We start from the raw sequence: 72,089 nt of genomic DNA on the forward strand, positions 1-72,089 counted from the left end.
TTTAACCTTTACATGCTGACACTTGGAAATGTCATCAGGAGACACTGAATCAGCTTCCATAGCTATGCTGATGATACACAGCTTTAACTGTATTTTATATATATAAGTTATGGATGGCAGAAAGTTTTCTACAACTCAATCAGGACAAACAAACTCAGGCATTTAACGCCTGTAAACAAGTGAAAAACCAAGGAGTCATCTTGGACTCAGATCTTAGTTTTGAGCCTCACATTGCAAATGTAATTAAAACTGCTTTTTATCATCTGAAGAACATTGCCAGAGTGCAGCCATTTCTCTCTCAAGCCAGGGCAGAGACATTGCTGCAGGCTTTTATCACCTGCAGAATTGATTACTACAACCCTTGAGCCAGTTGGTTTACAGGGACTGATGCAATGATTCTGCTGCACCGACATTAGTTCCTTTGAACTCACTATTGAGTTTTAACTATCTGTCCATATAAGTCCTTTCTTGTTCATTTTATCTGAACCAACTGATTTTAATTTTTATTTTTAGGTAGATGTCAAGTCTGTGGGGAGTAGTTTGCAGGGTACACACACTGCATTCTGTCTGGTAATATAAATGGTGGCGGTTACATGGTCGTGTCTTGAATTTTCATGTGCAGTGCAGTGTTTGTAGACTTGCAGTGTTTGAAGTGTCTTCTAGTGGGACCAGCACCAGGTGAGCACATGGTGTGAGTATAAGCAGGTTGTGATAGAATCTCCCCACAGTGAGGACTCTACCCTTGTTTTAAACTTTTGTTGTATTCAGTTGGTGCTATCTAGGTTATTTCCATATTGTAGAATAAAGGTTGTCATTTGCACTTACCTGAGTGCTTATGTTCTTTCAGGCATGTTAGTTCTCAACACTTCCTGTCTTAATTATCTTTTTTTTTAAATAAATTTAATATTTGTTTGAATGCATGTCTGCTGCTCTTCCTATTTGAACTTTTTGTTTGTGTCACCACTCAGTATCAGTAAGTTATCTTGCCTTGAGGTTTATGATTTTTAAATCCTCAGACCTCTCTACACTCTGAGTTGGGTCACAGTTCGTTTTATTACTCTTTTATTTATTTCTGTATTGTTTGTTTGTTTTCCACGATTTCTGCATTTACGCTGTCAAATTTTCTCTTTTAACAGTTTTTTGATCATTTTTCAAACTTCACTGTGATTTCTTTTAAATTATTCACTTTATTCTATTATCACTTTGGTTGTTCCTGTTATTTATGTATTTTAAGATAAAATAAGATAAGACAAGATAAGGTAGGATAAGATAAGATAAGAAAATCCTTTATTAGTCCCTCGGTGGGGAAATTGCATTTAGCAACAGCAGGGGTACAGTATAGTAAGTAAAATATAAGTAAGAGACCAATATGGCCAGACGAAGATTAAATAAACACTAATCCAATAGTAGAATAACTAAGAAACTAATCTAAGAAAATAGCTGCTGTATGTATATACATACATACATACATACATACAATAAATATGAGATGGAGATTGTTGAGTTGTGTGACTATAGTACACAATAAATATTGCACATTGATATTGCACTAATAATTGAATTATTGCACATTGATATTACACTGATAGTTGCATGGAATTTTAATCAAGTTTGTATTTTATATTATTTTGCTATTTTTATCCTTCCTCCAGTGTTTTCTCATTGCAAAGCCTTGAGATTTGTGATAGTGTTTCCTCAGTTCCTGTTTTTATTTGTGCTACAATGTATTTGCATGAAAAGTGCTATAAAAATAACATCTGACTGAAATGAAGTGAAACTGAATGAATAATTCTTAGTCTGAGAAAAGAAAAAGTCACAATATGAAACAAAAACAATTTCAAATCTCATTCATTCATTCATTCAAGATGAATGGATTAAAGTTCTGGATGAAGATACACCAGGTTCAGTTGTGGATTAAAGATCTAAGATCAACAACAGTAACAGACAGTGAACTGACCTCAGAGTCTCCAGTCTACAGTGTGGACTCTCCAGAAAACCACACAGCAGCTTCACTCCTGAATCCTGCAGCTTGTTGTAGCTCAGGTCCAGGTCTCTCAGATGGGAGGGGTTGGACTTCAGAGCTGAGGCCAGAGAAGCACAGCTTATCTCTGACAAACTGCAGGAACTCAATCTGAATAAAGAATAAATCATGTGGATAAAAATCATTTCTAATCCAATCAGATATGTCCTAATCAACGAGCTTTCACTAACATGAGTAGAGGGACTTTGTCCTTCTCTTATTGTGGATCATCATAATGTCAGCCTTCTACACACATCATCCAAATGTCACCACAACATTCATACAACTATTCATGTCAACACAGATTCATAACATGCTGCTGACCTCAGTCAAGTCTGGAATTAGAAGATAAAGATCAAATCAGACATGTAGGACTAAAAACTGACTTTGATTCACCACTGAAATGGATCAAACTTCATATGTTCAGTCCTGATCCAAGAAAAAGGTCTTGCTTGGTGATCACATGACACAAAAGAAAAGCTAGAAATAATTTACAACTGATAATGTCAGACCAAGGATATAATGTAGATAAGAACATTAATTATGTTTCTTAATTAATTCTTAATTAGTAACAAATTATTATGAGAGTGTGATGCATGGTAAAAAAAAGTAACAGTGAATTAACTCTTTCAGCTTGAACTCCCCTCCTTGAACCACCACCTTATTATGGTGGAAGGGTTTGAGTACCTGAATGATCCGAAGAGCTATGCTGTCAGGGCTAAATGATCTGGTATGGCCTCCCAAGGCAAACAGGTCCTGGGGAATGGGTCAGACTAAGAGTGGTTCAGAAGTCCCCTATGAGTACAACTAAAACAAGGCCAGTTACGTCGCCCGGTGTGGCACAGCCAGGGCCTCACCCTGGAGCCAGGTCTGGGGTTGGGGCACACACGCAAGAGCATGGTGGCCAAGCTATGCCAGAGTGCTGGAGAGGAGGATTCGGCCGATAGTCGAATCTCGGATTCAGGAGGAACAATACGGTTTTTGGCCAGGTTGTGGAACACTGGACCAGCTCTATACTCTCCATAGGGTGCTTGAGGGTTCATGGGAGTTAGCCCAACCAGTCCACATGTGTTTTCTGGATCTGGAGAAGGCGTTCAACCATGTCCCTCGTGGTGTCCTTTGGAGGGTGCTCTGGGAGTATAGAGTCTGGGGTGGTTCTCAACCGGAAAAGGGTGGCTTGCCCTTTTCCGTCACAATATGGAAGAACAGCTATTTCAGCTAGGTTCAGTTGTGGATTAAAGATATAAGATCTACAACAGTAACAGACAGTGAACTGACCTCAGAGTCTCCAGTCTACAGTGTGGACTCTCCAGAAAACCACACAGCAGCTTCACTCCTGAATCCTGCAGCTCATTGTCACTCAGGTCCAGGTGTCTCAGATGGGAGGGGTTGGACTTCAGAGCTGAGGCCAGAGAAGCACAGCTGATCTCTGACAAACTGCAGCGCCTCAATCTGAATAAAGAATAAATCATGTGGATAAAAATCATTTGTAATCCAATCAGATATGTCCTAATCAATGAGCTTTCACTAACATGAGTAGAGGGACTTTGTCCGTCTCTTATTGTGGATCATCATAATGTCATCCTTCTACACACATCATCCAAATGTCACCACAACATTCATACAACTATTCATGTCAACACAGATTCATAACATGCTGCTGAGCTCAGTCAAGTCTTTATTTGTTTATAAAGCTCTTAATGGTGCTTTTAACCTATGAGCCCTCTAGAACCCTCTGGTCTTCTTGTAGTGGCCTTTTAATTAAACCTAAAGTCAGAACAAAAACCTATGGAGAAGCCTCCTTTTATTACTATGGTCCACGTTTCTGGAGCAGCCTCCCTGAAGACCTGAGGGCAGCAGAGAACTCTGATACTTTTAGAAGCAAACTCAAGACCTACCTCTTTAACCTGGCTTTAAATAGAAGTTTATTTATTTGTTTTTATATCCACACATTATAGTCCATTTTATTACTCTTTATTACATACTCTGTATGTATGTATGTATTTATTTATTTATTTGTTTGTTTTCTGGGATTTCTGTATTTACTCTGTCAAATTTTCTCTTTTAACATTTTTCTGATCATTTTTTCAAACTTAGCTTTGATTTCTTTTAAATTATTCACTTCATTCTATTATCATTTTGATTGTTCCTGTTATTTATGTATTTTATATTATTTTGCTATTTTGATTATTTATCCTGCCTCCAGTTTTTCCCCCTTGCAAAGCTTTGAGATTAATGATAGTTTTTCTTCAGTTCCTGTTTTTATTGGAAACTTTACTTAACTGTGGTTATTGATGGATTTTGGGTGTGTGCCTGTGTGGGGTGGAGGGACTAACACTATGTACAGCACTTTGTGTTACAATGTATTTGTATGAAAAGTGCTATAATAATGTCTAACTCATTGAACTGACTGAAATGAAGTGAAACTGAAGGAATAATTCTTAGTCTGAGATAAGAAAAAGTCACAAAATGGAACAAAAACTATTTCAAATCTAATTCATTCATCCATTCATTCAAGATGAATGGATTCAAGTTCTGGATGAAGATAAACCAGGTTCAGTTGTGGATTAAAGATATAAGATCTACAACAGTAACAGACAGTGAACTGACCTCAGAGTCTCCAATCTACAGTGTGGACTCTCCAGAGAACCACACAGCAGCTTCACTCCTGAATCCTGCAGCTTGTTGTAGCTCAGGTCCAGGTGTTTCAGATGGGAGGGGTTGGACTTCAGAGCTGAGGCCAGAGAAGCACAGCTGATCTCTGACAAACTGCAGGAACTCAATCTGAATAAAGAATAAATCATGTGGATAAAAATCATTTCTAATCCAATCAGATATGTCCTAATCAATGAGCTTTCACTAACATGAGTAGAAGGACTTTGTCCTTCTCTTAATGTGGATCATCATAATGTCAGCCTTCTACACACAAAATCCAAATGTCACCACAACATTCATACAGCTATTCATGTCAACACAGATTCATAACATGTTTGCATACCAAACTGGTACGACTAATACTTCTAGTAGTAACAATAATAAGTAGATCATTTCTGCAGAAACTGTTAATGTATCTTCTGTGTGGTGCATATACAGGATAATCAGCTGTGACATGTTGGATGTTTGTACACGTGGATGTGAGTCATCCAGGAGCAGCTGAAGGACTTTGCGTGATGTTATTTGGGGCACTGATAGTCCTACTAACACATCATGCAGTGATATAGGCGATAATATAACCAGTACAATCATTAATGGTTTTAACTGTATCACACAGGTTCACACTCACATACACACATACGCACACGCTGAGTCATGTTTGAGCCATTAAAGAGGACATTATATGGACTTTCATTCATGTCCTGGAGACTTATCCTTACCCTGACCAGAGTCACTACAGGTATTAAGACCTTGTTAATATAATCAGTAACAGCTGTGTTGATCTGTCTTAAAGGTGCTGTCATCAGGGGAGCTGAAGAAAAATTTTAATTCCCTGATAGCTTGAAAATGAAAATTCCTGTCAATGATCATTGTTAACACACACACTGATTCCAATTCCATGCAACTATAAGTGCAATATCTATGTGCAATAACTCAATTATTAGTGTGCAATATTTATTGTGTACGGAAAGTCACTCAACAACAACAACCTCCAGCCCATATTTATTTATGTATGTATGTATGTATATTTTATATTTTATTTTTTTACAGCAGCTATTTTATTAGTTTAGTATCTTGCTTTGGCCATATTGGTCTTACTTATATTTTACTTTCACTCACTGGACTGTAACCTTGCTGTTGCTAAATGCAATTTTCCCACTGAGGGACTAATAAAGGATTTCTTATTCTTATTCTTATTATAACAAAACCTTTTCACCATGAGCATCACATGGCTTCAGTGAAGACAGTGATGTATTTTATATGTCCGTACTGTTTATGGTGTAGGAGCTGTCACAGTTTAAATACTCTCATCATCTCTGTTCATGACAAGGACTGAAGAGTACAGTGTAACATGGCAGTCTGTGGGAGTTTTGGTCAGTACTCTCTGCACTTGACTCAGTTATGTATTCTTGTTCCTTTTCCTTGTCATTGTATTTTGTGTTTCTATTTTATTTTGCTGCTCTCTCAGCCTCTTTTCAGATTTACTTCCTGCCCTCCTGTGTTTCCCACCTGTTTGATTACCTGCCCCGCCCTAATGTGTTGCACCTGTTTCCTATTGTCTCTCCACCCCCTCATGTATTCAAGTTGTTCCCTTTGTCTGTTCCATTTTGTCTTTGTCTGTTGTACCAAGCGTTCCTAGTGTTTTTCCAGTGTTGTTTTAGACTTTGTTTTCCTCATGTGTTTTCTTAAATTTGCCTGTCGATATGGAAACCTTTGCCTGTTTCAACTGACTTCCTATGTACTGACCCTTACCTGTCAATAAACCTGTCCACTCACCACTCTCTGAGTCATCATCAAGTTGTGCAATTGAGTCCTTGGTCTGAGCTTTGTGTGATACAGACTGACTTAAAAACTGTAGGTCATGTCACAATGAGAGTAACACTGGGTGAGAGAGGGCACGTTTCTCTACTTTTTGATATATAAATTATCCCTGAAGGCTGGTAACTGTGAAAATCAAAAGAGGTTGAAAGAAGTTTTCTGGGAGATTTTTCAGTGATGGCAGTCAGAGTGTGGGTGATGTCACACACTCCAGCTCTGAACATTCCACACAATACACACCCATTATAAAATCTGAGATAGTCAAAGAAAGATCAACTGGGATTTTGCCGAAATCAGACTAGAAATCAAAATACTAATTTAACCTGAGATAGTCTTAAGTCTGATGAACCACTGAACAACTTTGTTTCTATGTGATAGTGTGACAAAGTTTTATGGCTCCAAATATGAGTGGGTTTGATCATTTTCTCTCAACTTCCTATCGAGTTTCAAAGGGAAACTTTAAATTTTTTTGAGACTTATGTCAAACTGTACGTTCTGATGTTTGCCTGGAATTAGAAAATGCATTTCCTGATGATAATTTGTGTGAATGCTGAAAACTGAAGGAAACTGGAATCTGAAACCTGAAAGTAACTGCTGAAGCAATGATGAAAATGGCTTAAAAATGATAGTAACTGAGATGATTTGCTTTGGAAACTTGGGATAGAAGAAAATTTTTGGATGATAATGTCAGATTAAAGAACTGCAACAGAAGAAAGTTTTAATTTCTTAAAATTTAAAATGGAAAGAATAAAGTGTTTGTTTGTTTGTTTGTTTGATTACACACACTGCACACTGTATACTACACCGTGTCCCAAAAGTTTGTGCACCACAGAAAAAGTCAACTCAGATTGTGAATATTCAACAGAATGCATTTATTCAAAAGCCAGTGTATCCCCCCGGCATCTTAATTACTGCCCTCAGCTTGTCGGGCATAGATGATCTAAGTTCTTTAGAACGGAAGGCTCAATGTTGCCCCACTCACGCACAGCGCTTGCATTGAGCTGCTTCATGGTGGTAGGGGGTGGGCTGTGGAAGATCCGACTGTTCAGGATATCCCAGCAGTTTTCAATCGGGTTGAGGTCAGGGGAGTTGGGTGGCCATTCCTCTTTGTGCAGAAAGCCAGGAAGCTGCTCAGAACCCCACTGCTGAGTTGTACGAGCAGTATGTGCGGGGGCACCATCTTGCATGAAGACCATTTCCGCATGCCTGTTGAACATCTTCCTAGCTGTGACGGGGCCCGATTTCTTCTTTCTGGTGAGCATGGGAAGTAGCACTGACTGGAGAATGTTCTTAACATAATACTCAGCATTGGTGGTGGTGCACTGGTGTACAACATGCAGCTCAGACAGCCCGGAAGATGACATCGCCCCCCAGACCATGCAATGGGCGCTGAACTTGACCTGTTCAGAAGGTGGTACTTCCATTCGATTGTCAGTGTAAATGCAGTCGTTTTGGCTGTTGGGAGTTGGAAATAAGTAGATAGGGCACTCATCAGAGAAAACCCAGTTTTCCCAGTCTCTTGGGGTCATTTTAGTGTACTTCTTTGCAAAAGCAAGCCGCTTCTCCTTTTGCAGTTTGGTAAGGTGAGGAATCCGCTGTCTTCTGTATGCTCTCAGACCCAGTTTCTCAGTCAGAAAACGATGAATGGTACTCTTAGAGACTTCTTCCCCAAGATTCTTCAGTCTTCGACTGAGTCTGTGGCAGGATTGGTATCTCTTTCTCTTGGCCTTGCAGATGAGGTCCTTGGCCCTCAAACTCAGAACTGAGGGGCGACTTGCACGGGTCATGTCTTCAAGGGAGTCACAACTCTGGTATCTCTGCCACCACTTCTTCACCCATCATATGCTTCTGTCAAGGACCTGAGCTACCTCCCTGCAAGTTTTCCCTGCCCTGCGCAAGGCAATGGCTTGAGCACGGACTTGAGGCTTTGAAAGTGCAGCGTTTCCAGATTTTTGTTTGGCCATTGTGGCAACACTACCAAAAAGGTTCTCTCAGTGACATGCTTCATGGTCAACCAAGAAATTTATAGGCCTATCACAAACAGATGAACTAATTAAACAACCTCACAACACCTGGCTGACCTGGTGCAACCCATTTTGGAGACGAGTGGACAAAAATGCTGCCCATTGGGGTGCACGAACTTTTGGGACACGGTGTAATTTCTGTGTGTGTGTTTATGTCTGTTGATGTGTGTGTGTGGAGGCAGAAACTGCTGAACATGTCTCCAGTCAGGTAAAATTATCTGTGATAATAAATCTGGCTCCTGAAGCAGCTGAATATTTGACTTTACTAAAACCTAAAATGCAGAGAAAATGGTAAAATGGCCTTTACTCAAAAATGATATTTCACAAAAATCAAGAGACTTTGCTGATGACATACATTTGTCAGTTTAGATAAAATGAATAAAACAGCACAGCTGAGGGCTCCTCTTGTTGCTTAAAGGCTGGAAACCAAAAGAATGTTAGTCCAATTGCTGAAGTAGTTACACTGTGTGGAAACGCAAAAATTTGTCCACAGATTGATGTAGGACTGTGTGTGAGAAGAGACAGATGTGAGAGTAAAAAGAGCTGAAGATAAACCAGGTTCAGTTGTGGATTAAAGCTCTAAGATCTACAACAGTAACAGACAGTGAACTGACCTCAGAGTCTCCAGTCTACAGTGTGGACTCTCCAGAAAACCACACAGCAGCTTCACTCCTGAATCCTGCTGCTTGTTGTAACTCAAGTCAAGGTGTGTCAGATGGGAGGGGTTGGACTTCAGAGCTGAGGCCAGAGAAGCACAGCTGATCTCTGACAAACTGCAGGAACTCAATCTGAATAAAGAATAAATCATGTGGATAAAAATAATTTCTAATCCAATCAGATATGTCCTAATCAATGAGCTTTCACTAACATGAGTAGAGGGACTTTGTCCTTCTCTTATTGTAGATCATCATAATGTCAGCCTTCTACACACATCATCCAAATGTCACCACAACATTCATACAACTATTCATGTCAACACAGATTCATAACATGCTGCTGACCTCAGTCAAGTCTGGAATTAGAAGATAAAGATCAAATCAGACATGTTGGACTAAAAACTGACTTTGATTCACCACTGAAATGGATCAAAGTTCAAATGTTCAGTCCTGATCCAGGAAAAATGTCTTGCTTGGTCCTGGTCTCTATCCTGCAGATCAGCTCAGGAAATCCACAACTAAACACATATTCAACTGCACAACAACTATTTGATCCCAAATTACAGATGGATTTAATGGAAAACTTCACATACACACAATGTAATACTACTACTGATAATAATAATAATAATAATAATAATAATAATAATAATAATAATAATAACAATAACACCACAATCACCAACAACAATAATAATAATAATAATAATGCCTATTTTTCAATTGATGTGTAGAAATATTAGTTCAGAATATCTTCTGTATATTGTGATAAAAATGGACTTTGAACAACTCATACTGGACATTTTCTACACTTCATTTAGAAAACATTAGTCTGCTGACTGTGACAAATACCAGTGTGTGAGTTCTGAAGGTTTCATTGAAGTCAACAGACATTATTCATGACAACTGGATCTGGTGGTTTTGAGTCTTTGGAAGGAGTTCTGCCACTAATCAATATTTTTATCCAGTTTTAAACCACTTTTTATTCCTCAGGTTTTAGACTCTGGTGGTTTTACAAATCTGTTTAAATTAGGTCAAAAGATTTTGTTCAACTGCTTTTTCATTTTCAAACTTGCTTTACTGTATGAATTTTATTTAACATGTTACACAGCCTGCCCATAACAACGGCCACATTTTAGATCTATGTATTACCCACGGCCTGTCTGCTAATATTTCTTCAGTTGTGGATTCAGGCTTATCTGATCACTCCTGTGTCTTTTTTACTGTTCCTAATTGATAACTGACAAATGGAACCACCCCAAAATCCTCCTCTTAACAATCGATCATCTAAGTAATCCTGCCTTTATGAAGGCTGGCAGTCTGTCTAACAGCTTCAAATGTGAAGACTTTAGAGTCCACTTCAAAAATAAAATAGACTCTATCAGATGAAAATGATCAGTGTAAGCTGTCATGAGGCAGCTCGGCTGCTTCTGGGTTTTTTTCTGTCTTGGTTTTTTTGTCTCTCTTTTCTCTCTTCTGTGTGGGTGTGTAGGTGTGTGTCTTCTTGGCGTGGGTGTGTTTTTTCAGGCAGTGGATTCCAGGGCGGTGCCTCTCTACTCCACCCTCCTGCTCAGGCTGATGGCGCTCACCTGTGCGCAATTGGGGTGCAATCAGTCTCTCCCTCCCCCGCAAAGTCATAAGAGGCTTTGCTGTCCTGTCTTCCCTCGCCAGATCGTTTCGTCATCTCCAGTGGTGACTACTTCTCTGTGCTCTTTCTTGTGGAAAACTTTTGTGGATTTACTTACCTGTTTTTTTTGGACCAACTCACTCTCCCTCAAACTAACCCCCATGCCTTTTTCTCTGCAGTCTTCCTCGGTCTCCGTCCTCCTGCCTTCACCACGCCGTTGCTTCCGATCCAGCCCTGCCGCCCTGGAATCCCTCCTTCCTCTTGTCTTCCTTTTTCTTTTCTTTTTTTTGGACTACTGTGCATAAACTGTTGAGAACTGCTCATCTGTCTGCTTTTGGGTCCTGGCCTGTTTAATAGACTCAGCATTACATAAGCATACAAATTCAATCACCACAGAACCTTTGTATGAAAAACCGCCCAGGTGAGCTGAACGACTACAGACCAGTGGCACTCACATCCCAGCTGATGAAGACTATGGAGCGGCTCATCCTCAATCTCCTCAAGCCCCAAGTGCATCAGGCTCAGGACCCTCTTCAGTTTGCCTATAGGGCAGGTGTGGGTGTGGAGGACGCCATTCTCTACCTTCTACACCGTGTCCAAGTACATATGGACAAGGGGAGGAGCACAGTGAGGATCCTCTTTTTGGATTTCTCAAGTGCCTTTAACACCATCCAGCCCCCGATGCTACTGGACAAACTGAGGGGGATGCAAGTAGAGCCCTACTTGGTGTCCTGGATTGCTGACTACCTCACGAAGAGACCACAGTTTGTCAGGCTAAAGGACGCTACTTCAGACACTGTCATCAGCAGCACAGGAGCACCCCAAGGGACGGTGCTGGCCCCCCTCCTCTTCACCCTCTACACCTCAGACTTCTGCTACAACTCAGAGTTGTGTCACATCCAGAAGTTTGCAGATGACACAGCCATCGTGGGATGTATCAGGGATGATGAAGAGGAGGAGTACTGGAACCTAGTCTGTGGCTTTGTTGCCTGGAGTCAGATGAACCATCTCCAGCTCAACACCTCCAAGACTAAGGAGCTGGTCATCGACTTCAGGAAGTCCAGCCCACAACCAGTGGTCAGTGACCATCAAGGACGACGAGGTGGAGATTGTAGGCAACTACAAGTACCTCGGGCTGTGGCTGGACAACAAGCTGGACTGGTCATATTGTACAGATCACCTGTACAAGAAGGGCCAGAGCCGTCTGTACTTCCTGCGGAGACTGGGGTCCTTTAACATCTGTAGAAAACTCCTGTGGATGTTTTACCAGTCTGTGGTGGCTAGTACACTTTTTTATGCTGTTGTCTGTTGGGGGGGGGAGCATGCCAAAAAGGTGTGCTAACAGACTGGACAAACTCATCAGGCGGGCGGGCTCTGTGGTCGGCATGAAGCTGGACTCCCTGGTGACAGTGGCAGAGAGGAGATCACTAAAAAAACTACTGGCTATTATGGACGATGCCAGTCACCCTCTGCACACTGTCATCAGTGCACAGAGAAGCCTGACCAGTAACAGGCTGCTCCTCCCCAAGAGTCGGACCAACCGGCTCAGAGACTCCTTTGTCCCCAGAGCCATCAAACTATACAACACCGAATATGGCAGGAGGGGGAGAGGGAGAGGGAAGGAGTACAGCCTGCCGGACACTACTATTCATGTACAATAAGCCATGGGCAATAACAATACTATCCATGTGCTAAATCATGTGCAGTAATTTATTCTTTCCACTTCTTAGAGTGCAATGTTTGTTTGCAATGTTTGTATATACTTTATATTTTAATTTTTTATTTGAATCCACCCTTGTTCTATTTTAGTACGAAGATTATTCAAGAGTTTATTTTACTTTTATATTTTATTTCATTTACATTCCATTTTTATACCAGCACCTTAGTTAGTTACTTTAGTAACTAACTTAACTTAGTTAGTTACTTTTTACTTTTTACTTTGTACTGCTGCTTTACTGTGTTTTTTGGTGTTGTACTGCTGCTGGTACCCAAATTTCCCCAAGGGACCTCCCAAAGGGATTAATAAAGTATATTCTATTCTATTCTATCTATGAGGAAACACTGGAGAAATTCATCGTGGTTGATGCTGAGATGTTTGGTAAAGTCATTTCTCAATTAAAACCATCAACCTGCCCCTTAGATCCCATACCTACATCCTTTTTTACAACCTTTTATAGCTTTTTGAAGACTTACTTAACATATTCAAATGATTCTCTTCAGATGGGTGTCTTCCTTGCTGCTCGTAAGACGGCCAGAGTCAAATCCCTTCTGAAGAGAAACAATTTAGATCCCACCATACTTAAAAACCACAGACCAGAATCCAATCTACCATTTTAAAGAAACATTTTAGAAAAGCTTGTTTTTAATCAGTTGAATGTTTTTTTAAACTCTCAGAAGCACAGCTGATCTCTGACAAACAGCACTCTCATGATTTGATAGTTGGTGCTATCTAGGTTATTTCCATACTGTAGAATAAAGTCTATAATTTGTACTTACCTGAGTGCTTTTGTTCTTTCAGGCCTGTTAGTTCTCAACACTTCCTGTCTTAATTATCAAGGTTTAAATAAACTTAATATTTGTTTATATGCATGTCTGCTGCTCTTCCTTTTTGAACTTTTTAGTTATTTGTTTCACCACTCAGTATCAGTAAGTTATATTACCCTGAGGTAATACCCTACCTCTCTGCACTCTGAGTTGGGTCACATAAAGTGAAATGAAGTGAAACTGAAGGAATAATTCTTAGTCTGAGATAAGAAAAAGTCACAATATTGAAAAACAACTATTTCAAATCTCATTCATTCATTCATTCAAGATTAATGGATTCAAATTCTGGATGAAGATAAACCAGGTTCAGTTGTGGATTAAAGATATAAGATCTACAACAGTAACAGACAGTGAACTGACCTCAGAGTCTCCAGTCTACAGTGTGGACTCTCCAGAAAACCACACAGCAACTTCACTCCTGAATCATGCAGGTAGTTGTTGTCCCTCAGGTCCAGGTGTTTCAGATGGGAGGGGTTGAACTTCAGAGCTGAGGCCAGAGAAGCACAGCTGATCTCTGACAAAGTGCAGGACCTCAATCTGAATAAAGAATAATGTGGATAAAAATCATTTCTAATCCTGTTACAATGGCTGTTCTGACAACTGAGACTTCAGGGGGAAGAAAATGCCAAGGCAAAGGTGGAATATGCAAAGACATATATTTTCTTTATATTTTCTAGTAGCACAGGTACGACAGTAAACCATAAGGTGAGGCCTAACCAGTAACCACAGTAGATTTAAAATTGGCGCCCTTTTATACTGAACTCTGGTAGGTGTAATTGGAAAAACACATTCACAGGTGTTCCCAGATATAGATTCATAAACATAAGTGACTTATATACAGATAGAAATATTATGTTTAACCAAAAAATATTTAAAATAACCTGCGTGCGGTAATCTAATCCCCAAACCAACCACCATAAATATATTTACAATAAATATATACATAGGGCAATTTTTGGACTCCACCTTTCTTGCCCTGCCACTTGGTCGCACCTAGAACGTTCTTAACACGGTCCGTTAACCCAGGGGACTCTTTTCAGTGGCGCACCCCGGGGCGAACACAAAACAGGTAAAAGGTAAGTGTTAACCATAACTTTCAACAATCTCTGTTTAGGCACTTTCACTATTTCCACCATGCTTTAATATAAGTTTCACAAACTTTGCGGGTGTCCGTCAATTTTGGACAGTTCGCTGGCAATGGAGTCTAACGGATTAATGTGGATCATCATAATCACACAACATCCAAATATCACCACAACATTCATACAGCTATTCATGTCAACACAGATTCATAACATGTTTGCATACCAAACTGGTACGACTAATACTTCTAGTAGTAACAATAATAAGTAGATCATTTCTGCAGAAACTGTTAATGTACCTTCTGTGTGGTGCATATACAGAATAATCAGCTGTGACATGTTGGATATTTGTGCACGTGGATGTGAGGGAGCATCATCCAGGAGCAGCTGAAGGACTTTGTGTGATGTTAATTGTGGCACTGATAGTCCTACTAACACATCATGCAGTGATATTGGTGATAATATAACCAGTACAATCATTAATGGTTTTAACTGTATCACACAGGTTCACACACACATACACACATACGCACACGCTGAGTCATGTTTGAGCCATTAAAGAGGACATTATATGGACTTTCGTTCATGTCCTGGAGACTTATCCTCACCCTAACCAGAGTCACTACAGGTATCAAGACCTTGTTAATATAATCAGTAACAGCTGTGTTGATCTGACTTAAAGCTGCTGTTTGATGTCGACAAGAAAAATGGTCCCTGTGAGAGGAAGAGTTAATTAATCTAATTATAGTCAGTTTTCCACTTCTGTCCAGATACTGCTGAATCATGCTATGGTTCGTTGCTATGGTGACTAGACCCTGGACCAGAGTGTAAATACGCAGAGAAACCAGTGTGTATGCCCAGCAGACAACAGGGTATAGGACAGAACTTGTCATCAAAAATTCCCCGATAGCTTGAAAATGAAAAGTCCTGTCAACAAAACCTTTTCACCATGAGCATCACATGGCTTCAGTGAAGACAGTGATGTATTTTATATGTCCGTACTGTTTATGGTGTAGGAGCTGTCACAGTTTAAATACTCTCATCATCTCTGTTCATGACAAGGACTGAAGAGTACAGTGTAACATGGCAGTCTGTGGGAGTTTTGGTCAGTACTCTCTGCACTTGACTCAGTTATGTCTTTGTGTTCCTTTTGTTGTCATTATATTTTGTGTTTCTGTTTTATTTTGCTGCTCTCTCTGCCTCTTTTCAGATTTACTTCCTGCCCTCCTGTGTTTCCCACCTGTTTAATTACCTGCCCCACCCTAATGTGTTGCACCTGTTTCCTTGTCTCTCCACCCCCTCATGTATTTAAGTTGTTCCCTTTGTCTGTTCCACTTTGTCTTTGTCCGTTGTACCAAGCTGTAACGAAGGACTTCGTTACCGTTGACTGTCGGGTTACGGTGTTGTAAATATTATTGTAAATATTGTGCACGGTGGGTTTTGGATATTGTTTATAAATAACTAGACAATCTATAGTAATGGCGAAAGGCACTTTTATTATATATTTGGCATATAACATTCGAACATGAACGTTTCACGAGATAACAGCAAAAGTGGTTGCGTAATATAGTTATCATATGTGCGGAGTCGGCCTCGGTCGGATGCCGGGGTGGCCGCTCGGCTCCGTCTATAATGAGAGGAGGTCGGTTAGACTCCGTGGATAGCGGACGGTCCAGAATTGGCGGACACCGGCAAAAGTGATGAAACCTATTGTGGTATTTGTGATAAGAATAGTGGAAGTGCCAAACAGAATTCTTCATGCTATCGTTAATACTCACCTTCTGCCTGTTTTGCGTTCACCTGGGGTGCGTCAGGGAAAAGAGTCCCCTGGGTAACGGACGGGGTTAATAACGTTCCGGGTGCAGCCAAGTGGCAGGGCAAGACAGGGGGGGGGGGGTACGAAAAACTGTCTTATATATATCATTATTGTAAATATGTTTATGGTGTTTGGTTGAGGGATTATTTTACAGCACGCAGGTTATTTTACATATTTTTTTTTTGTTAAATCTAATAATCATATTTTTCATATTATTATATTTATAAATCTATATCTATGAACACCTGTGAATGGTTTTGTCTAATTATGCCTACCAGGCCACAGTATAAAAGGGCGCCCATTTTAAATCTCTGTGGTTACTGGCTAGGCCTCACCCTGTGTGTTGCTATACCTGTGTTACAAAAGAGAAAATAAAAGAAAATACGTATCTGCATTATTCCACCTTTGCCTTGGCATTTTTATTCCTCTGGCAGTCTCTGGTGTCAGAACGGCCATTTTAACAAGTGGTGTCAAGAAGCTGGGGCCCACACTCCAAAGTTATGATGCCTAGAGGAAAGAAAAATGACCAAGAAGACCCTGTTGAGGGTGCCTGTGCCGCAGCTACTACAGACACTGTAGCAGGAGCCAAAGGAGAAGAACAGTTGGAGGAGTTATCACGCTTGGTAAAATCTTTCATGCGGTCTCAGACGCTGAAAGAGCAACAAATGGAGAAAGAATCCCTCCGTCAAGAACAGCGGTGGAGAAACATGCAACAGCAGTTTCAGCAGATGCAGCAGCAAGTGCACATGCTGAGAGAAGATTATAGACAAGAGCATGGTGCATGGGAGGAAAATCAGCCCCGAGAACTGAATGCTGGGGATGATGATGATGATGATGCAGATGACCTCGGTGAGATGACCAGCCAGATGAGCCTAGGGTTCAGACCAGGAAAGGCACTGCTTGCCCCCCGAGAACCCAAATTGCTGCCTTTAACTGCAGATGACGACATTGAGCACTTCCTGACCACATTTGAGAGAATGGCCCATGTATGTCGCTGGCCCAAACAAGGCTGGGCTGTGCGTCTGGTTCCTCTGCTCACTGGTAAGGCACGAAGTGCATATGTTTTGATGGACATAAAAGACTCTGAGGACTATGATAAAGTTAAAGCTGCAATTTTGGCGAAATATGAAATTACACCCGACACCTACAGAAGACGATTCCGCTCCCTGAGAATTGAGCCTGGAGAAACCCCACGAGAGCTGTATGTTCGGTTGAAGGACCTCTTCTCAAAGTGGGTCAGACCAGAAACATCATCGGTTGAAGAAATTTCAGAGGTGGTCATCCTGGAGCAGTTCCTGAGGATGGTTCATCCAGAGCTGGAGGTCTGGATCAGAGAACATGACCCCAAGACAGCGGAGGAGGCTGCTCGCCTGGCAGAGGTCTTCACATCGGCCAGGAAAGGGAGCCGGAATGCCACCTTCGGCTGGGGACAGCACCAAGCCCGTCTGAGTGAGTCCACTGGTTGGGAACAGGGGTCTGGTCAGCCACAAAGTAGAAGCTTTGTTAGCAGCAGGCAGTTCTCTCCCCAAGCCCCTAATCGTGCTAAAAAACCTCCACCTAGACAAGCTAAGCAAGAAATCAGGTGCTACCACTGTAATGGTTTTGGCCATACTAAGCAGTTTTGTCCAGCCAGCACTCACACCAAGCCATCTCTCCTATGTTCAGTGCCAAGACCAACAAAAGTACACACAGTAAGGGAAGCAGGCCGAACAGCACCAGTCCTGATTAATGGACAGAGAGAAGTTGCTTTACTAGATACAGCATGCTATCAGACAGTAGTGTTGGCCACTTTGGTTCCACAGGAAAAGTGGAATGACAACAAGACACCAATAGGCTGTGTTCATGGGGATGAGCATCTGTATCCCACAGCAGATGTGTATTTGACAGTGGGTGGCCAAACTTTCCTGATGACTGTGGCTTTAGCCCCCAAGTTGCCATTTCCAGTCATTTTGGGTAATGATGTGCCCATATTATATGATCTGGTGGACAAGGCAGGGGGTGAGCCTCAGTTGAGCAGTGACGAGGGTCAAGGGTCAGAAGCAGGCTTCTGGGAGCCACCTGATGAAGTTGAGGGGAAACCAGTTAAACCCTGCAATGTCACCACGAGAGCACAGAGTGCAGAGGAAGCGCTCAGGGAGTTGCCTTTCTATGAGGTAGACGTGGAGGCAGGCCCAGTGAAGCTGCCCAAGTCAAGAGCTCAGAGGAGGAGAGAAAAGCTCAGAGGGTGCCCCAGGAAAGGGACAGACATCCCACCCACTCCACTTGGCGAGCTTGATTTTGATTTTCCCCCTGATGTAGGCACACTACAGAAACAGGACCCTACATTAAAAGGGTGGTTTGGGAAGGTGACAGAGGTTGATGGGGTTAAGCAGGGTAACATCAGCTGCTTAGAGGATGCTACTTATGTGATACGTGAGGGCATTCTATATCAACGCAAGGGACAGACTGAAGCTTTAGTACTGCCACAACAGTTCAGAGACAAAGTCATGGAGTTAGGCCATTCCATTCCATGGGCAGGTCATATGGCTTTTCAGAAAACTCTGAACAGGATTGCAAGTCGGTTTATTTGGCCAGGGATGTACACCCAAGTTTCTCAGTTCTGCAGCGCTTGTGAAAAATGCCAGCTTACCTCAGCAAAAGGAGTAGCACGGGCACAGCTTCAGCCTCTGCCAATCATAGACACACCGTTTGAGAGGATAGGAATGGACATAGTTGGGCCATTAGAGAGAAGTTCTGCAGGCCACCGTTACATCTTAGTCATATGTGACTATGCAACACGCTATCCTGAAGCTTTTCCCCTCAGGTCATGTAAGGCTAGACATGTTGCCAACTGCCTCATTCAGCTCTTTTCCAGGGTAGGCATACCTAAGGAGATTTTGACAGACTGCGGGACAAATTTCTTGTCCAAGTTGTTGCAGCAGGTCTATCAGGTGCTAGGTGTAAAGGGCATTAAGACCACCCCTTACCACCCCCAGACAGACGGGCTGGTGGAGCGGTACAACCAGACACTGAAGAACATGCTGCGCAAGTTCATCTCCCAGACAGGGGCTGATTGGGACCAGTGGCTGCCATACTTACTGTTTGCCTATCGGGAGGTTCCACAAGCATCAACAGGCTTTTCACCCTTTGAACTGTTGTACGGCCGCCAGGTGAGAGGGCCGTTGGACCTTCTAAAAGACTACTGGGAAAATCCAAAGCCAGAGGGGGAGAATGTAGTGGCATATGTAGTCAAAATGAGGGAAAGACTGCAGAAGATGTCAGAGCTGGTACAGGAGAACATGAAGTCAGCTCAAGCCAGTCAGAAAACCTGGTATGATCAGAAGGCCAGAGAGAGGGTCTTTAGTCCAGGTCAGAAAGTGCTGTTGCTGCTGCCAACCAGTGACAGTAAGCTGCTGACTAAATGGCAGGGCCCTTATGAGGTGACTAGACGTGTGGGTAGAGTCACATATGAACTGCACATGCCGGACAAGCTTAAAAAACACCAGACCTTCCATGTGAACCTTCTGAAGGAGTTTCAGGAGCGTCCGCAGCGGGTGTGCCAGCAGCTGCTGGTGCGTGCTGTTCGGGATGAGGACACTGATGAGAAATTCTTTCCAACCAGCACCACGGCAGGTGAGCCCTTGTCTGTGGACATTTCACATTTGTCTCCCACCCAGCAGACAGACATCAAGCCCTTGCTGGACCCAGAGCTTTTCTGTGAGACACCTGGTTTCACTTCTCTGGTTCAGCACAAGATCCGTCTTAAGGGAAATGCTCCTGTCCGGCAGAAGAGCTACAGGATACCAGAGCGGCTGATACCGCTGCTGCAAAAGGAGATCAAGCTGATGTTGGAGCTGGGCATAATTGAGGTCTCCTGCAGTGAGTGGTGCAGTCCGATAGTGCTTGTCCCAAAGAAAGATGGCTCTCTCAGATTTTGCATCGATTTCAGATACCTGAATGCAGTGTCAAACTTTGACCCGTATCCCATGCCTCGGATTGATGATCTGTTGGAGAGAGTGGGCAGAGCTCAGTACATCACGACACTGGACCTGAGCAAGGGCTACTGGCAAGTGGCCTTGGCACCAGAAGCGAAGGAGCTGACTGCTTTCAAGACTCCATTTGGCATGTATCAGTTCAGGGTCATGCCATTTGGTCTCCAGGGGGCGCCAGCCACATTCCAACGACTCATGGATCATGTGTTGAGGGATGTGGGTGACTTCTCTGCTGCATATCTTGATGATGTGGTTGTGTTCAGTCAATCCTGGGAGGAGCACAGGTTCCACCTGCAACAGGTCATACAGCGCATCAGAGCGGCTGGCCTTACAATCAACCCTCACAAGTGTGCAGTGGCTCAGAGAGAAGTGGAGTACCTGGGTCACATCATTGGCTTTGGGCAGATCAGGCCACAGCTGGGGAAAGTGGAGGCCATTCACTCTTTTCCAGTTCCCACCACAAAGAGGAAGCTGAAGAGTTTCCTGGGTCTGGTCGGTTGGTACCGGAAGTTTGTGCCCCATTTTGCAGACAGAGCTCTGGTGCTAAATGAACTGACCAAAGCTGCAGCCCCCAACAAGGTCAGATGGACTGAGGAATGTGACCTTGCTTTCAGGGACCTCAAAGATGCCATCGGTACACGTTCGGTTCTCCACAGTCCAGACTTCGACAAGCCATTTATCCTGCAGACAGATGCTTCAGGTGTGGGCCTGGGAGCAGTGTTGCTGCAGGAGGAGGAAGAGCAAAGGAGACCAGTTGTGTTCCTGAGCCGCAAGCTGCTGGACAGGGAAACAAGATACTCCACGGTGGAGAAGGAGTGTTTGGCAATGAAGTGGGCCATCGATACCCTCAGGTATTATCTGCTGGGACGACACTTTGTCTTGGAAACTGACCACAGAGCTCTGCAGTGGCTTCATCGCATGAAGGATGCCAACATGCGCATTGCTGGATGGTATCTTTCCCTGCAACCGTATGACTTTACTGTTTGCTACAGGTCAGGGAAGTCGAATGTGGTGGCGGACTGTCTTTCCAGGATGTCTGAGGACTGAGATACTGTTCTCCTTCGAGAAAGGGGGGAGGAAATGTAACGAAGGACTTCGTTACCGTTGACTGTCGGGTTACGGTGTTGTAAATATTATTGTAAATATTGTGCACGGTGGGTTTTGGATATTGTTTATAAATAACTAGACAATCTATAGTAATGGCGAAAGGCACTTTTATTATATATTTGGCATATAACATTCGAACATGAACGTTTCACGAGATAACAGCAAAAGTGGTTGCGTAATATAGTTATCATATGTGCGGAGTCGGCCTCGGTCGGATGCCGGGGTGGCCGCTCGACTCCGTCTATAATGAGAGGAGGTCGGTTAGACTCCGTGGATAGCGGACGGTCCAGAATTGGCGGACACCGGCAAAAGTGATGAAACGTATTGTGGTATTTGTGATAAGAATAGTGGAAGTGCCAAACAGAATTCTTCATGCTATCGTTAATACTCACCTTCTGCCTGTTTTGCGTTCACCTGGGGTGCGTCAGGGAAAAGAGTCCCCTGGGTAACGGACGGGGTTAATAACGTTCCGGGTGCAGCCAAGTGGCAGGGCAAGACGGGGCGGGGGGTACGAAAAACTGTCTTATATATATCATTATTGTAAATATGTTTATGGTGTTTGGTTGAGGGATTATTTTACAGCACGCAGGTTATTTTAAATATTTTTTTGGTTAAATCTAATAATCATATTTTTCATATTATCATATTTATAAATCTATATCTATGAACACCTGTGAATGGTTTTGTCTAATTATGCCTACCAGGCCACAGTATAAAAGGGCGCCCATTTTAAATCTCTGTGGTTACTGGCTAGGCCTCACCCTGTGTGTTGCTATACCTGTGTTACAAAAGAGAAAATAAAAGAAAATACGTATCTGCATTATTCCACCTTTGCCTTGGCATTTTTATTCCTCTGGCAGTCTCTGGTGTCAGAACGGCCATTTTAACACAAGCATTCCCAGTGTTTTTCCAGTGTTGTTTTAGAGAGAGTGAGAGAGGACACGTTTCTCTACTTTTTGATATAGAAATTATCCCTGAAGGTTGGTAACTGTGAAAATGAAAAGAGGTTGAAAGAAGTATTCTGGGAGATTTTTCAGTGATGGCAGTCAGAGTGTGGGTGATGTCACACACTCCAGCTCTGAACATTCCACACAGTTTACATCCATTATAAAATCTGAGGGCCTCACCCTCCGGGGCCTCACCCTGGAGCCAGGCCTGGGGTTGGGGCACACATGCGAGCGCCTGGTGGCCGGACATCTCCCTACGGGGCCCGTACGACGTGGATGTGGACCACGGGGTTTGGGGCACGCATGTGAGCGCCTGGTGGCCGGACCTCTCCCCACGGGGCCCGTACGATGTGGATGTGGACCTCTCCCTACGGGGCCCATACGACGATCTCAGGACACAGAAAGTGGCTCTTTGGACATGGAATGTCACCTCACTGGGGGGGAAGGAGCCTGAGCTTGTGCGGGAGGTTCAGAGGTACCGACCAAAGATAGACGGGCTCACCTCCACGCACAGTCTGGGCTCTGGAACCCAACTCCTTGAGAGAGGCTGGACTCTCTTTTACTCTGGAGTTGCCCATGGTGAGAGGCGGTGGGCTGGTGTGGGCTTGCTTATCGCTCCCCAGCTCAGAAGAATCAGAAGAACAGAATCAGAATCAGATTTATTGGCCAAGTTTGTACATACAAGTTTATACATACAAACAAGGAATTTGACTCCGGTTTTTCTTCCTCAGCTGCCATGTGTTGGAGTTTTCCCCGGTGAATGTGAGGGTCACCTCCCTGCGCCTTTGGGTCGGGGAGAGGTCTCTCACTGTTGTTTCGGCCTATCGGCCAAACAGCAGTGTACCCTACCAGGCCTTCTTGGAGTCCCTGGGAGGGGTACTAGATGATGCTCCAACCAGGGCCCGGGGTCATTCTACTGGGAAACTTCAATGTTCACATGGGCAGTGACAGTGACAGTGACAGTGGAGGGGCGTAATTGGGAGGAATGGCCTCCCCGATCAGAACCCGAATGGTGTTCTGTTGTTGGACTTCAGTGCTAGTTGCAGTTTGTCCATAACGAACACCATGTTCAGACATAAGGGTGTCCATCAGTGCACATGGCACCAGGACACCCTAGACCGAAGGTCAATGATCGACTTCGTGGTCATGTTGTTTGACCTTTGGCCGTATGTCTTGGACATACGGCCAAAGAGAGGGGCTGAGCTGTCAACTGATCACCACCTGGTGGTGAGTTGGATCTGCTGGCGGGGGAGGAGGCCGGACAGGCTCGGCAGGCCCAAACATATTGTGAGGGTCTGTTGGGAACGTCTAGCAGAGCCCAGAGAGGTCGTCAACTCCCACCTCTGGAAGAGCTTCAACCAGATACCGAGGGAGGCTGGGGACATTGAGTCTGAGTGGACCACGTCCTCCGCCTCCATTGTTGATGCGGCCATTTGGAGCTGTGGTCGCAAAGTCTCCGGTGCCTGTCATGGTGGTAATCCCCAAACCCGGTGGTTGATACCAAAAGTAAGGGATGCCGTCAAGCTGAAGAAGGAGTACTGTCGGGCCTGGTTGGCTTGTGTGGCTCCCAAGGCAGCTGACAGATAACAGCAGGCCAAGAGCACTGCAGCCCGGGCAGTTGTAGAGGCAAAATCTTGGATCTGGGAGAGGTTCAGTGAGGCCATGGAGGAGGACTATCGGTTGGCCTCAAAGATATTCTGACAAACCGTCCAGCGCCTCAGGAGAGGGAAGCAGTGCTCTACAAACACTATTTATAGTGGAGGTGGAGAGCTGTTGACCTTGACTGGGGACATTATTGGACGGTGGAAGGAATACTTTGAAGATCTGAGGAAACAGGGGCTCGGGGGCGGACTCATCCATTACCCAAGCTGAAGTCAATGAGGTGGTCAAAAAGCTCCTTAGTGGCAAGGCACCGGGGGTGGATGAGATCCGTCCTGAGTACCTCAAGTATCTGGATGTTGCAGGGCAGTCGGGGACAGTACCTCTGGAGTGGCAGACAGGGGTGGTGGTTCCTCTTTTCAAGAAGGGGGACTGGAGGGTGTGCTCCAACTATAGGGGGATCACAGTCCTCAACCTCCCTGGGAAAGTCTATGCCAGGGTGCTGGAGAGGAGGATTTGGCCGGTAGTTGAACCTTGGATCCAGGAGGAACAATACGATTTTTGTCCTGGACCAGCTCTATACTCTCTATAGGGTGCTCGAGGGTTCATGTGAGTTTGCCCAACCAGTCCACATGTGTTTTGTGGATCTAGAAAAGGCATTCGACCATGACCTCGTGACGTCCTGTGGAGGGTACTCTTGGAGTATGGAGTCCAGGGCCCTGTGCTAAGGGCTGTCCAATCTCTGTACAACTGGTGCAGGAGCTTTGTTTGCATTGTCGGCAGTAAGTCAGACCTGTTTCCAGTGCATGTTTGCAGGACTACCCTTTGTCACCGGTTCTGTTCATAAATTTTATGGACAGGATTTCTAGGCACAGCCAGGGGCCAGTTTGGGGACCACAGGATTTCATCCCTGCTTTTTGCGGATGATGTTGTCCTGTTGGCTCCGACAAGCCAGGACCTTCAGCACATACTGGGGCAGTTTGCAGCTGAGTGTGAAGCGGCTGGGATGAGAATCAGCACCTCCAAGTCCGAGGCCATGGTTCTCAACCGGAAAAGGGTGGCTTGCCCTCTCCAGGTTCTCCAGGCTCTCCAGGAGTTCCTGCCTCAAGTGGAGGAGTTTAAGTATCTTGGGGTCTTGTTCACGAGTGGGGTAAGGATGTAGCTTGAGATTGACAAGCAGATCGGTGAAGAAGGAGCTGAGCCGAAAGGTGAAGCTCTCGATTTACCGGTCGATCTACATTCCTACTCTCACCTATGGACATGAGCTTTGGGTCATGACCATATGACCACAACCACATGAAGAAAAAATTTCTATTATCTATCATATTACTGTGTGGGAAATGAGCAAATTGGTGCTCCCTGCAGCTGTAGGAGCCCCTGCTTGCTGAGAAAGTGCCATGCTCAGAAGCTGCGTAAGGAGGGGAAAGGGGAAGGGGGCGTGTTGGACTGTTCCCCTCTGGGTCTCTCCCAAATGGAATGGACAAAGCTAAAGTTGATCAAGCAGTATCTCTGGTCAACCATGTCTCAGGAACGGCTCACTGGCCTTGCTGTCATCAGTATCACTCAATAGGGGAACAGATTTCGTATGATGACATTATTGATGATTTTGCATCAAGGAAAAGGTCAGGTTTTAGTTTGCTGAGTTTGCTGCTTTTAGTGCAATAGTGTTATAATTACATTTCCTTTAGTGTGTTTTCATTTGTGTGATGAAGGATTTGTGCTATTCAGAATAGTTATTCTATATTTTATTTGTATATTCATTTTTTATTATTCTAAAATAATAAAATTATCTTTTTATTTTATATTATTGTTATTATCTGCACAACTTTTGTGTATATAGAGTATATTTATTTAATTTCTGATATCTTTAATTACTAAATTGTTTTGGCAATGCTGGAGTTGGAGATTGATATAAATATTGTTATAATAAAACATGGCTGTTCGTGGGTTAGGGTTTAGGGTTGGGGGTGCGCTGTGAGGGAGGATCTCGTCCAGGGAGTAATTCAATGTAGAATCGCCACTGGTCTTCAGTCAGGTAAAATCATCTGTGATAATAAATCTAAAATAAATAAATAATAAATCTATAAAATTTGACTTTACTAAAACCTAAAATACAGAGAAAATGGTAAAATGGCCTTTGCTCAAAAATGATATTTCACAAAAATCAAGACACTGCTGAAGACATACATTTGTCAGTTTAGATAAAATGAATAAAACAGCACAGCTGTGGGCTCCTCTTGTTGCTCAAAGGCTTTAAACCCAAAAAACGTTTGTTTGTGAAAAAGCACAAATTTGTCCACAGTTCTACATCAATCTGTGGACAAATTTGTCCACAGATTGATGTAGAACTGTGTTTGAGAAGTGACAGATGTGAGAGTAAAAAGAGCTGAAGAAGAACTGTTTCAAATCTCATTCATTCATTCATTCAAGATGAATGGATTCAAGTTCTGGATGAAGATAAACCAGGTTCAGTTGTGGATTAAAGATATAAGATCTACAACAGCAACAGACAGTGAACTGACCTCACAATCTCCAGTCTACAGTGTGGACTCTCCAGAAAACCACACAGCAGCTTCACTCCTGAATCCTGTAGCTCGTTGTCACTCAGGTCCAGGTGTCTCAGATGGGAGAGGTTGGACTTCAGAGCCGAGGCCAGAGAAGCACAGCTGATTTCTGACAAACTGCAGGAACTCAATCTGAATAAAGAATAAATCATGTGGATAAAAATCATTTCTAATCCAATCAGATATGTCCTAATCAAGTAGCTTTCACTAACATGAGTAGAGGGACTTTGTCCTTCTCTTATTGTGGATCATCATAATGTCAGCCTTCTACACACATCATCCAAATGTCACTACAACATTCATACAACTATTCATGTCAACACAGATTCATAACATGCTGCTGAGCTCAGTCAAGTCTGGAATTAGAAGATAAAGATCAAATCAGACATGTTGGACTCAAATCCTCTTCATGATTGAAGTTTTTACATGACCTTCTTCTTCCTGAACTTTGTGTAATTAAACAACATTAAAGGACAAATTCCCATTTCTTGACTTCAACAACAGTCAGATGTCAAACATTGATTTAAAGACTTTGGTGGCAGTCGTCCTTCCTGTTGTCCACACTGACTGAAGTGGTCTCCTCCTAACACAACTACACTGTAAGAAATGACTTCATGAGTTCAGCTGTAGCTAAATGAAGCTTCAGCAGTCTGACTCAGACAAATGTGTAGAAGAAGACTGAATTCTCCCATTCTGCTCTGATATATTCAGACCTCTGTTCTTGGCTGAAGGTGTGTTTCCTGATTCTACTCTACACCAGGTTCACACCTGGTTCTGTCTTATTTAACACAAAATATGGAAAGACTTTAAAGGAGCAGTGTGGAGGATTTAGGGGGATCTATTGGCATAAATGGCATGAAAGACAATATTCATACTTATGTTTCAAGTGGAGTTTAATCACCTGAAATGTGAATTTGATTTATCAGGTTTACATGAAAACAGAAAGACTGAAAATATCATGAATGAATTAACAAATTAATGTAGAATGTAACAGTTACTAATAAATAAACAGAAAAACTTAACAGCAATAATCATAACTGAAAAATCTATGTTTGACAAACACATTTAAAACAAATTATAAAACTATTATGAGAATAATGAGAATAATTTCATACTGTGTATATTTGAAAAACTAAACTACTAATCTACACTGACTGATAATGTTAAAGATCATGTCTGGACTTACACAGCCTTTCTGCAGTTCCCCACAGCTGGGATCAGTCTCCGTCGTCCCTCCTCTGATGTGTTGTACTTGTTCAGGTCCAACTCATCCAGAACCTCCTCTGACATCTGCAGAACGTAGGCCAAAGCTGAACAGTGGATCTCCGAGAGTCTCTTCTCTGATCTGTTCTCTGACTTCAGGAACTCTTGGATCTCCTGATGTACTGAGTGGTCGTTCATCTCCATCAGACAGTGGAAGATGTTGATGCTTCTGTCAGGAGAGATATCATCTGTGTTCATCTTCTTCAGGTTGTTGATGGCTCTCTGGATGATTTCTGGTCTGTTCTCTGTCTGACCCAGAAGACCTCCAAAGAGTCTCTGGTTGGACTCCAGAGACAGGCCATGAAGGAAGCGAACAAACAGGTCCAGGTGGCCATTTTTACTTTGGAGGGATTTCTCCATGGCATTCTTCAGGAGGACATCGAGTGATGGGTAGCTGCTATTGTTATTTCCAAAATGCTTAAAAGTCTTCCTGATAAAAGACTCTGGCATTGAATCCCAGTGTTTGTAGTCTTGTTCCAGGAAAGGCCTCAGCTCTCTTGTCTTCCTCTCTGTGTAACAGTGGAACATGTAGACTGCAGCCAGAAATTCCTGAATGCTGAGATGAACAAAGCAGTAGACTGTTTTCTGGAAGATCACACTCTCTCTTTTAAAGAGATCTGTACAAACTCCTGAGTAAACCAAGGCCTCGGTGACATCAAGACCACACTGCTCCAGGTCTTCTTGATAGAGCATGATGTTTCCTTTCTCCAGATGATCAAACGCCAGCCTCCCCAGCTTCAGAAGAACTTCCCTGTCAGCCTCCGTCAGCTCCTGTGGACTCGTCTCATGTCCCTCATCATACTTGTGCTTCTTCCTCTTTGTCTGAACCAGCAGGAAATGTGAGTACAGGTCAGTCAGGGTCTTGGGCAGCTCTCCTCTCTGCTCTGTGGTCAACATGTGCTCCAGAACTGTAGCAGTGATCCAGCAGAAGACTGGGATGTGGCACATGATGTGGAGGCTTCGTGAAGTCTTGATGTGGGAGATGATCCTTCTGACCTGCTCCTCCTCTCTGAACCTCTTCCTGAAGTACTCCTCCTTCTGTGGGTCAGTGAACCCTCTGACCTCTGTCACCATGTCAACACACTCAGGAGGGATCTGACTGGCTGCTGCAGGTCGTGTGGTTATCCAGAGACGAGCAGAGGGAAGCAGTTTCCCCCTGATGAGGTTTGTCAGCAGCACATCCACTGACGTGGACTCTGTAACATCAGTCAGGATCTCAGTGTTGTGGAAGTCCAGAGGAAGTCGACACTCATCCAGACCATCAAAGATGAACAGAACCTGGACCTCTTCAAACCTGCAGAGTCCTGCTTCTTTGGTTTCAGTAAAGAAGTGATGAACAAGTTCCACCAAGCTGAACTTTTTCTCTTTCAGCACATTCAGCTCTCTGAACGTGAATGGAAATGTGAAGTGTATGTCCTGGTTGGCTTTGTCTTCAGCCCAGTCCAGAGTCAACTTCTGTGTTAAGACTGTTTTCCCAATGCCAGCCACTCCCTTTGTCATCACTGTTCTGATTGGTCCATCTCTTCCAGGTGAGGCTTTAAAGATGTCTTCTTGTCTGATGCTTGTTTCTGGTCTGGCTGGTTTCCTGGATGCTGTTTCAATCTGTCTGACCTCATGTTCATCATTGACCTCTCCAGTCCCTCCCTCTGTGATGTGGAGCTCTGTGTAGATCTGATTCAGAAGGGTTGGGTTTCCTGCTTTAGAGATCCCCTCAAACACACACTGGAACTTCTTCTTCAGAGTAGATTTAAGTTTATGTTGACAAACTGCAGCAACATGTCCTGAATGAACAAACAAGAGACATCAGTGACTGATTCATAAAGAAAACATGACATGTTCATCCCCCTAAAGAACACATGAACATATTTCCCTCCATGTCTTGAGATGTTAGTAAATGTCCCATTTGTCCATCATGTTGAATCTTTAGAGAAATCCTCTTACTACTGTGCAGACAGTCAGCCAGCTCCTCCTGCTTCATTCTCCTCAGGAAGTTCACTGTGATCTTCACAAAAGCCTCTCTGCTGCTCCTTCTCTGCTCTTCATCCTCACCGTCCAACACCTCCTCATCCTCCCTCTGACTCTCTGAGCATTCTGGGTAATCTGGACTCACAACCTTCTGGATCTTCTTCAGCTCCTTCTTCACAAAAGTCACAATGTTCTCCTCCAGCAGCTGGAACAGAAAACTATATGAATGACACAATCAAAGTAAAACCATGGAGCCAAACATCAGATCCATGTTGGACACACTGACAATCCACTGCTCTAAAAAGTGCAGCATGGAGATTATTGTCAACACAACAGATGTCAAAGTAGTTGTTGTCCATGTACAGACCATAAATATGGAGTCCAGGTGTGTTTGATGCTGCTGGGCAGACTGAGCACTGGGAACCTCTGAGCTCTCCTGGTCCACTCTGTGGAGGAATCATGAAGAATTAGCTCACATTATGTTTGCAGCATCTGTGAGCGTTTTATGCTTTGTACACAAACAACAGCTGCTTTTATGTTCTGGGGTGACTGTCCTGATTAAAGCAAACACTACTGTGCTGTGACATTCTCAATGAGAGGAAACAAACAATCAATTCTGTACCTCATGACCTAGAGTCATCACAACAAGTCCACCTTTTAAATGATGAGTTTAAGGACTCACACTGGGTTTGACAGAAGTCTCACCTCTGCTACAGGACACTAACACAAACACTGGAACTGGATAGGTGCTGAGTTACAGGGAGTTTTAGTTCTGATCTGAATGACACATATAAGAACATAAGAAGTGCTTTTCTTGAAAAGAGAAACATCAACTTTGCCACTAAAGCCTGTGTTTCAGCCTGATCATGTTCATATACTGTGTCATTCATGAAGCCTGGAGACAAAACACAATCACTTCATCTTTCATAGAAGACCAGTTATACAGGACAGCTGTCTGATACATTTTAAACTCAGTTGCAGCTCACTTCTTTGCAGCAGAGGGAGGCTGTCCTTTGAAATTCATGAGGTAACCCTTTGACATGTCACTCTTCATGGACACACAGCTGGGCTCAGGTACAGGGAAGTCTGGTCTCTGATGGATCCTGGTGGACAGAGAGACCATCAGGGACATGGGAACGGAGACAACATATCTATTATTCATACAGTGTTCTCACAGTAAAGAAGAAAACATGTAGTCAGCTGCAGCTCACTTCTTTGCAGCAGAGGGAGGCTGTCCTTTGAAATCAGTGTTGTGATCCCCTGACCTGTCACTCTTCATGGACACACAGCTGGGCTCAGGTCCATGTTCAGGTCCAGGTCCAGCAGAGTCTGGTGTGTGCTGCTGCTCTGGCCTTCAACACAACACACACAGAGCTTTGAGTGTGAATAATGATGGTGCAGTGATGTGAGTGCTGAGCTCTGACATGGAGAAGAGTCATGGACAGTTAGAGATCCTCATCTCACCTCTGAGATTTGGTCTGGATCTCATGGTCCCCACACAGACTGCTTTTAGGGGGAGGGGCTCCCTCCTCTCTGTCCTCACACTGATTCATGATGCTGAATTCACATCCACATCAGCTCACACACACTTTCTACCTTCATGTGGAGAGAAAACACAAATCATTCATCTGCACATCAACTGAAATCATCCTCTCCATCATTTGTCCTGTAGAAATATCAGCTGCTCCTCCACTGATTGGCTCTTCTTTCATCTTTCTTATCTTTCACACACGATTCAGAGACGACCATTTCCATTCACTGACACACATGTGGACTGAGATCCACTGATTTTATCTGAATAATCTGTTTGCAGTGTTTCTGTAAAAAATGACTGATGGAATGCTGAAAGTGAGACTGTTAATTTCTCCTCTATATATATATATATATATATATATATATATATATATAATTAATTGTTATTATAAAGTCTGAAAAACCCTGTCAGCTAATCTGAGCTCAGTCCCGTAGAGTTCATCTAATGACAGAGAAAGTCAGAGCTGTTCTCCAGCCGCTGTCCGGCCGAGCTCAGACCGCATTTAGCGGCTCAGACTGCGGGAGAGCAGCGGCTCAGGTCCGCCTCCTCCACAGGCTGATTCAGGCAGGAAAAGCTGCCTTCAGTCAGCAGTAAGTGGAGCCACAGACTAACAAAGGTTCCGTGTTCAGCTACTGACCATCAGCTCACTCTGCTTCTACTCTGACTCCACCGCTTCTACTGCAAATATCCACACAACATGGAGGATAATGAATGAATGAAGAGCCACAAACCATGCGTCTCTGTGCGCCGCCATATTGAAATGATGGCTCTCCTCCTGCCTCATCCTGACTTCACAGTGACAACTCAGAGTCTACACAACTAAATACCACAACGCAGTCTAACAAAAACAGCACAACATCCAAAAACTTGATAAAGATAATTCAGCTAACTACAGGAAGTGTTGACGAGTAAAACATTAAAAGTGCGGACATTTACCGTCAGACAGAGAAAATCATCTGCGCCACAAACATGAGTCAAAGTGAAAGTGAACTCTCAGCAACCGTGAAGCACAGAGATGGGAATTCCAACACTTTTAAGAGAACCGGTTCTTATGGCTCAGCTCACTAAAAAGAGCCGACTCTTTCGGCTCCCAAATGACTCCTCAGATTTTTGTTGCTTAAATTAATTTATTACTAAAATAACGTAAAAAATGGCAACAAAGGTGACACAGGATATAGCCAATAAAAAATGATGGTCATAGATGAGCTCTGGACTAACTTACAACCAGGGGATCTCATGGTCCCCACACAGACTGGTTTTAGGGGGAGGGGCTCCCTCCTCTCTGTCCGCACACTGATTCATGATGCTGAATTCACATCCACATCAGCTCACACACACTTTCTACCTTCGTTTGGAGAGAAAACACAAATCACTCATCTGCACATCAACTGAAATCATCCTCTCCATCATTTGTCCTGTAGAAATATCAGCTGCTTCTCCACTGATTGGCTCTTCTTTCCTCTTTCATATCTTTCACACATGATTCAGAGACGACCATTTCCATTCACTGACACACATGTGGACTGAGATCCACTGGTTTTATCTGAATAATCTGTTTGCAGTGTTTCTGTAAAAAATTACTGATGGAATGCTGAAAGTGAGACTGTTCATTTCTCCCCTATATATATATATATATATATATATATATATAATTGTTATTATAAAGTCTGAAAAACCCTGTCAGCTAATCTGAGCTCAGTCCTGTAGAGTTCATCTAATGACAGAGAAAGTCAGAGCTGTTCTCCAGCCGCTGTCCGGCCGAGCTCAGACCGCATTTAGGGGCTCAGACTGCGGGAGAGCAGCGGCTCAGGTCCGCCTCCTTCACCGGCTGATTCAGGCAGGAAAAGCTGCCTTCAGTCAGCAGTAAGTGGAGCCACAGACTAACAAAGGCTCCGTGTTCAGCTACTGACCATCAGCTCACTCTGCTTCTACTCTGACTCCACCGCTTCTACTGCAAATATCTACACAACACGGCGGATAATGAATGAATGAAGAGCCACAAACCATGCGTCTCTGTGCGCCGCCATATTGAAATGATGGCTCTCCTCCTGCCTCATCCTGACTTCACAGTGACAACTCAGAGTCTACACAACTAAATACCACAACGCAGTCTAACAAAAACAGCACAACATCCAAAAACTTGATAAAGATAATTCAGCTAACTACAGGAAGTGTTGACGAGTAAAACATTAAAAGTGCGGACATTTACCGTCAGACAGAGAAAATCATCTGCGCCACAAACATGAGTCAAAGTGAACTCTCAGCAACCGTGAAGTACAGAGATGAGAATTCCAACACTTTTAAGAGAACCGGTTCTTATGGCTCAGCTCACTAAAAAGAGCCGACTCTTTCGGCTCCCAAATGACTCCTCAGATTTCTGTTGCTTAAATTGATTTATTACTAAAATAACATAATAAAAAATGGCAACAAAGGTGACACAGGATATAGCCAATAAAAAATGATGGTCATAGATAAGCTCTGGACTAACTTACAACCAGGGGATGCACTGTAAACTATTACAACAGTGTAATGAACTAGTAAAAAATAATGATGTAGCAGATGTATTGTAAAGTGAAAGTTAGGCTGCACTGTTAAAAACACAACCAGGGTGACATAGTGGAAAACATCACAAGGGAAAGGACTGTCAGAAATATGTGATGCAGTGTGAAAATGAAAACGACCAATGACAACATCAGCAGTAAAAGTACACAAGTATTATCAGCAACCAGAGAACATTTTTCAAATAAACTTCACAGCTTCTTGTTTTAAGAAACAGGCAAAATGAAGTCTGACATACTTTTTCTTTATTATGTTTTGTATTCCAATTTTACAGATCTTCTCAATTAAAGCATCAAAATTTACCTGAAGACTCTGCGATGTTTTACTGAGAAACTGTTTAGCTATCTGCCATGTTTTGAATTCAGCTTCATTCAGAACAGTAAAACGTGTGTGTTTACCTGACAGGTTACCTACAGAAAAGTGGATCTTCGTGGAAATACACAGTCTCTTTCTGACATTAAAGCTGCAAGATGAGTGATAATGAAGACACATTTGAGACATGATCAGTGTGTTCCAGCTCCTCACGTAGCAGTCAGCGTTCTACAGCCAGTGCCATTGCAGTCAAGGCACGTGCAAAAGCAGAGGCTGCACATGCAAAAGCATAATTTGCACAAAAAGAAGCAGACATGATGAAAGCTCAAGCATATGTTGAGGAGCAACAACAAAAGGCTGCAGCCGAGGCTGCCAGAAAGAAAGCAGAGCTAGAAGCTAGTCTGCACACACTGAAATTAGAGAGTGAGGCTGAAGCTGCTATCGCTAAAGCTAACATTTTGGAGGCAGCTCCTGAGAATGAGCATGGACTGCTAGATACTGCTAGCCTAAAAAATTAATATACTGAGTGTAAGTATACTGAGAATCTGAGACCTGAGCCTCATCAAGACTCAAAGCCACCAGAACCCTCAGCAACACCAACGCGCCAGCCGACAGCTGAAAACAACATGGGGAAGGTAAAGACAAGTCAAGCGAGGCCAGCAACTGTGAACTCAGCTACTATGACTTACCTGCAGTTACAGCCATCGGGTGCAATCACACAACACAAGACAAACCAGAGTAGCCACCAACCTCCTCAGCCACATACTGGTATCACTTCCAGAACCAACGAACCCAGTTCATCATCTACAACCAACCTGGCCGAGTATTTAATTCGTCAAGAGATGATAAGCTCTGGTCTGTTGAGGTTTGATGATCATCCTGAAAATTATTGGGCCTGGAAGGAATCCTTTCACAGTTCTACAGTGGATTTAAACCTGACAGCGAGGGAGGAGCTTGATCTGCTGTGTAAATGGCTTGGGCCGAAATCATCCAAACACGCAAAGAGAATACGGGCAGTTCACATCCACAATGCAGCAGCAGGTGTGAATATGGTATGGCAAAGGTTGGAAGACTGCTATGGAGCACCCGAAACTATAGAAAATATACTCCTCAAGAAGCTGGATGAGTTTCCAAGAATCTCAAATTGAGAAAATCAAAGACTGAGAGAGCCCCACCACTCAGCGAAGAACAAGTTTTGGTACTTACCAACCTTTGGAGTTTATCATCCACGCAAGCCAGGTCAGGTGCGAGCAGTGTTCGACTCCTGCTGTCACCATATATGGTTTGACAAGAGTGGCCCTGCAAGGTCACGAAGAATATACTACAGAGGCAAAACAGTTCGTTCTCAGGAACTTTTATGTTGACGACGGACTTACCTCATTCCCCACTGACGACGATGGCATCCAAGTCCTGAAAAAGAACAAAGAGATGTTAGCTGAGTCAAACATATGACTGCATAAAATAGCATCCAACCATAATGCAGTGATGGAAGCATTTCTGCCCGAAGAATGTGCTAAAGAACCGAAAGACCTAGAGCTAGGTGTGGATCCTCTACCCCTGCAAAGAAGCTTGGCTCTTAACTGGTGCCTTCAAAATGACAGCTTCACCTTCTTTGTCTCTAAAGAAGAGAAGCCATTCACTTGTAGGGGCATTCTCTCTACAGTCAACAGTGTATTCAACCCGCTGGGATTTGCGGCTCCAATAACAGTACAAGGCAAGGCTATTGCCAGAGATCTGTGCACAGAACATTACAACTGGGATACCCCAATACCTGCTGAAAGAGAAACTCAGTGGAGGTCTTGGAAAGACTCACTCAAAGCTCTTGAGCAACTTCACATACCAAGACCATACCTACCTGTGTCCCTGCTATCCATCTTCTCTGACGCATCAAACACAGCCATTTCTGCAGTGGCCTACATCAGAGCTGTTGACGATGAATGACAGTCATAGGATTCTGCATGGGAAAATCAAAATTAGCACCACGTCACTCCCATACCATGCCTCACCTGGAGCTTTGTGCTGCTGTGCTCGCAGTCGAGCTAGCCAACATGTTAGTGGATGAGCTAGACATCAAGATTCACTCAGTGAAGTTCTACACTGACTCTAGAGTTGTACTAAGCTATATCTACAACACCAACCAGAGGTTCTATGTGTACATCACTAACAGAGCTGCACGCATCCGGAAGTCGTCACACCCAGAATAGTGGTACTTTGTCAGCACGGAATACAATCCTGCAGATCATGGCACACGACCAGTACAAGCTGCACTCCTGGCAGAAACAAATTGGTTTTCAGGACCCTCTTTTCTCAAGAAAAACAACAGAGCTACTCCTACTCAGTCAGACTCCTTTGAGCTTATTGAACTGGACACGGATGCAGACGTGCGTCCATTGGTTGCAGCCTTTGCTACAATAACTTCTGCAGTGCTGCTTGGTTCACACAGGTTCACACGCTTTTCAAGCTGGAAAAGGCTGATACATGGACTGGCTAAGCTCATTCAGAAGGTCAGATCCTGTGCTACAGCTCTGGGGGGAGATACACCAAAAGCAGATGAGCTTACGCAGGCAAGAACAGTAGTTGTTCGACTGTGCAGTAAGAGGCCTTTAAAGAGGATCTCAAGAGCCTGGCCAAAGGAGAAATTGTCTCAAAACATATCCCTCTCCGGAAGCTCGACCTCATCCTGGATACGGATGGTGTGCTGAGGATTGGCGGCTGCATGACATCAGCTGCAATCTCCTGGGAAGAGAAACATCCCATAATTATCCCTAAAGACAGCCACATTGCTACATTGTTGGTGCAGTATTATCACGAGCGAGTTGCACACCAGGGCAGGCACATCACAGAAGGAGCCATATATATGGCAGTATCCATAGTCTGCCGGACTATGGATTCTGGGAGGAAAGAGACTTGTATCTGTCATGGTATCTACCATAAAAGCCAACAGACGAGAGTTTTCTGGTTAACTCATTTATTGTCTTACAACAAGACTCTCTTAACTTCCTGTTTTTTTCCGTACCAAACGTGACCTCCAAAATAAAAGCACATGGACAACATATGCAATTCTGCCACATCTCCCCTTTTTTTTGAAGAAGAAAAAAAAGACATTTGAAGCCATACCAGTTTTATCTAACTATAATAAACTCTCAAACTCTTATGCCTTCATTAGTTGAACACAAAACATCCTTCAGAACAAACTTTTCTCCATTTCACCCACTTATCCAACCTCCCCCAATTCTTTTTTTCTTCTTTTACCAGTCCAGTCTCTGAGGTTTTACCACCACTCTGCCATACCTAGTTCTGGTAGGAACGGGTGTACATGTCTTTTGAGTCTGGTTTAGGGACTGAAGGTGACCCGGTGTGTTTTGATCAGACTCAACTGGCGGAGTAGGTGTGCAGGGTGTCCGACTCTCAGGAACAGTCTCTGGCATGGGAACAAGATGATGCCTGTTGCGCCTAATGGTGCCTGTAGGGCTGTCCACTACATATGAGCGGGGTGTGGAGTGGGCTGAAACCACTGTGCTTTGGGTCTTAGTGTTGGTAATCCAGACTGGCTGTCCTGGTGTGAGTTGATGCAGATTCTTCACTCGGTGTCTCAAGTTGAATACTCTTGTGTCTTTTATCTTCCTCTCTCTGTCTTTCTCAGCAACTGTATCTCTGTCTGGGAGCTCTGGGCTGAGTAGAGAGGGGTGCTGGGGCACTGGTGTACGAAGCCTGCGACCCATTAGCAGTTGAGCAGGACTGTAGCCATTAAACAATGGAGTAGCTCTATATGCCAACAGAGCGAGATATGGATCTTGAGTTTTCTTTAGCAGTCTTTTCAGTGTCTGTACCTGTCGCTCTGCTTCCCCGTTGCTTTGAACAAATCTTGGGCTGACAAACCTTTCTGACAAAATGACATAACTGATGAGCAAACACTGTCTTCTTTCAACTGATCCCTCAGCTTTGCTATGTATGTTGAGCTGGCTGGCATTTTGTGAATTACCTCATCAACATAGATGTTTGTGTCTTCCATGAGATCTTTGTCTTTCCTCTTTAAGTTTGAGCTAGTGGTGACAGGTGCCCGTGAGAGAGTGTCTGCTGTATGTAGCTCTTTGCCAGGTGTAGATAGAGTAACTGTACCTCATCAGCCTAAGTCTAAATCTCTGGATTCTAGGAGGGAGCTCTGTTAGTGTCTGGTGACCTAGCAGGCTAACAAGTGGCTTATGATCTGTCTCTAGGACAAAATGTCTCCCAATAAGGAAGTCTCTGAATCTTTCACATCCCCATGTTAATCCTAATGCCTCTTTTTCCACCTGAGCATACCTCTGTTCAGTCTCTGTCATTGAACATGAGGCGTATGCGACGGGCCTCCACTGTTCTCCCTCTTTTTGCAGAAGGACAGCACTTAGTCCATATGAAGATGCATCCGCTGACAGTTTCAGCTCTTTGTTGGGGTCGTAGAGTGTCAGCACTGGAGGTGAGGTGAGATTGTTTTTTAGCTGAACAAATGTATTATGTTGTGCACAGCTCCAGATCCACTGATTTTTCTTGGAGAGAAAGTCTCTCAGTGGTTTGTCTTTCTCTGCCAGTCCTGGGATAAATTTCCCCAGCTGGTTGACTATTCCAAGGAAGCTGCGGACTTCACCTACATTAGAAGGCTCTTTCATTGTCTCTTACAGCTTTTGTCTTGTCTGGGTCTGGCTGCACACCCTCAGCAGACAGGATGTGGCCAAGGAACTTGACTTTGTCTTTGCTCAGCTCACACTTCTCCATAGTAAGCGTGATGCCGGTTTCCTGGAGCTTGTGCAGCACTGCATGAAGCCTCTTGTCATTCTCCTCTTGATCTTTACCCCACACAAGAACATCATCCATGTGGCAGACTACTCCCTGCAGCCTGTCGAGGATCAAGGACATCCTGTGCTGGAAATGTTCTGGAGCAGAAGCTATGCCGAAAGGCAATCTGTTAAAATAAAAACATCCAAAGGGAGTTATGAATGTTGTGTACCGTGCTGATTCTGGGGACAATTGAATTTGCCAAAACCCTCTATTGACATCTAATTTGCTGAGTTGAGCTCCTGCAAGAGATCCGAGCATCTGCTCTACAGAAGGTAGGATATATTTCTCTCTTCAGACTGCTTCGTTAAGGCAGGTGAGGTCTGCACATATGCGCACTGAGCCATTTTTTGAGGGCACTGGAACCATCCCTGAGCACCATTCTGTTGGCTCTTCCACTCTTGAGATGACTCCCAGACTCTGCATTCTCTCTAGCTCCTTCTTAACTTTACTAAGAAAGGGAATAGGGACACGTCTTGGGACGTAAGGGAAAAGGGAATGGCATCTGGCTTAAGCTTAATTGTGTATGGCTGTTGCAACATCCCCAAGCCTTGACAAAGTTTTGGATAGGATTCTGCCATCACTTTCTTGTCTATGCTATCTAGTCTAGAGACAAGGTTAAGCGTCACGCTAGCTGGCCTGCTTAACAAAGCTATATTTAGGTCTTTTATCACATACACATCCTCCTGAATCACCTGCTCTCCCTTGCATAGTGACTCTGTGTATTTGCCTATGACAGAGAGTGGTATGCCATCTGGGCCAAAAAGTGGTCTGTCTGCTTCCATTAGATGGGAGTCTATATCAGCGATGGAGTAGTATGTCTGGGCTGGAATGGCTGAAACATCAGCTCCTGTGTCTATCTTAAACCTCACTTTGTGGCTTCTGATAGTTAAATCTGTGTACCAGGGGTCTGTGCCTGCGTCTACTGAGCCTAGGAACAAGGGTGTATCATTGCTATCTGTACTGGTTTCCACTGCATGTACTGCTTTGGCTGACTTGCAAACTTTAGTGTAATGTCCCTTTTTCCCGCATGTGTGGCATGCCACCTCTTTAGCTGGGCACTGCCATATTCAATGTGCAGGGGCTTTTCCACACCTGTAGCACTGCTGGCAATCGGTTGGTGCTTTTGACTTTGTTGCCAGGTTTTTATGCTGAAATGATGTCTTTGGTGTGGGCTGTCTTTGTTTCTTGTGCTTTGCCATCACTGTGTCAATTTCTCCTTTTGCTTCACCCCTGAGATCTGTTAGCTGTCTTTTGATCACTTCTGACAGCCGTGCCATGTTCACTGCCTTTTCCAAGGTTAAATCTCTGTCTAGCTGCATCCTCTCTGCTAGACTTGTGTCTCTGAGTCCCATTACAAGGCGGTCTCTTATTAACTCGTCGTGAAGTGCACCATAGCTACAGTTTTCAGCTAAGGTATGCAAAGCAGTGATGAAGGAGTCCACTGTCTCTTTAGTCTGTTGTACTCTTTGGTTGAATCTTGCTCTTTCGTATATTTAATTTTTCCTAGGCACGAAATATGTTTCAAAAGCGTCCTTTACTGCTCCATATTGTTGTTTCTGTGCGTCGTATAAAGCTTGGCCCTGTAGGATATCATCTGCTACATCCCCCATGCAGTAGATTAATGTGTTTACCTGGTTAGCTTGTGAGCTAAGATGCAGGTTGCTTGCTCGTCTGAATCTTTCAAACCGCCTGATCCATCTTTCCCAATCTTGGGGTTTTGAAAAGTCGAATGCTTCTGGTGGTTGAATCGTGAACGTTGCACATGGCGGTGGAGTAGCAGGGTCGGCTGCAAGCTGGGGAACCTGTGCGATGGGAGCACTCGCGTTTCCATGATCGGTCGTCATTTTCTTTTCTTTTTCCTCTGCTTCCTACCGATATCGCACTTCTGACACCATGTCGTGGTATCTACCATAAAAGTCAACAGACGAGAGTTTCTGGTTAACTCGTTTTATTGTCTTACTACAGGACTCTCTTAACTTCCTGTTTTTCCGTACCAAACGTGTCCTTCAAAATAAAAGCACATGGACAACATATGCAATTCCGCCACATTACCCACCAATCCAAATCCTTTTTAATTTTTGTGACTATGTTTTTGTAATTAACGCTATATAATTTTTTTTAATAATGGGGGGATTGTAATGCCCAGGTATATAATACCATCTGCAGGTCTGACTTTTAATAGCCAATGTTTTGTCCATATTTACCTTATAACCAGAGAAATATCCATATCTAGTAATAAGCTTTTTTAAATGTGGAATTGTTGTTGCAGGTTCAGATAAGTATAACAGCACATCGTCAGCTTAAATTGAAAGTTCGCCATTCGTCATTAATCCCTGTATATTCTTGTCATCTCTAATTAGTTGTGCTAATGGCTCAATGCTGATGTCAAACAGCAAAGGTGACAGAGAGCATCCCTGTCGACATCTATGCTCTAGACCAAATCTGTTGGATTCCTCTGTTGGATACTTCCTGCTTCTGAGAGGGGCAGATGTGTTTCTGACTGCTCCTACTTTCTCTTGGCTGCTTTTTGTTTTTCTCTTGTCTTTTTGTGACTTTCTATTCCTGAACACCTTGCTCTGCTACTCTTGGGATATTGTTTTTTGATATGGAGCTAATTAATTGGTCCCTCAGTGCATTGGACAAAATTTTCCCACAAAGAAAAGAATCACCAGGAGAACCACTCTGCCCTGAGGGGACATTTGCTGCGGGATATGTCCGAGATGCCTGGGACTCCTGGCGTCTGGTATGCCTGGAAGTGCTGGCCCTAGAAGACGTGGAGGATCTATTTATTTATTGGACACTGTTAGCAGGGATACTATTGATTGACTTGGGTAGTGCCCTGATCTATCAGAGAATTAGAAAAACCGCTGCTGACAAATCGGCACAACCGCTAAGCGCAGAGATAAAACAGCACCACGGGTTCATGAGTACTCAGCTGACAGAATTCCACCAGAAGATAGCTCGGATCGAAGGACTGATCAGTGACATCTCAGCCCGATCTGAGGAAGAACAGAAACAGACTGATAACATCAGCAGACAGTCTGAACACCTGTTGAGAACCGTGAAGGGACTATCTGTTAAGCTTGACGAGATGTCGAAGCTACTCCATGCATCTGCAGGGGATGACGAGCACTGAGGCCAGACTGATTGATTACTGACCTGGATAAATTTAACGCGGATCGATAAATTGCTTCTTGCATATTGACTGTATTGTTCTGTTCCTCACCCACCCCCCTCCTGGCCAGGAAGAATAGCTCAGCAGCTGTGCTCCTATCAAATTCCTATGCAGCTCATATCTCCCTTCAAGGACGACTGATGAACTGACCTGTACACATCCTGGCAGTCTCAGTCATACAAATCGCAAACACTTCTCATAGACTGACGCACACACAGACTTTGCAGCTCCCCTGTTCCCCATTACTGCAGACAGCGGCCACTACTACTGCAGGGAAGACCACTACCCTGCACCGCTGACTGCAGTAGACTTTACAAGGTCTAGAAAAGACTTTAAAGCTCCCCTGTGCCCCACTACTGCAGACAGCGCCCACTACTTCTACTCCCCTGCAGTAGTGGGCACAGTAGTGGGCTCCCATGCAGTAGTGGGCGAAGGGGAGCTGCAAAGTCTACGTTCACCACCACCATCTGCACTAAGTGCACCTTTGATTGTGTTTGTGGTCCCCTTTTAAACCCATCTTCTTTTGGAAAAAAAAAAGATATTTAAATCTGTATCTGTAACAACTTTTCTTTTTAAAGGGTAATTTTAATCTTTCTATAGGATTATAAATAAGAACATTTTTGAAGATTTTAAATACATAATGCCCTTGCCCCATGGAGCACACATGCAGAGTGCTGCGTCTCTTCACCTAACCTAACCTCATCATCCCCAAATCTATCTATCTCAATCTATCACACTCACCTGTGAAAAAAATAATGAGGGTTTGTAGTGTTTTATTATGTGTAATATAGAGAGTTTAGATGAAGCTCCATACTTTCAATACCTGTCTTATGGGAAATCTAAATATATATACTGTTCATTTTTGTTTGCTTTATGTCACTGTTTTTGCACATTGTGTAAACGTGTATGTACATGTGTGTCCTAAAGAGAGAGAGAGAGTGTGTGTGTGTGTGTGTGTTGTGACACAGTTATCTTTATATTTTTATGCAATTTCCCCACTGAGGGACTAATAAAGGATTTCTTATTCTTATTAGGTTTCTTCAGAGTCTGGAAACTTTAACCTGAGAAACCTCCTCTGTCAGAACATGTCGTCCACATTGCATTTTCTCATTAGAGAGAAAAATTCTGATTCATTTTATAGAGTTCAGTCCACTCATGTCCACTGCTGAGTTCAAAGCTCCTGACCTCTAAGAGCCTTGTTTCATAATTCATTTCCAGCCCACAGTGTTTCTGTCCTCCAGCAAACCTTTGGATGTCAGTGTGTCAAGCTAATGTTATTGAATCTGAGGCTGTGTTGTCTGGATTTATTATTAGTGTTAAGAAACAGCCTTTAAACCATTCAATTCAATACACACAGGAAACAAAACAGAAATTCAGAGGTTCTTCTCTCTGGGACACACTGCTGCATTTAAATAACAAATCACAGAGAGTTCATGCCTGTTAATTAAATTATGATTGAGTTATATATTTTTTTAAAAATCCAGATAAACAGAAAATGGAAGTTACAGAAAAAAAATCATTGCCTTCTAAAATCCTGACTGCAGCCTTAATGAGAAGAGGAAATCTTCTGTTCAGCTCCTGAATGCAAAGGTGAAACCCCAAATACACAGTCACAGTATTTCAGGAGTGGTACTTTTAGTGCTTCATGTAGTACTGAGAATGGCTGTAATAGATTTAGAACATTTTGAATAACTGTATGAATGACACAGTGTAAAAGCAGATGTTTATAGTCTTTAAGTACCTCTAGTATAATATTTACATTTCTCAGGAACCTTAAGATCAATAGGAATTAGGATTGGTGTGTTATTTTTAGAAGTAGTTCATAGTGATTGTTATGGTTGTAGCAGTAGTAGCAGTAGTAATATCTATACTACTTCCAGTAGTGGTGGAAGTAATTGCATCAGAGTAACTGATAGTGATTTAGCTTTGTTTACTGTTTATGTCATTCTCATAACATGTTATACTATAATGCAGTTTGTAGTATAATTGAATTATTATATTTGAAGAAAGGGTCCATTGTTTTTTCCAGTTTAAATGTTCTGCCTGCCTCAGTTTGTGAATTTGTTCCTGTACAAGCTCCAGTCATGTTCTCACATGAATGAAATGGCCAATCACAAAATTCACCAGCCTCAGCCAATCAGAAAATTGGATTGCCTCTTCACCCTCTGAATGAAATGTTACGTGCAGTACCAGAGTGTGTTCAATGGGGGACTCTCTATAGCACTAGCTGACACACACAGCTCTGTGCTTACTAATGTGGACATCTTCTGAAACATATACAGATCATTCATTAGGACTAAAGAAGAAGAAGCATGGTGAATAATAATATATGTCTTGTGTACTTTGTACAGCAGACACATAATGATGCCTCAACTTACTGCATAACTATGAACCTCCAAGATCTGCAAGACAGAAAAAATAGTGGAAATTAGCTGCAATTCTCCATCACACCACATGATTAATCTGATTCATCACTTTGGGTTCAGCTTCTGTGAATGAATAAAAAAAGACAAAGTCCAGGTGGAGGGTGGAGGAGGTGGAGGAGTCTCAGTGTGTCTGCAGAGACTGTAGAAGGACAGAGCAGCAGCAGAGCAGTCCAGATACACTGATGATTCTCTTTCAGATCCAGAGGAACACACAGGGATGATGGTGGACTTGACAGTGGAGCTGTTCTCAGAGCAGTTCAGACTGCAGCACTGAGAGTCTTCTCCACTTCTTCTGGTTCCTCTGTCAGTCACTGCTGGATGAAGCTCTCCTCTCCACTCTACCTCCCAGTAACATTAGTCCTGACACTTCATTGAAATGAACTTCAAAGGAAAGAAGATCTACAACAGTAACAGACAGTAACTGACCTCAGAGTCTCCAGTCTACAGTGTGGACTCTGCAGAAAACCACACAGCAGCTTCACTCCTGAATCCTGCAGCTCATTGTAGCTCAGGTCCAGGTGTCTCAGATGGGAGGGGTTGGACTTCAGAGCTGAGGCCAGAGAAGCACAGCTGATCTCTGACAAACTGCAGGACCTCAATCTGAATAAAGAATAAATCATGTGGATAAAAATCATTTCTAATCCAATCAGATATGTCCTAATCAATGAGCTTTCACTAACATGAGTAGAGGGACTTTGTCCTTCTCTTATTGTGGATCATCATAATGTCAGCCTTCTACACACATCATCCAAATGTCACCACAACATTCATACAACTATTCATGTCAACACAGATTCATAACATGCTGCTGAGCTCAGTCAAGTCTGGAATTAGAAGATCGATCGATAGATAGAAGATCAAATCAGACATTTTGGACTAAAAACCGACTGTGATTCACTAGTGAAATGGATCAAACTTGAAATGTTCACACACACACACACACAAAACACTGAAGAACTGACATTAGTCCTGATGCTTCATTGAAATGAACTTCAGAAAAAGAAGAGCTTTTTCTTCAGCAAGTGTTTTTCACTTGAATTGTACAAATATTAGTTCTGAGGATCTTCTGTATATTGTTGTGATAAAAATGGACTTTGAACAACTCACACTGGACATTTTCTACACTTCATTTAGAAAACATTAGTCTGTAACAAACCCCGGCCAGACAATGGTGTCATAACCCGGCTCCTAGGCCATGACAAATTCGGAAAGAACACCCAAGGGAAAGTAATATAAACGTAAATTTATTATACTTAAAGCAAATTAACAACTTTGGAAATATCTATAAATGTGGGATGTGGAAGTCAGCATTGTCAGTAGCGTAGGTGTGCATGAGTGAGCATTATGAATTGTGGGGTGTTGTTCGAGTCACAAAAGAAAAGAAAAGAAAAGAGAAGAAAAGAAAGGTGTACCAATGCAGGTCGATGTCAGCTGTGGAGAGAAAAGAAAGGAGCCCTGAAGTCAGTGTGGGCTGGGCTTTTATACCCTTGGTCCACCCATCAAAATTGGCTGACGTCCACCACACCTTTCCCTAACTTAAAAATATAATAAGGCAGGGGCTGTCACAATGCGTACAGATGTTTCAGAGGATTTTATTTAACCCCTTAACACTCCGGCCTAATTTGCCCAAAACACCTGTCAAAAACATGCCCAAATTAAATTTAAAGCTGTTCTTGAGCCCTTAGAAGGACATTCAAAAGTTTGGTCTCTTTGTGAAGGTAACACTCTAAAGTTTTTATTTCAGCAGTCTGATCTACTGTAGGTGTAACTGGTATCGAGTAAGAGAATATTAAACAACAGTTGCGGTAGCGGGGGTTACAGACACAGGAGAGAAAGAGAGAGAACAGCCCCTAAAGAGACAACACGCTGAGAAGGTAACAAAATGAGTGACCGCAGGAAAATTAACTTTACACGTAATTTTACATTATTTTGTTAATAAATCAATTTAAGCAACAAAAAACATCTGCGGAGAACCTGGGGAGCTGAAAGAACCGGCACTTTTTAGCGGGCCGAGCCATAAGAAAATCACTACTGTTTTCACGCACGTACGCACGACTAGCTGACATCCAGTGTATTTGTTTACGCACGGTCTTGTAGCCCCTCCTCCTTCCACAATCACAACATGTGACGCTTTCCCGCGACTGCAATTTCATTGGCTACACGGCCATTAGATCAGATTCAGCGTAAGATATGATAGGCGGAGAAGACAAGCGTCAGAGTGGGCGGTGCACTTTAACGTGTTAGAGTCGCTCATTGGCTATTTCTGGCTGTGGGGGGGCCATAGATCTTCCTGGATGGTCAAATGAGGTGTCAATCAAAAGCAGAGGGCAGGGACTACAAACCAAGCTCCATGGTATTAATTTTCAAAACAAAACGTAGGCGACAAAACGTAGAAACGAAGGAGCAATAGCGCACTGTAGTTTTCAGTCGGAAAAATTCGATTGCAACTTTTGATCATTTATGCACCTAAAGAAATGTTTTTGACCGCATTTTTCAACTCGACGTGATTCTTTAGACTTTTCCCGACAAAACAAGACCATTTTTGTTGTTGTTGCGCTGCGTGTTGAACCGCAGGGCGACTAGTAAAAAAATAAAAACAGTGAGCGACGACAGTTATTACTTTGTTGTTTTTTAGAAGATGGTTTAGTTCTACCTAAAGTCGTTGTTTTATCTTGTAAAGGTTTATATCGCTGAAAAGATAAGACTTTCAGCTTTCAAATGATACGCTGCATGCGCACCACCTTAAATGCAGCAGTTATGTAGGTACAAAAAAACACAGACATGTCCGAGAAATAGCATGACGGCCCGCCGGCGGGCCGTCGGAGCGTTAAGGGGTTAAGTTCACGCTTTAGCCTTTTTTATAGAACAAAAATAAATTTCCTTCCCTTTTTCCATTCCTTTCCTCTGCGAACACCGTAAGAGCTAAAGGACAGACAAATAACAAAAATGAGCTCTTACAAACACAAAAATAATCATACGCTGCATTAATTATACAAATCAACATTGATTTCAAAACCGCTAACATGGACCGCTTAGCAGAGACGTGCCGAAAAAAAATGCTAAAGCAGGGATGTCAAAGTCAAATACACAGAGGGCCAAAAAAACAAATTTGCTACAAGCCAAGGGCCGGGCTGATTCAGTGTTTATTAAAACATATTGAAATGATTACACATAGCCTATTGAACCGATACCTAACAAGGTGTATACTATTTAGGCTAATGTTTAAATGAATAATCCAGTATTTTTTATGGCTCTGTCAGTAATTTCCAGTGAAAACATTTTCAACAGGCACATAGACAAAAACAAACTTCCTTTAAAGAGAAATCACGTGTCCTGTACGTTAAATGAATAAAACAATATTGTCTTATGGCTCTGTTAGTAATTTCAAGCGTCCACCTTCCGTTTAGCCATTTTTTAGGGAGGGGGGGTAGCTGAAAGTCCACATCTGCTCTGACTGCTGATGGATAATTAAAACGATGCCCGCTTGCTGCACTGCAATAGCGCGAAGAGTTTTGGTAGTCATGACAACCAGGCTAGCACTGCAGTAAGTCTGTTCGCTACCGTTGCATTGTGGGTAATGTGGTATTGGCGCACGCAAAACTGCAGCGGGCGGCTACGGCCAGCGGGCCGGTTCTAATACTAATCAAATATCATCCCGGGGGCCATAGAAAATTCTTTTGCGGGCCGGATGTGGCCCGTGGGCCTTGACTTTGACATATAGGTGCTAAAGCTAGCTTGAGAGACGAACCTAACTTTCGGCGTAACTTTTACAACAAAATTACACATAAATGTTCTCTCGCCGTTACGTTTACATGTACATACAAATAAATTACAGTTACAAAAGAAAAATACCTTGTTCCCATCTCCAGCCAAGGAGCTAAAATTACCGAAGGGGGTATACAAAATTAAGTGTCCGTAAGTCGGTAAAAAACAATTAAACAGGAAGTACCTTCAAAATGAAAGTCTTCAAACAAAACAGAATTTAAAAGAATAAAAGCATACCAAAAAAAAAAAAAACTGGCTGGAGTTAAAAACAGAGTCATTTACATAGTATGCTGACTGTGACAAATACGAGTGTGTGAGTTCTGAAGGTTTCATTGAAGTCAACAAACATTATTCATGACAATTGGATCTGGTGGTTTTGAGTCTTTGGAAGGAGTTCTGCGACTGATCAATATTTTTATCTAGTTTTAAACCACTTTTTATTCCTCAGGTTTTAGACTCTGGTGGTTTTACAAATCTGTTTAAATTAGGTCAAAAGATTTTGGTCAGCTGCTTTTTCATTTTCAAACTTCATTTTTCATTTTTTCATTTGCTTTACTGTATGAATTTTATTCAACATGTTAAACAGCCTGCCCATAACAAAGGCCACATTTTAGTTCTATGTATTACCCAGGGCCTGTCTGCTAATATTTCTTCAGTTGTGGATTCAGGCTTATCTGATCACTTCTGTGTCTTTTTTACTGTTACCAATTTTATACAACAAGATGTTCCAGAACAGGCTGTCAGGAAACACTGTCTTACTGATGAAGTGGCTGCAAATTTTATGGTTCTTTTTAATTACACTCCTGCAGACATTTTACCTTCCTCCTGTGATTTTATTGTCAGTCGTTTTAACAGTAAACTAAGATCAATCCTTGATTCTGCTCCTTTGTGTGTGTCTGTGTCTGTGACTGTCTTTGTGTGTCTGTGACGCTATTATGTTTCTGTGTGAGTCTGTGTGTGTGTGTGTCTGTGTGCATTTGTGTGTCTGCCTGAGTTTATGTCAATAGTGTGCAGTGCTGCCGCACCACACACTGTTGACTCTGTGTGTTTGTGTGTCTGCGTCTTTGTGAGTATGTGTATCTGTGACTGTGACTGTCTCTGTGTCTGTATCAATACTGTCCTGTGCGTAGCAGTCACAGACACTAACAGACTCACACAGACTCTCACAGACACAAACACACATACTCATACATGTAATGTTTCTAATACACTGAAGAAACTGGGTCTCCATTACCGTCCATATTTATTATTGACTGCAGCAGAGGTAGATAAACATTAACATACAGCGGCAGTTATCTTCTTCTTCTACCCGTGAAATCAACTGTGTAACCAAAACAATAAGTGCAGCTTACAGGCAGTAACACTACTCGCCACTGCCCTCTTGTGGGTGGGAGTATTAACAGCTCTTATCACTACAATACAGACACACAATATTACTAGCAGCGCAATGCACCACTCTCGCGATTTCTCGCAGGGGAATTGTCTATTTTATTTTTGAAGTGGACTCTAAAGTCTTCACATTTGAAGCTGTTATTGCCAGCCTTCAAAAAGGCAGGATTAATTAGATGATCCATGGTTGAGAAGAGGATTTGGGGGTTGTTCCAGTTGTCAGTTATCAATTTTGAGAAGTAAGATTGTCTTGTGTGTTTAATTGCTTTATTAGTGGTGCATTGCTTTGCATGTGTAGCAGGATGAGATGTTTCACCTTGCATCTCCCAGTGTGAGTTTCCGCCGTTTTGTTCACCTCAGTCCTCGTTAGCCTATCACCACATGAGGGCACTCTATAAAAGAGTGCTGTGGCCATCTTGACCCTCTCTTGCTCCTGGCTCCGAGACCCACTTCCTGGTCGCACGCTTCTTTCCGCCTTGTCGTCGCTGGCGCAGACGCCGAACTGCCGATCCTCCACCGACGTGCGCGGCTCGTGGGTTCATTCCCAATGCTGCAAATTAGCCGCACGTTGCTGCTAGCCTCCACTGTTGCGGAGTGAGCACGCGCTCGCTTCTCTCTCCCGCAGGTGATCACACGAGCCTGATCGGTATGTACGCCTCGGTGCGTTTGATGCATCTAACCTGCATGTATATGTAGCTTGGTTAACTTTATTTCTGTTTTGTTAAATACAGAGAATTATTTGCCAGCTGCTTTGTCCTGCACGGAGCAAGAAATACTGCTGCTTTGCCTGCTTTGCTTTATCCTGCCTTACCGGGGTGTTCCTGCCGCTCTTCTCCGCCTCGGTTCTGCCGGTCGCTCGGGCGCTCCGGTGTTGCTGCCGTCGGGCTGCGCAGGTGGACAACGCAATCACCCCCTACCTACGCGAGTATTGAATGGGCAGTTTGCCTTGGGCCTGGACTTTTAAAAATTGAATGAATGCACTCTGGGGTTGGTCTTCATTTAATGCCCCCATTTCCTTTGTTGCATTTAGTTAGGATGGGTTTTGGGTTATTGTTTTGATTATTATTTTATTTTATATAGCTTTGTTTCTATTAGATTATTTGTGCTGTTAGCACTGTCGCCTCACAGCAAGAGGGTTCCAGGTTCGAACCCCGGTCTGGACCCTTCTGTGTGGAGTTTGCATGTTCTCCCTGTGCCTGTGTGGGTTCTCTCCGGGTACTCCGGCTTCCTCCCACAATACCAAAAAACATGCATGGGATAGGTGAATTGGCTACTCTAAATTGCCCTTAGGTGTGAATGTGTGCGTGTGTGGTTGTCTGTCTTTGCGTGTCAGCCCTGCGATTGACTGGCGACCAGTCCAGGGTGTACCCCGCCTCTTGCCCATAAGCAGCTGGGATAGGCTCCAGTTCCCCCGTGACCCTGATAGAGGATTAAGCGGTAGAAAATGAAATGAAAAATGAAATGAAATATTCTGTTTAACTAGATCCTGTGCTGGTTTATTTTTTTTCTTTTTCTTTCTTTTCTTGTTTTTTTGACCTTCTGTGATTCAATTAGCACTGATATTCAGTTGGATTTTGTTTCTTTTGCTTGTGACAAGAATTTTAGGTTATGTTTAGTTACTGATATTCTTAGTGCTTTGATTAATTTGTAAGCATTGATTTATTGTTTTCTTTTGTTAGTATTTGTATATTGGTCCTCTGTATCCTCTGTGTGTGAATGGTGTTTTATAGTATTTTAATACTCTGTGTGTGTGAATGGTGTTTTAAAATGTTTTAAGACATACTGAAGTTATTTTGAAATAAAGTACATTAATTGTTAGTCTGGAACTACGTCTCTGCCCGTTGTAAAACGAACCTGGTTGCCTTGGCGTCGGTACAGTTAACTAATTCAGTTCAATTCAATTTTATTTATATAGCGCCTTCCACAATCAAAATTGTCTCAAAGCGCTTTACAGAGACCCAGAGCCTGACCCCAGAGCAAGCACTTAAGGCGACAGTGGCAAGGAAAAACTCCCTTTTAACAGGAAGAAACCTTGAGCAGAACCTGGCTCAGATGGGGGACCCTCCTGCCGATGGCCGGGCTGGGTGAAAGGAGGAAAAGGAGGATGATAGGACAGCAAGGAATGGAGGAGAGGGGGAGAAGGACATGCAGCATAATACAGACAATGGACAATATTAGTGGGTCAGCATTTACATTGCAGTTAGTGAACAGTTATTGGATAATGTATGCTCAGAAGATTACAGTTATGATAGGAAACAGAGCACAGAGGCAAAAAACTGTCATGACTGGTAATTATTTACATTACATTCTGCAAAGAATATTCATCCAATATTTATCTGTAGCAGAATGGAACATTAAACGTGTTGGAAATGGATCATTGTAAACAATAAACAGCAGCAGGTGGGTGGAGCCAGGACCATAGGACATGCAGCTCCGGAGCCAGAGATACCTGCAGAAAGGTACAAAGAAAGAGAGACCAGAGAGAAACAAACACAGGACTACGGGACACAGAGGACACAGAGTTAATGACATGTAATAAAGGTTAATAAATTTGAGAGTGGGACTGAGGGGAGAAAGAGAAAGAAGAAGAAGTGTGCAGTAGATCATGGGATGTCCCCCAGCAGCCTCGGCCTATAGCAGCATAACTAGGGGATGATTCAGTTGCCTGAGCCAGCCCTACTAAGGGATATATCCTTAACTGTAACATTGTCTATAGAGATAATTGTGACTAACTATAAGTTTAATAAATAACTAGGACTGTAACTACAACTAATTATAAGCTTTATCAAACAAGAAGGTTTTAAGCTTCGTTTTAAAATTAGAGAGAGTGTCTGCTTCCCGAACCCAAACTGGCAGTTGGTTCCATAGGAGAGGGGCCTGATAGCTAAAGGCTCGGCCGCCCATTCTACTTTTAGAGATTTTGGGAACCATAAGCAAACCTGCATTCTGGGAACGAAGCAGTCTGTTAGGATGATATGGTACTATCAGCTCTTTGAGATATGAAGGAGCCTGGCCATTGAGGGCCTTATATGTAAGGAGAAGGATTTTAAAATCAATTCTGGATTTTACAGGAAGCCAATGAAGAGAAGTTAGTACAGGAGTAATATGATCTCTCTTGCTAATTCCAGTCAGTACTCTTGCTGCAGCATTTTGGATCAGCTGGATGCTTTTTAGAGAGTTAACTGGACATCCTGATAATGGGGAATTACAGTAGTCCAGCCTAGAAGTAACAAATGCATGGACTAATTTTTCAGCATCACTCTGCGACAGAATGTTCCTAATCTTACTGATATTGCGCAGGTGAAAGAAGGCGGTCCTAGAGACTTGTTTTATATGTGAGTTAAAGGACAAATCCTGATCAAACGTAACTCCAAGGTTTCTCACAGTCGTACTGGAGGCTAAATTAATGCCATCCAGAGTAACTATATGATTAGATAAACTGTTTCTGAGGTGTTTGGGACCAAACAAAATAACCTCAGTTTTGTCTGAATTCAGAAGAAGAAAGTTACAGGTCATCCAGGCCTTTATGTCTTTAAGACATGCCTGAAGTATGGCTAACTGATCTGTTTCGTCTGGTTTCATAGATAAATATAGCTGGGTATCATCCGCATAACAATGGAAATTTATTCCATGCTTCCTGATAATATTGCCTAGTGTGTCCTGAAGCTGTCTGTGATAGTTCCTTTGATAGTTTCTGTGATAGTTTCTGTGATAGTTTCTTGTAGAGAGGAGCAGGATGTTGCTGTTCAAGACTTAAGACATAATGTAACTGCATCATAAAGCCTACATGAACTGCATGGTGTTCAGGGATCAATAGTCTCTCCTATTGCTATTGTACTATGTTTTCAGTCATAGTAACATTAATCATTAGTAATGTAGCAGCCTAGTTTTGAATGACAGGGTCCCTGCTATCACATGTTGTTAAAACATTTACATAAAAAAATCAACTACAGGCTTCACACATGCTGTAATAAATTAAACATGATGAGTTGAGCATACGTCAGCATGTGGCCCCACTTTTAACTCTCTCTCTTTTTTTCAAACCCTTATTGCAGATGGACAGAAGACTTAAGTCTTCAGTGAAGTCTCTGCAATTTATGAGAGCAGGAGAAGCCGTCTGACTGGAGAGCACGCTGAACAACTCTGCTTTTAACACCACAGTCTGGTGCTGCTCAACTAGGACTACTAATTGATCTGAGAGTCACATTTCTGTGCAAACTTCATTTAACTTTGTTTTATTTACTTTATAAAACTTCAGGAAGCTATTTATTTAAATTTTCAGTTAACTTTATAAGAGATGCTGCTGACCCAGGGAACTCCCTGCACTTTTTGTTACAATTTTAAAACAAAGATATCTTAAAAACCTTTAATGAGTTGCAAATCTGAAAAGCTGTTTAATAAACATATGTTTAGAGGCATTTAAACAAAGTGTTGGAGTTTGTATTATTCAAAATTTTGACGCCAATATTTTCACTTTTACTGAACATGAATATTGACTCCAAATATCAGTTATCGGCCTCCTTGACCACTAATAATCGGTATCGGTATTGGCCATGAAGAAAACATATTGGTCTATCTCTAATGTCTTGCCAGTCTCTGCACTAAGACAGAAAAAAATAATGTGGAAATTAGCTGCAATTCTCCATCACACCACATGATGGAGCTGATTAATCTGATTTATCACTATGGGTTCAGCATCTGTGAATGAATAAAAAAAAAGAGTGTAGGTGGAGGGTGGAGGAGGTGGAGGAGTCTCAGTGTGTCTGCAGAGACTGTGTAGAAGGACAGAGCAGCAGCAGAGCAGTCCAGATACACTGATGATTCTCTTTCAGATCCAGAGGAACACACAGGGATGATGGTGGACTTGACAGTGGAGCTGTTCTCAGAGCAGTTCAGACTGCAGCACTGAGAGTCTTCTCCACTTCTTCTGGTTCCTCTGTCAGTCACTGCTGGATGAAGCTCTCCTCTCCACTCTACCTCCCAGTAACATGGACCAATCAGAGCCTCTCTACACAAAAGCTGCTGCTGCTTCAACCTCTCTGGATCATCAGGACACAGCTCGTCCTCTCTCAACACACACACACTGTCCTCTTCACTCTCTCCTTTAGAAAGATCACTTCCTCCATCTATTGAGAGAAGAAGACAGAGAACAGAGGTGATAAATCAGTGTTTACAGAGACTCACTTCATCAGCTGTCAGTCACTGATGCAGCACATCCAGTATAAAGAGCAGCAGGGACTTCAGTCCTGTTCAGAGCAGAAGTGGAGCAGCTGTGTAGTGTAGCAGCTTCCTCTCAGCTCTCATGTTAACGTATTGGAGTGAAGACACTGAGCTGGAAGCTCACACACCTGCAGAGACTTTTAGCATCAAGTCTGTTTACTCTGAACATTTCACTCAAGTCCACAGTGGAAATAAACTGCTGAGTCATGAAGCTTCATTACTGCACAAACAGTTTAGTGATGGATTCACTGCTGTTACATGTCAACTCATGTTCCATTTAAAGAAAGAGTCTCTGTGTGTTGATGAACATCTAATCTGCTTCTGAAATATCAGCTGACAAATAAACATGGAGGCTGTCACTGAGAGTATCTGACAGATGGACAGATATACAGATGTGATCACTGGACTTCAGCAGAGGTTCTGCTCTGTATCAGACCACATGCTTCCAAAATGTCATGATGCTTCTCTGAAATCAGAGCCAGTGATTTACAGGCTGCAGTCAGACTGATCTCAGAGCTGTGACAAAGATCAAACTCATCAATTCTTTAGTGTTGAAATGAGACAACAAACAGTTTCAGATCAGATTTGATGCTATGACACTTTGATGAATGAGGACCACTGTCTCTACACATTTTGTAAGGCTGTCTACTGTAATCCAGCTCTACTTCCTGTAGACATGAACGCAACAACAACAGTCGTCTTCACATAACCTCAAACACATGATCACAATCAGGCTTGTGGCTGATCTGATTGGCTGACTGCTGTCTGTCTCTCTGTTTTTCTGTCCAATCCTGAAGCCTGTCACCATTCTCCTCTCACAGCTTCAATGAGGAAAGCAGCCACTGAGAAGGTTGGAGGTTTACAGGAGACACTGGATCTTTGCTTTGATATGAACTGTGTTTAGGACAATATTGATGAAAGCAGCATGGACTGGCTCCAACCCTCTACTGACCTCAGAGTCTGCAGTCTACAGTCTGGACTCTCCACAAGATCAGACAGATCCTTCACTCCTGAATCCTGCAGCTCGTTGTCCCTCAGGTCCAGGTGTCTCAGATGGGAGGGGTTGGACTTCAGAGCTGAGGCCAGAGAAGCACAGCTGATCTCTGACAAACTGCAGGACCTCAATCTGAATAAAGAATAAATCATGTGGATAAAAATCATTTCTAATCCAATCAGATATGTCCTAATTAATGAGCTTTCACTAACATGAGTAGAAGGACTTTGTCCTTCTCTTATTGTGGATCATCATAATGTCTACACACATCATCCAAATGTCACCACAACATTCATACAACTTCATACAACTGACAGCGACAAATACAAGCGTCTGAGTTCTGAAGATTTCACTGAAGTCAACAGACAGTATTCATGACAACTGACTGAAATGAAGTGAAACTGAAGGAATAATTAAGATAAGAAAAAGTCACAATATGGAACAACAACTATTTCAAATCTCATTCATTCATTCATTCCAGATGAATGGATTAAAGTATTGGATGAAGATAAACCAGGTTCAGTTGTGGATTAAAGATATAAGATCTACAACAGTAACAGACAGTGAACTGACCTCAGAGTCTCCAGTCTACAGTGTGGACTCTCCAGAAAACCACACAGCAGCTTCACTCCTGAATCCTGCAGCTTGTTGTAGCTCAGGTCCAGGTGTCTCAGATGGGAGGGGTTGGACTTCAGAGCTGAGGCCAGAGAAGCACAGCTGATCTCTGACAAACTGCAGGAACTCAATCTGAATAAAGAATAAATCATGTGGATAAAAATCATTTCTAATCCAATAGGGGTGTGTCCAATTCATCGATTAATAGATTAATCGTGACGCAACACTTGACGATTCAGAATCGATTCATAAATGTTCATAAATCGATTCTTTTAATAACGGAAGTGCAGCGGTCGGAACAAAAAAAAAGTTGCGCGTGCCCCCCGGAACATATTATATGGCCCTATGATTTCCGCGATCACTGAATCGCGGAATTGGTCGACTAAAACGGAATCTATTTTTTAACGCGGAATTTCGCGGAATTTGACATAATTTGAGTGCAATGCTGTTTTCGTGTGGAAGAGGAACGTGTGTCTGGGGAAAACTGCACGGAGGGAAGCAAATCTGGGTGGCACAACAAGCCCCTTCCACAGACTAAGCCCCTCCCCCTTCAAAACAATGTAAGCATGCCGAAGCGGCTGCTCTGTGTTCGTCGGCGAAAAAAGCTGCGAAACTCGACGCGAACTGAGGGGTTAGCGTCGAGTGTTGCATATTCTGTCAACACTCTGTTGACTGGAAACGTAAGAATACGCGCAGTGACCATATAGTGTCCAAAATCCATATGAGAAACAATCCGGCTGACATGCACATACAATAAGATTTACGTTACATTACATTACAGATTTACATTTTGTTTAAAAGAAGTTTTATATTTTCTAAATGCTGGGAAATTGCTGAAGTTAATAATAAAGAAAAGATAGAGATAAACATGTTTTACTTCAATGAATGTATATTTAAAAAATACACATTATTTTACAAGTAACTACAGAGTGAGAAAAGAAACATTCTATGTGGGGAAAAAAGATTAATCGAGATGCATCGATAATCGGTGAATCGTCGAATCGTAGCACTGTGAATCGGAATCGAATCGAATTGTGAGGTGACTTAGATGGCACACCCCTATAATCCAATCAGATATGTCCTAATCAATGAGCTTTCACTAACATGAGTAGAGGGACTTTGTCCTTCTCTTATTGTGGATCATCATAATGTCAGCCTTCTACACACATCATCCAAATGTCACCACAACATTCATACAACTAATCATATTCACAATGTATTCACAATACATTTTTTAATTGATTTGTACAAGTATTAGTTCTGAGGATCTTCTGTATATTGTTGTGATGAAAATGGACTTTGAAAAACTCACACTGGACATTTTCTACACTTCATTTAGAAAACATTAGTCTGCTGACTGTGACAAATACCAGTGTGTGAGTTCTGAAGGTTTCATTGAAGTCAACAGACATTATTCATGACAACTGGATCTGGTGGTTTTGAGTCTTTGGAAGGAGTTCTGTGACTAATCAATATTTTTATCCAGTTTTAAACCACTTTTTATTACTCAGGTTTTAGACTCTGGTGGTTTTACAAATCTGTTTAAATTAGGTCAAATGATTTTGATCAGCTGCTTTTCATTTTCAAACTTGCTTTACTGTATGGATTTTATTCAACATGTTTCACAGTCTGCCCATAACAAAGGCCACATTTTAGATCTATGTATTACCCACGGCCTGTCTGCTAATATTTCTTCAGTTGTGGATTCAGGCCTATCTGATCACTTCTGTGTCGTTTTTACTGTTCCTAATTGATAACTGACAAATGGAACAACAGCAAAAACCTCTTCTCAACCATGGATCGTCTAATTAATCCTGCCTTTATAAAGGCTGGCAGTCTGTCTAACAGCTTCAAATGTGAAGACTTTAGAGTCCACTTCAAAAATAAAATAGACTCTATCAGATGAAAATGATCTTAGTGTAAGCATACAAATTCAATCACCACAGAACCTTTGTATGAGGAAACACTGGAGAAATTCGTCCTGGTTGATGCTGAGATGCTTGGTAATTTCTCAATTAAAACCATCAACCTGCCCCTTAGATCCCATACCTACATCCTTTTTTTTTACAACCTTTTATAGCTTTTTAAATAAAGACTTGCTTAACATAGCAAATGATTCTCTTCAGATGGGTGTCTTCCCTGCTGTTCATAAGACAGCCAGAGTCAAATCCCTTCTGAAGAGAAACAATTTAGATCCCTCCATACTTAAAAACCACAGACCAAAATCCAATCGACCATTTTAAAGTAACATTTTAGAAAAGCTTGTTTTTAATCAGTGGAATGGTTTTTTAAACTCTCACAGTATTTTTATACCAATTTGTCTTTCGGACCAATCATAGTACTGAGACTGTACTATTCAAGATTGTAAATGACCTCAGGTGATATATGAATATGAAAAACAAAACATAACATAACAAAACAAAACAAAACAATACAAAAAACAAAAACAAACAAACAAACAAACAAAAACACCTTTATTAGTATCTCTTGACTTAAGTGCAGCTTTTGACGTAAGGTCACACCATTCTTTTAGATAGACTTCACATCCTGACTGGCCTCTCTGGTACTATTTTTGTTTGGTTCAAGTCTTATCTTACTGACAGAGAATTTTATGTTAGCATGGGCCAATGTTCTTCTAAAAGCTATTAAATTGTGGTGTTCCCCAAGGTTCAATTTTAGGTCCTACACTTTTTAACCTTTACATGCTGCCACTTGGAAATGTCATCAGGAGGCACTGCATCAGCTTCCATAGCTATGCTGATGATACACAGCTTTACATTGCTGTGTCTCCTGATGACCCAGGGCCAATCCAGGCTCTTTTTAACTGTATTTTAGATATCAAGTTATGGATGGCAGAAAATTTTCTACAACTCAATCAGGACAAACAAACTCTGGAACTAAACGCCTGTAAACAAGTGAAAAACCAAGGAGTCATCTTGGACTCAGATCTTAGTTTTGAGCCTCACATTAAAAATGTAATTAAAACTGCTTTTTATCATCTGAAGAACATTGCCAGAGTGCAACCATTTCTCTCTCAAGCCAATGCAGAGACATTGCTGCAGCCTCTTATCACCTGCAGAATTGATTACTGCAACGCTCTGCTTTCTGGTCTCTCTAAGAAGAACATATCTCAGCTACAGCTGCTTCAAAATTCAGCAGCACGTGTACAGACAAAGACCAGACAGAGGGCACACATTACACTGATTTTAAAGTCTCTGCACTGGCTTCCTTTCTGCTTCAGAACTGATTTTAAGATCCCTTTATTGGTTTATAAACCCCTTAATGTCTTGGTCCAACCTATTTATCAGATTTGCTTTTAACCTATGAGCCCTCTAGAACCCTCAGGTCTTCTGGTAGCGGCCTTTTAATTAAACCTAAAGTCAGAACGAAAACCTATGGAGAAGCCTCCTTTTATTACTATGGTCCAAGTCTCTGGAACAGCCTCCCTGACAGGCAGCAGAGAACTCTGATACTTTTAGAAGCAAACTCAAGACCTACCTCTTTAATCTGGCTTTTAATTGAAGTTTATTTGTTTATTTATTTGTCTGTTTATTCACACATTTTAGTCAGTTTTATTACTCTTTTTATTTATTTGTTTGTTTGTTTTCTGGGATTTCTGGTTTTACTCAATCAGATTTTCCCTTTTAACATTTCACTTTGATTTGAACTTCACTTTGATTTTTTTATATTATTCACTTTATTCTATTGTTTTGATTGTTCCTGTTACATATGTATTTTATATTATTTTGCTATTTTGATTATTTATCCTTCCCCCAGTGTTTCCTCAGTTCCTGTTTTTATTGAAACCTTTACTTAACTGTGGTTATTGATGGATTTTGGGTGTGTGTCTGTGTGGGCTGGAGGGACTAACACTGTGTACAGCACTTTGTGCTACAATGTATTTGTATGAAAAGTGCTATAAAAATAACATCTGATTGATTGAACTGACTGAAATGAATTGAAACTGAAGGAATAATTCTTAGTCTGAGATAAGAAAAAGTCACAATATGGAAAAACAACTATTTCAAATTCATTCATTCATTCATTCAAGATGAATGGATTCAAGTTCTGGATGAAGATAAACCAGGTTCAGTTGTGGATTAAAGATATAAGATCTACAACAGTAACAGACAGCGAACTGACCTCAGAGTCTCCAGTCTACAGTGTGGACTCTCCAGAAAACCACACAGCAGCTTCACTCCTGAATCCTGTAGCTCGTTGTAGCTCAGGTCCAGGTCTCTCAGATGGGAGGGGTTGGACTTCAGAGCTGAGGCCAGAGAAGCACAGCTGATCTCTGACAAACTGCAGGAACTCAATCTGAATAAAGAATAAATCATGTGGATAAAAATCATTTCTAATCCAATCAGATATGTCCTAATCAATGAGCTTTCACTAACATGAGTAGAGGGACTTTGTCCTTCTCTTATTGTGGATCATCATAATGTCAGCCTTCTACACACATCATCCAAATGTCACCAAAACATGTTCGGAGTTCAAAATGTTTTTGTTACATACAGAAATAAAATTTTGTGTTCTCTGTAGCAGTTCATTGATTTCATAAATGCAACACTCTATAGTTTTTTATACATAGCAGACAGGTAAAAAAATTATATATGCACTGGTATCCTCATTTTAGATGTCAAAAGGGTTTGTCTTTCAAAAAGTTTTGTCTTCCAAATGGCTCTTTGAGTATTTAAGGCTGTTGACCCCTGATCTGACAGGAAGACTGAGGGTTGCATCTTGTTGAGTCTTATCCACTGAACCAGACAGAGCCAGGGGATTCTGTAGTAGCCTCCCACATGTCCTTAAGCATGAAACTTATTTAAAGGCAATGTAGTGGGGCTATATCTCCTAAAGTATTAATACACATTTTTAGTAGTTGTTGTCGCCTCTTTCAGGCCCAGATCCAGACTGCTGCTTTGCCTGAGCTGTTCTTTTATTGGCTGGCTTTATTTACTTCACATGTTGTTTTTACAGGGACTGATGTAATGATTCTGCTGCACTGACATTAGTTCCTGTGAACTCATTATTGAGTTTTTAATTATCTGTCCATATAAGTCCTTTCTTGTTCATTTTATCTGAACCAACTGATGTTAATTTATTTTATTTTTAGGTAGAGGTCCAGCCTGTGGGGAGTAGTTTGCAGGGTACACACTCTGCATGCTGTGTGGTAATATAAATGGTGGCGGTTACATGGTCGTGTCTTGAATTTTCTCATGTGCAGTGCAGTGTTTGTAGACTTGCAGTGTTTTAAGTGTCTTCTAGTGGGACCAGCACCAGATGAGCACATGGTGTGAGTATAAGCAGGTTGTGATAGAATCTCCCCACAGTGAGGACTCTACCCTTGTTTTAAACTTTTATTGTTGTATTCAGTTGGTGCTATCTAGGTTATTTCAATATTGTAGAATAAAGGCTATCATTTGTACTTACCTGAGTGCTTTTGTTCTTTCAGGCCTGTTAGTTCTCAACACTTCCTGTCTTAATTATCTGGGTTTAAATAAACTTAATATTTATTTGAATGCATGTCTGCTGCTCTTCCTTTTTGAACTTTGTAGTTATTTGTGTCACCACTCAGTATCAGTAAGTTATATTACTTTGAGGTTTATAATTTTAACTCCTCAGACCTCTCTACACTCTGAGTTGGGTCACATAAAGTGAAATGAAGTGAAACTGAAGGAATAATTCTTAGTCTGAGATAAGAAAAAGTTACAATATGGAAAAACAACTATTTCAAATCTCATTCATTCATTCATTCAAGATGAATGGATTCAAGTTCTGGATGAAGATAAACCAGGTTCAGTTGTGGATTAAAGATATAAGATCTACAACAGTAACAGACAGTGAACTGACCTCAGAGTCTCCAGTCTACAGTGTGGACTCTCCAGAGAAACACACAGCAGCTTCACTCCTGAATCCTGCAGATTGTTGTTGTAGCTCAGGTCCAGGTGTCTCAGATGGGAGGGGTTGGACTTCAGAGCTGAGGCCAGAGAAGCACAGCTGATCTCTGACAAACTGCAGGACCTCAATCTGAATAAAGAATAAATCATGTGGATAAAAATCATTTCTAATCCAATCAGATATGTCCTAATCAATGAGCTTTCACTAACATGAGTAGAGGGACTTTGTCCTTCTCTTATTGTGGATCATCATAATGTCAGCCTTCTACACACATCATCCAAATGTCACCACAACATTCATACAACTATTCATGTCAACACAGATTCATAACATGCTGCTGAGCTCAGTCAAGTCTGGAATTAGAAGATAAAGATCAAATCAGACATGTTGGACTCAAATCCTCTTCATCGTTGAAGGTTTTACATGACCTTCTTCTTCCTGAACTTTGTGTAATTAAACAACATTAAAGGACAAATTCACATTTCTTAACAACCAACACTCAGATGTCACACGTTGATTTAAAGAGTCTTTGGTGGCAGTCGTCCTTCCTGTGGTCCACACTGACTGTGAAGTGGTCTCCTCCTAACACAACTACACTGTAAGAAATGACTTCATGAGTTCAGCTGTTGCTGAATGAAGCTTTAGCAGACTGACTCAGACAAATGTGTAGAAGAATACTGAATTCTCCCATTCTGCTCTGATATATTCAGACCTCCGTTCTTGGCTGAAGGTGTGTGTTTCCTGATTCTACTCTTCTCTACACCAGGAGAGAAAACACCTGGTTCTGTTTTATTTGACAAAAATATGGAAAAACTTTAAAGGAGCAGTGTGCAGGATTAAGGGGGATCTATTGGCAAAAATGGAAGATAATATTCTTTAATTGTGTTTTCAGTAGAGTTTAATCACCTGAAATGTGAATTTGATTTATCAGGTTTAAATGAAAACAATAAGACTGAAAATAACATGAATAAATTAAAAAATGAATGTAGAATGTAACAGTTACTAATAAATAAACAGAAAAACTTAACAGCAATAATCACAACCAACTGAAAAATCTACATTTGACAAACACAACATTTAAAACATCTCCAGAAAAACACACAGCTGACCTAAAGATTCTAAAACTATTATGAGAATAATGAGAATAATTTCATACAGTGTATATTTGAAAAAACTAAACTACTAATCTACACTGACTGATAATGTTAAAGATCATGCCTGGACTTACACAGCCTTTCTGCAGTTCCCCACAGCTGGGATCAGTCTCAGTCGTCCCTCCACTGATGTGTTGTACTTCTTCAGGTCCAACTCATCCAGAATCTCCTCTGACATCTGCAGAACGTAGGCCAGAGCTGAACAGTGGATCTCAGAGAGTCTCTTCACTGATCTGTTCTCTGTCTTCAGGAACTCTTGGATATCCTGATGTACTGAGCGTTCCTTCATCTCCATCAGACAGTGGAAGATGTTGATGCTTCTGTCAGGAGAGATATCATCTCTGTTCATCTTCTTCAGGTTGTTGATGGCTCTCTGGATGATTTCTGGTCTGTTCTCTGTCTGACCCAGAAGGCCTCCTAAGAGTCTCTGGTTGGACTTCAGAGACAGGCCATGAAGGAAGCGAACAAACAGGTCCAGGTGGCCATTTTTACGTTGGAGAGATTTCTCCATGGTATCACTGAGGAGGACGTTGAGTGATAGGTAGCTGCTATTGTTATTTTTAAAATGTTTTGAAGGTTTTGAGCCCCAGTGTTTGTAGTCTTTTCCCAGGAAAGTCCTCAGCACTCTTGTCTTCCTCTCTGTGTAACAGTGGAACATGTAGACTGCAGCCAGAAACTCCTGAATGCTCAGATGAACAAAGCAGTAGACTGTTTTCTGGAAGATCACACTCTCTATTTTAAAGATCTCTGTACAAACTCCTGAGTAAACCGAGGCCTCTGTGACATCAAGACCACACTGCTCCAGGTCTTCTTGGTAGAACATGATGTTTCCTTTCTCCAGATGTTCAAACGCCAGCCTCCCCAGCTTCAGAAGAAGTTCCCTGTCAGCCTTCGTCAGCTCCTGTGGACTCGTCTCATGTCCCTCATCATACTTGTGCTTCTTCCTCTTTGTCTGAACCAGCAGGAAGTGTGAGTACAGGTCAGTCAGGGTCTTGGGCAGCTCTCCTCTGTGCTCTGTGGTCAACATGTGCTCCAGAACTGTAGCAGTGATCCAGCAGAAGACCGGGATGTGGCACATGATGTGGAGGCTTCGTGAAGTCTTGATGTGGGAGATGATCCTTCTGACCTGCTCCTCCTCTCTGAACCTCTTCCTGAAGTAGTCCTCCTTCTGAGGGTCAGTGAACCCTCTGACCTCTGTCACCATGTCAACACACTCAGGAGGGATCTGATTGGCTGCTGCATGTCGTGTGGTTATCCAGAGGCGAGCAGAGGGAAGCAGTTTCCCCCTGATGAGGTTTGTCAGCAGCACATCCACTGAGGTGGACTCTGTAACATCAGTCAGGATCTCAGTGTTGTGGAAGTCCAGAGGAAGTCGACACTCATCCAGACCGTCAAAGATGAACAGAACCTGGACCTCTTCAAACCTGCAGAGTCCTGCTTCTTTGGTTTCAGTAAAGAACTGATGAACAAGTTCCACCAAGCTGAACTTTTTCTCTTTCAGCACATTCAGCTCTCTGAACGTGAATGGAAATGTGAAGTGTATGTCCTGGTTGGCTTTGTCTTCAGCCCAGTCCAGAGTCAACTTCTGTGTTAAGACTGTTTTCCCAATGCCAGCCACTCCCTTTGTCATCACTGTTCTGATTGGTCCATCTCTTCCAGGTGAGACTTTAAAGATGTCTTCTTGTCTGATGCTTGTTTCTGGTCTGGCTGGTTTCCTGGATGCTGTTTCAATCTGTCTGACCTCATGTTCATCATTGACCTCTCCAGTCCCTCCCTCTGTGATGTAGAGCTCTGTGTAGATCTGATTCAGAAGGGTTGGGTTTCCTGCTTTAGAGATCCCCTCAAACACACACTGGAACTTCTTCTTCAGAGTAGATTTAAGTTTACGTTGACAAACTGCAGCAACATGTCCTGAATGAACAAACAAGAAACAACATCAATGACTGATTCATAAAGAAAACATGACATGTTCACCCCCCTAAAGAACACACATGAACATATGTCCCTCCATGTTTTGAGATGTTAGTAAATGTCCCATTTGTCCATCATGTTGAATATTTAGAGAAATCCTCTTACTGCTGTGCAGACAGTCAGCCAGCTCCTCCTGCTTCATTCTCCTCAGGAAGTTCACTGTGATCTTCACAAAAGCCTCTCTGCTGCTCCTCCTCTGCTCTTCATCCTCACCATCCAACACCTCCTCATCCTCCATCTGACTCTCACAGGATTCTGGGTAATCTGGACTCACAAGCTTCTGGATCTTCTTCAGCTCCTTCTTCACAAAAGTCACAATGTTCTCCTCCAGCAGCTGAAACAAAAAACTATATGAATCACACAATCAAAGTAAAACCATGGAGCCAAACATCAGATCCATGTTGGACACACTGACAATCCACTGCTCTAAAAAGTGCAGCATGGAGATTATTGTCAACACAACAGATGTCAAAGTAGTTGTTGTCCATGTACAGACCATAAATATGGAGTCCAGGTGTGTTTGATGCTGCTGGGCACACTGAGCACTGGGAACCTCTGAGCTCTCCTGGTCCACTCTGTGGAGGAATCATGAAGAATTAGCTCACATTATGTTTGCAGCATCTGTGAGCGTTTTATGCTTTGTACACAAACAACAGCTGCTTTTATGTTCTGTGGTGACTGTCCTGATGAAAGCAAACAGTACTGTGCTGTGACATTCTCAATGAGAGGAAACAAGCAATCAGTTCTGTACATAGAGTCATCACAACAAGTCCACCTTTTAAATGATGAGTTTTAAGGACTCACACTGGGTTTGACAGAAGTCTCACCTCTGCTACAGGACACTAACACAAACACTGGAACTGGATAGGTGCTGAGTTACAGGGAGTTTTAGTTCTGATCTGAATGACACATATAAGAACATAAGAAGTGCTTTTCTTGAAAAGAGAAACATCAACTTTGCCACTAAAGCCTGTGTTTCAGCCTGATCATGTTCATATACTGTGTCATTCATGAAGCCTGGAGACAAAACACAGTCACTTCATCTTTCATAGAAGACCAGTTATACAGGACAGCTGTCTGATACATTTTAAACTCAGCTGCAGCTCACTTCTTTGCAGCAGAGGGAGGCTCTCCTTTGAAATTCATGGGGTGACCCATTGACCTGTCACTCTTCATGGACACACAGCTGGGCTCAGGTCCATGTTCAGGTCCAGGTCCAGCAGAGTCTGGTGTGTGTTGCTGCTCTGACCTTCAACACAACACACACAGAGCTTTGAGTGTGAATAATGATGGTGCAGCGATGTGAGTGCTGAGCTCTGACATGGAGAAGAGTCATGGACAGTTAGAGATCCTCATCTCACCTCTGAGCTTTGGTCTGGATCTCATGGTCCCCACACAGACTGCTTTTAGGGGGAGGGGCTCCCTCCTCTCTGTCCTCACACTGATTCATGATGCTGAATTCACATCCACATCAGCTCACACACACTTTCTACCTTCATCTGGAGAGAAAACACAAATCATTCATCTGCACATCAACTGAAATCATCCTCTCCATCATTTGTCCTGTAGAAATATCAGCTGCTCCTCCACTGATTGGCTCTTCTTTCCTCTTTCATATCTTTCACACACGATTCAGAGACGACCATTTCCATTCACTGACACACAGATGGACTGAGATCCACTGATTTTATCTGACAATCTGTTTGTCTGCAGTGTTTCTGTAGAAAATGACTTGATGAAACAAGCTGCAGGTGATTATTCCACACAAAACAACTGAGACTCAGTTCATTTCTCCTCAATATTATTCCAGGGGACTATATGGACTATATGAAGCAGCAACAACAAACCAAAACCAAACCAAACAGCAGAGACACAGATAGACATCAATAAAAACAGCAAATATGTCCTGACAGACAGTTTTTCTGTTTGTACTGTGACCAGCCACAGAGATATAATCACCTATCAGAGCCGCTGAGATGCTTTATTGTGAGAGTATTTATGGATTTGGGTCTTTATCATCTAATTCATCAGGTAGAGTTTGTCCTGATAGGACCAGGAATCCTCTGACTCTGTGGATGGAGTGTTAACTGTCTCTCTGAAAATCACATAGAGCCTGAAAAACCCTGTCAGCCCCTCTGAGCTCAGTCCCGTAGAGTTCATCTAATGACAGAGATGAACTCTACGAATGAGAGCAGCGGCTCAGGTCCGCCTCCTCCACAGGCTGATTCAGGCAGGGAAAGCTGCCTTCAGTCAGCAGTAAGTGGAGCCACAGACTAACAAAGGCTCCGTGTTCAGCTACTGACCATCAGCTCACTCTGCTTCTACTCTGACTCCACCGCTTCTACTGCACATATCCACACAACATGATAATGAATGAAAGAAGAAACAAACTGCTGCGTCTCTGCGCGCCTCCATGTTGAAATAACGGCGCTCTTCCTGCCTCATCCCGACTTTACAGTGACAACTCAGTCTACACAACTAAACACCACAGCGCAGGAAAAAAACAACGGAACAACATCCAAAAAACTCGACCATCAGATAATTCAGGTAACTACAGGAAGTGTTGGCGAGTAAAACATTCAAAGTGCGGACATTTACCTTCAGACAGAGAAAATCACCCGCGCCACGAACTTCGGTCAAAGTGAAAGTAAACTTTCAGCAGCCGTGGAGTACAGAGATGAATTATGGGTCTTTTAAGAGAACCGGTTCTTATGGCTCGGCTCACTAAAAAGAGTCTCTCTTTCGGCTCCCAAATGGCTCCTCGGATTTTTTTGTTGCTTAAATGAATCTATTACTAAAATAACGTACGTTAAATACTGTTACTAATTACTAATGTGCAAAACATACATTATATCAAGTGTTTATGATTTATATGGCTTGGCTAAACATTGATTATCAGGAAATACGCTGTAAAAGAACTTAATGGAGGCTGTGCACTGTGTAAAATGACAACAAAGGTGACACAGGATATATCCAATAAACAATGATGGTCATAGATAAGATAAGAGAATCCTTTATTAGTCCCTCAGTGGGGAAATTGCATTTAGCAACAGCAGGGGTTGTCAGGCTCAGGAGGAGAGGGGAAGAGGACACAGGTGCAGAGACAGCGTATGTCAAAAACGGTTTAATCAGTCCAGGTTCGATACACAGGTAGTCAGTCCAAGAAGGCAGAGGTACAGTCAGGGAAAAGGCTAGCTCGAGATCCAGAAATCCAGGCAGGGGTCATACACCACACTAGGAAAACACACGAAACTAGAATAGGTACAGAACGCTGGAAAGCTTGGTCGGAATACACAAGACAATCTGGCAATGAGTGCAGGGGAGACGGAGACTAAATACACCAGGGGGAGGTGCGACAATTACAAACAGGTGAAACACATTAAGGGAGGAAAGGTAATCAGGAAGTGGGAGGAGCACACGGGGAGAGGGAAGTCGAGACACCTGAAACGAGAGGGAAAACAGTGAACAACCGGAACTAAGGCATAGACAAAATAAAACAGGAAACACTAAATAAGCAAAACAAAATAAAACCGCCCTGGCGTCCAGGGCGAACCCTGACAGGGGTACAGTACAGTAAGTGAAAGTGAGATATAAGTAAGAGGCCAATATGGCCAGAACAAGATTAAATAAGGTAGAATAACTAAGAGACTAAACTAAGAAACAAGAAAATAGCTGCTGTAAAAAATAAAATATACATACATAAATAAATAAATATGATGATGAGATGAACTCTGGACTAACTTACAACCAGAGGATGCACTGTAAAATATTACAACAGTGTAATGAACTAGTAAAAAATAAAAAGCAGCAGATGCATTGTAAAGTGGAAGTTAGACTGCACTGTTAAAAACACAACAACCAGGGTGACAACGTGGAAAACATCACAAGGGAAAGGACTGTCAGAAATATGTGATGCAGTGTGAAAATGAAAACGACTAATGACAACATCAGCAGTAAAAGTACACAAGTATTATCAGCAGCCAGAGGATTCACTGTAAATCATGAAAAACAGGGTGAAAACCAGGTATACACTGTAAAAATGACAGATGAAGCTGAAAAACTCTTTAAACATTTTTCAGATAAACTTCACAGCTTCTCCTGTATATTCCTGCGGACATACAGAGGAAAAGAAGATGCTGCAGAGATTGGAGATTCAATACTTTATCGCCAAACGACTAAGTCATTAGGGATTTGTTTAGTGAGGTCAGTGCAATTACAAAAACATTCTTACAGTCATAAATAATAAATAATAAGCACACACCCACTAACAGTAGCAGCATGAGTATTGACAAAAGAACATATCTATAAGACCTAATAAAAGAAGTGCAAATTCAAGTATTATAAAATAAAATACTAATACTAGCTCACAACAAAATAATGAAATAAAATAAAATATAAAAATAATAAAAACAAAACAAACTGGTCTAAAGTGCAAGTTCTAAAGTATTAAGAAGGCGGACAGCACTGGGATATGTGCTGGTCTGGAATCTGGTTGTTCTAGTTCTAATGCTCCTCAGAGTACAGAGAGTTAAAAAGGCAGTTTGCTGGATGGGATGGGTCTGTTCAAATCTCTTTAATCTGGTCTCATAGATTTCAGACAATGATGTCACCTCTTGTGCCATAATCCTGGTTGCTGTGCAAACTACACCGTTCAGCTGCCTTTTCTCCTCTGCAGTCAGACTTCCAAACCAGACATTCATTCATTTCATCATTCAATCGCAGGGCTGACACACAAAGACAGACAACCACTCACGCACACACTCACACCCATGGACAATTTAGAGTAGCCAATTAACCTAACCCATGCATGTTTTTGGGAGGGAGGAAGCCGGAGTACCCGGAGAGAACCCACACAGGCACAGGGAGAACATGCGAACTCCACACAGAAGAGCCCAGACCGGGGTTCAAACCTGGAACCCTCTTGCTGTGAGGTGACAGTGCTAACTAGGGTTAGGGTTAGTGCTAACCACTGCACCACCATGCCACCCTCCAAACCAGACAGTGATGCCAATAGTTAAAATGCTCTCCACAGCCGCTCGATAAAAACACAACATCCCTGGGCCCGACACCCAACACTTTTTTTAGTTGTTTCAGAAAAAAGAGTCTTTGGTGAGCTTTCTTCAGGGTGGAATGGCTGTTGTTTGTCCATTTTAAGTCTGCGGAGATATTGAAGCCAAGAAATCTGTAGCTGTCCACCTGCTGCACTTGTGTATTGTTCATTAATAGTGGCTGATGAGCCTCCCTCTGCTTACAGAAATCCACCACAAGTTCCTTAGTTTTGCTTGCATTTAGTTTCAGTTTATTTGCATTGCACCAGTCCACTCATGTTACAATCTCTTGTCTATAGTTTCATTGTTCTCAGTGATTCAGCCCACCAATGTGGTATCATCAGCAAATTTGAACAGTTTCACAGATTGACAATGAGAAACACAGTCATTTGTGTACAGTGAAATCAGGAGGGGAGAGAGTACACAGCCCTGTGGGGCCCCTGTGCCAGTGGTCAAGGTATTCAATACCCTGCTGTTGACTTTGGCCACTTTTTATTAACACATTTTCAAATGAACCTTTGCACTTTCTCTCTCTTATGTTTCACCTCTCTCTCTCTCTCTCTCTCTCTCTGACAGTCATGTGTTAGACACAAATACTTAAACAGACACACATTGACTGCTGAAAATATTTCTTACCATTTACTGATACCAACATCCATCAGAGAGACTTGCTTCTTGCATATTGGCTGTATTGTTTCTGTCCCTCGCCCCCGCCCCCGACTCCCGGCCTAGAAGAATAGCTCTGCAGCTGTGCTCCTATCAAATTCCTATGCAGCTCGTATCTCCCTTCAAGGGCAACTGATGAACTGACCTGTAAACATCCTGGCAGTCTCGGTCATACAAATCGCAAAGACTTCTCATAGACTGACGCACACACACTCCCCTCTCTACCCGCCCCCCATCTACCGTCTGCCTCCGCACCTTATCTTTTGTAACCCCCCCCCACCATGTGTCCATGAAAAAATTCCAGCATGTTTCCACGTGTACTGTGTACTAAAGTATGATGTGACTGTGTGTCAAATGTATGTCTTGCAACTTGCAAATTAACTTTCAGGAATGCATGTGGTGGCGCAAACATTTTGCTGCGGCCCGGAGGCTATACTCCTTAACGAAATTTCGCCTGTACTTCTGTGCAAGTGACAATAAAGTTCCTATCCTATCCTATCCTATTTCCCAGCTCCTCATCTGATGATATTCATTTGCTGGAAATACTTCTTGGGTAGCTGCCCAGTTAGCTCAGTTGGTGGAACATACAACTCAGGATTGTGGGTTTGAACCCCACTCCGGGCGACACCACCTCCCATGGGCTCACCAGCTGTGGGAGGTACCATAGAACTTTGGTGCATTGTGGACTGGGCAGCAATCTGGACCCAGATAAGCGGCAGACGATGACATGACTTCTCAGTTACACAGTTTATATTTCCTCTATTTTAGTAACAGTGTTCACAACTACTGTGTGTGTGTGTGTGTGTGCCTAAATTAACAAACAAATCACCTGAACAAAACATTCCACAAAATGAACTTCTATAAGCTAATCACTGACATGAACTACTACC

The 72,089-nt window shown here is 42.5% G+C and overlaps 1 protein-coding gene and 2 long non-coding RNA genes across 3 annotated transcripts; all 3 read right to left on the reverse strand.

The window, feature by feature from the left end:
• Positions 1–24,119: 24,119 nt before the first annotated feature.
• Positions 24,120–56,572, reverse strand: LOC121191519 (NACHT, LRR and PYD domains-containing protein 14-like; the record flags this gene model as incomplete). Its single annotated transcript, XM_041052683.1, has 6 exons — positions 24,120–24,399; positions 24,781–25,028; positions 26,397–26,562; positions 44,906–45,079; positions 55,806–55,979; positions 56,421–56,572. Coding segments are annotated over 6 exons (1,194 nt in total), but the record flags the coding sequence as incomplete, so codon positions are not given.
• LOC121191869 lies at positions 28,789–44,454 on the reverse strand. Its single transcript, XR_005895152.1, has 3 exons — positions 44,286–44,454; positions 31,157–31,164; positions 28,789–28,799 (listed from the first exon to the last, which is right to left on the reverse strand). It is a non-coding gene; the product is annotated as an uncharacterized LOC121191869 (long non-coding RNA).
• A 9,437-nt stretch (positions 56,573–66,009) lies between the features above and the next one.
• On the reverse strand, positions 66,010–66,882 carry LOC121191859. The gene is made up of 3 exons (XR_005895142.1): positions 66,847–66,882; positions 66,594–66,734; positions 66,010–66,060 (listed from the first exon to the last, which is right to left on the reverse strand). It is a non-coding gene; the product is annotated as an uncharacterized LOC121191859 (long non-coding RNA).
• Between the last annotated feature and the right edge of the window lie 5,207 nt (positions 66,883–72,089).

The sequence above is a fragment of the Toxotes jaculatrix genome, chromosome 13 (assembly GCF_017976425.1).
Source record: "Toxotes jaculatrix isolate fToxJac2 chromosome 13, fToxJac2.pri, whole genome shotgun sequence".
Lineage (NCBI taxonomy): Eukaryota > Metazoa > Chordata > Actinopteri > Toxotidae > Toxotes > Toxotes jaculatrix.